This window comes from Platalea leucorodia, assembly GCF_965183815.1.
Source record: "Platalea leucorodia genome assembly, chromosome: 6".
Lineage (NCBI taxonomy): Eukaryota > Metazoa > Chordata > Aves > Pelecaniformes > Threskiornithidae > Platalea > Platalea leucorodia.
In genome coordinates this window covers 59,806,907-59,878,751 of record NC_138828.1, presented here as the reverse complement: position 1 = coordinate 59,878,751, position 71,845 = coordinate 59,806,907, and the positions used below count along the sequence as shown (strand labels likewise).

Sequence of the window (71,845 nt, the reverse complement as noted above, 5' to 3'; positions counted from 1 at the left end):
ACAGCAGGTGCACTGGAAAATATTCTTGAGGAAGTGGGTTTTATGTAGGACTGTAGTTAATTTGGGCAGTCACGTCTATTATGGTTACCATGTTTTGAACCCTGCAGTTCTGACAGCATCCTTATCTTGGCCATGGACAACTCCAAAAAGTTGGCACCATGTTAATTGGGTGAATAACTGGTGTTCTGGCCAAAAGTGCCACATCTTTGTTGTGGATTTCAAGAGGGCAAGCTCCATTACCTGCTCTCTGTTCTTATTTCAGGCTGATAGCTTAGCTGTACGTTAGGTTCAAAGCATCCATACGGTACTGAGGAAAGGCTGATCTTGGGATTACAGCTGATGAACAAGGTTCTGACTTGCTTGGCTTGGATGGTGCCCAAAATACATCCAAAAGGAGGCCAAAGACTGGGACTTGACCTTTGGAAAGATTCAATGAAGTTTGAGAGACTGATGTTTGGAAATGCAGATGAAAGCCAAGATCTTACCTTGTGCTTGGAGACAGCACTGACTTTCTTCTGCCTGGTGACTTGTATTCTAAACACTTCTAAGAGGCTTTTATTTCCAGCTCCAAAGTGAGAGGCAAGTTTTTAGGGAAATTTTAGTCATTTGACTATGGGATCCACTATGGCGTCTCATTTCAGTCACAGAACCTCAGAGATGCTTTTTTTCCAGCCATCTTGCAAAACTGTTTTCCCTCAGAAATTGCAGAGTACATTTTTGTTTTGAAGTTATTAAAAAAAAAAATCACAAAGGAATTTAATTTCCACCTGTTTGAATAGAACTCATGACTGAGAAACACTTTTGCTCTGAAAAATTAATCATTATTTAGAATTTTAATATATCAGCACTATCAGCATTTTTTTCAGGTAAAAATGAAAATAGCAGCAGATCTTAAAGGATGCACTAACCACTGACATTTTCTTTATTCTGTGGGTATGTTCATAGTGTCCTTTAAACCAAAACAGTAAAATCAATCATGTCTGATGCTGTTTCATGCCTTCCAATGAATGGATATAATTAACTGAAACCCTTTAAGGATGATTCAAAGAGAGTTTCTTCTTAACATCCCAGGAGGAACCATCTTGGTTGTCAAGCTCTATAAACTTACTAAACTCAATTTTTAGAGTATTTAGCTGTTTTAATTCCATTGTTCTCACTGGAAGGCAGTTACAGATTCTGATTGTTTGGTTAGGAGGCTTCTTCTTGTTTTTACTCTAAATACATGAATAGCAATTTATACCCATTTATTTTTGTATCAACTTCAACTTAATTACTTGCATGCTTGTCCTGTTGTTACCTAATTAATACCGAGCAATTATCTTCTACTGCCCTCTTATAAAATCAGCTATTCCTCTGAAGAATACAGCTCTCTATACTTCTGTTTCAGTTCCTTATTCTTGAACTTACATCGCCAGAACTGTACAGTGTGTTCTAGATGAGGTTTCATCTGTGCATCAATGGCAATTGATGCCATTTCTTCTTATTGCCCAGAGGATCATGTTTATCCCTCACATTGCCTATCATTTTGGCAGCTCATATTTGTGCTTTGGTAGTCTGGTACCTTCAGCCCCACCTAGGTCAATTCCAGATGAGGCTTCTTCGCACTAGCAGTTTTCTTGAGACCACATGGTTATGATTTTGCATTTAGTACTACTGAATTTGATCTTGTTTCTATTTCTCAAGCCCTTGAAACCATCCAGATTTTTTCTGCATGATAAAGCAATCTATTTGTCTTGATGATGCCTCGTATCTTTGCAACACTGCAGATAACCCTATCTCCATACTAATACCTATGCCATTATGCAATTATGAGCATAATGAACAAGAACAGTCCTGCAATTTATCTTTAAGGAACTACATTAGTAAGTTCCCATCAGTCTTCCCCTTTTAATCTTTGCCATCTTTGCAAGAGCCAGTTCTTTACTTACCTGTGGTTCCTCTAATACCCCTCCATTTCCACGAGCAGTGCCAGGCAGCATCATGCCATTTTTTTTTTTAACTGATGAGATAGCTAGAAATCTACTACATTCCCTTTTTGTAGAAAAACAACTCCATTTGACACCTTTCATAAACTTATATTGACTTTTAGTTGATTTACAATTTCTTTTATTTTTTAATTGTTTGTTACATTAAGAAATCTCATCCATTATGTTTATTTCCAATATCTTTTCTCAAGTATGTATTCATTCAAATCTATGTGATGGTGGTGACATCAGTAGCAACCTCCCTGTCTTCTCCTCCAGCAGCCTACACTACCTAAAATTGAGATTTTTTTCCTCCTGGCCATTTTAAGAGACTGGGGAAGGAATTACAGATGTTCTGCTATAGCATATATAATTTTTATTTTCTTATTTCTACTGTACTTGAATTCCTCTGTACAGATGACCTCACTAACCATTTGCTTAATTTATTGATGGATATTCTTGCAAAATATAAAAAAGCTTAGATAAGTATCTTTTGTTTATTCTTCAATTTATTTTAAACCATATCAACTTGCAATTGCTCAGTCCAGCGTTATTTTCAATAGATGGTTATCTTACAATATTTGTATTATTTCCAAAACCAAGACTGATGAAGCAGCTCAGCTTGTTGATGCCATATTGATGAGGAAGTTTGTGAGCTGTAACACTTTGGAACTGCTGCACTGTATGGTTACAAATAACCTGTATTCTTTCATCTGTACCTTAGAAATCAACATTTTTCATAATGATGGAATTCCTGAGAACATTTATTCTGTTATTAACCTTCACTGTTACTCATCACTTTAATTTCTATGAATCCTTAAGAATCCTTATCCTTCAGTGCCCCTTAACAACCATGCCTGCTATTTCATCCTGTATTTGTTGTCCTGACAATGGTGGACATCACTCCCATCACTAGTTGTTCCAGTTTCTTCATTTTTTCTGCTTAAGACCCTCACTTTTCACAGAATCATACAAATATTGATCGGAAGGGATCCCAGGGGGAAACTATTCTCTCATTTCTTATTGTTCATCTCCCATTTCTCAAGCACATTCCTGTCACTAAGCCCACTACCTGCTACAAGCTTTCTTCTTGCACTTCAACCTTCTCCTGACTGATGTTCCTTTACCTATTTTAATATCTTTATTTCCCTGACTTTTTCTACTTGCGCTAAAATTAGTGTGCAAATTACACCTTTCCCTTTTCACCTTCTTTTCCCATTTTCCTTTTTATCCACCCTGCCAGTCTTAATCCTTGAATGCTGCTTAAAATCCTTAGCATGAATGACTTATTGCCCCTACATCTTCATGTCTTTCCTCCCTCACCCATTATGAATTGACCTGTTGAGGACATCTTCTCATAGCTTCTTTCTCCCCAGTGGGCTATCAGGGGAATTATACTGAGCACTGGCTATGTACCTTTTCCTTGAAGCATCTTCCCCAGGATAGTAATTACCCATCCAGTCATTGCAATGTGAATTTTGTCGTGTCAGGTGACAGAACTTTTTTCCTGTTCCTGTCAGAATTATTTTAAACTTTACATCTGCACATTGTTTCTTGCTGCAGACAAACGACTCTGAAGGAATCACACGACAAGCTTGCCAGACTTTTTAATAGATCAAGGCTTTTAATAAAGGCCCGCTGCCTAATGTCATCCATGAAGATTAAAACAAAGGTGCCAGACATCTTATCTTACCAAAGAACTATTTGTAGTGGTCTTGGACAAACTAATGTAAGACAATCTTATCTGTGACAAAGATGAATTTTTAAAAAATCTCTCTTTTATCTTTTGATTAGGAAAATGAGATCAAGGACATTTGCTTATTTTTTTTCTCATCTTGAGTACTGTGTGCAGTTTTGGGCACCGCAGTACGAAAAGGATACAAAGCTACTAGAGAGTGTCCAGAGGAGAGCCACAAAGATGGTGAAGGGTTTAGAGGGGAAGCCGTACGAGGAGCGGCTGAAGTCACTTGGTCTGTTCAGCCTGAAGAGGAGACTGAGGGGAGACCTCATCGTGGTCTACAGCTTCCTCACGAGGGAAGGAGGAGGGGCAGGCGCGGATCTCTCCTCCCTGACGACCACTGATAGGACCTGAGGGAACGGCAGGAAGCTATGCCAGGGGAGGTTTAGGTTGGACATTAGGAAAAGGTTCTTCACCCAGAGGGTAGTGGAGCACTGGAACAGGCTCCCCAGGGAGGCAGTCACGGCGCCAAGCCTGACACCATTCAAGAAGCATTTGGACAACGCCCTCAAACATAAGGTGTGAATTTTGGGGTTGTCCTATGCAGGGACAGGAGTTGGACTCGATGATCCTTGTGGGTCCCTTCCAACTCAGGACATTCTATGATTCTATGATTTTCAGAAGCATGCAACTCATAAAAATTCATATCAACAAGAATAATCATATCACCAAAATCGTATCACCAAAAGCCTCATTAAGCCTCAGTGAAGAAGCTAACAGTAAGTATACAGTTTTCTACAGACATTCCTTGAATTCCCTGTGTATCTCTTCCCGTGCCACTGACTGATGCACCATTGACCATTATATTTCAGAAGCTGTCATCCATGTCAATAATCTTGCTCTGTGTTTAACTCTTCATTTTACTTGTGACCCTCTCTAGATTGCTTACAATTTCCTTTTTATAATGCCAGATACCTCCCTTGAACCCTAACAGGGGGGTTATTTTACCTTCCTAATAATCACTAGTGGCTATATATAAGCAACCAAAGACTGCCAAAGAAGAAATGTAAGATAGCTCTTTTCTGCAAAAGTCGTATCGCGGAAGGCTGAATTCAATAAGAAGTTATGAGCCTCAAAGAATATGCTTCCATTACCAGTCACAGTGGTCAATATATAAATCGGAAGCATTATGACTGAGTGAGAAACTTATCCTTGACTTATCAGTAGACTATCTGACTAATTGGTATCCTTGAGGATTTTTACATCTCAGTAAGAACATTTTCTGGGATATGGACAGCTTGATTTCATTCAATTTCACGCCACTTCAGCACATGATTAGATCAGATTTAAATGGATGGACTTTACCTATGACTGTTTGGAAGGACAAATCTAATTAACCTGATTGTCTTTCCATGTATTCTTTATCTTTTCTAAGTTCTAAGCTCTTATTGATTATCAGTGGCCACAAGAAACAGTTGGATAAAATATGCATATACTTTTTTTGGCAATGATTATAAACCTAGGTTAATCTAATTAAATGATATAGAATAAAATAAAAAATAGAGGGATGAATTATATAAACCAGAACCCTTGGAGCATTTGCCTCCTATGTTTGGAACTGGCTATGCTGTGAATGAATAAAAATACCCCCCTCAAAAAAAAAAAGCAACAAAACATCTACAGAAGACATGTCAGCCCACTGTGTTTAAACAATTTAATATCAAATGTTAAAAACATTTCCACATATCCCTCTCATGTCATCATCCATCCAGTTTTCTGTGACTGAACTTCTGAATGGGATGTTGCAAAGAGTGCAGAAAGTTACTGATTTCAGAGTTTATCTGTACCGCAAAGTGATTTTGAAAATTCAGCACTTGGAGTATGATCAAGATCGAGAAGAATTTATATAATATAATAAATGAGCCCACTGCAACGTACCCTGGTTAGGAAGACATACTGGATTGTGTAGAAACTGTCCAAAATCAAAAGCTTCTCTCTGAAGCCTCTAATTTTAATATGGATTTCTATACCCACCTGTAAGACATTTACTTTGTAGGTACTTTTGTACTTAGGAGTGCAGATGATACTGACAGACATGAAAAAATGTCTAAAGATGCTTATGGATGAAACCAGTGGCAGCTTTGGGAGTGCAGAGAACAAAAACCATGCAGCTCCCATGTTTGCTGTAGTTGTGAGAAAAATTTTATATGTGAATGGGGTGGGATTCCCCACAGTCTGACTGGTACACCTATGTTGAGGGAAGATACCTAGTCTTTGGCTTGCATCAGCTTCAGATAAAAGCAGAAAACTTCTTGGTGGTTCACTTTGATTCAGCTTATACAGCTTGCAACCCTAATTATTTATCTGCAAACATCTGCTTACGCAGAATGAGTGGCAGAAATGTAACCCTGTTCATTAATACCTCTGCTGAAAAAGACTGGACCACAGATTATAATGTTATTAGTCTTTAATTATTAGTGCAGTACCATGTTAAGTGATAGTCGCCAAACTTTGCGGGTTTTTTTTGCTCAGTTCATGTAACAGAATTTAGAAAGGGGCATTTCAGAAAGGGAATATTTCTTCATACATTCCTATGCATACATACAGCTAACATTCCTTGCATCATGAACTGAACTTCTCTTTGGGAAATCTCACAGCTTTGGGGTTTTGTCCCTTGTCCTCTTTTTATTCCCTCGTCGTAGCCTGTAATTAGTAGGAGAAAAGGAGCCTTTTACCAACAACCCAGTACCAAGTTCAGCATTGATCAATACACCTCCAGATACTTCTTTAGGCTTGCAAGAGGATGCTTATCAATGTTTCCTGCTGCGGTATTTCTAATCAGGCAGTACAAGTAGTCGAAAGTTCACATCTATAATTCACTGTGTTCCTCTATTTGTTGATATGGTCTCGTGCTGCAGAATTCAAAAACCTTCCTAAACTTCCTTGCATGTATTAAAAGAACACTTGCCCATCGTTCTTTCCATTCTTAAGTTTCCAATATTTTTCATGTCCTTAGTGGGCTGGACATTGCAAATAAAATACACTGGTAAGGCTGCTCTCCGATTCAATCAGAGCCCAAGCCTTGTGCCATACCTCCAATCTTTAAAAAGATATATATAAATTTATCATAGTTCTTTTTGTACCATCTGAAGCTTACACTTGCAGCTTCTGTGTCACATATCTTAGTAACACAGGGATATACCAAAATGATGAAATTTATGAAAATGCTGACACAGCAAGCAACTGGAAGGAATATCTTCCTATTTTGCACATCTTCAAAAAGGTTGTGGTTTCTCTTTTTCACTGCTTTGGCAGGCACTCAGTGATTAAAAGGGTAATCCTTCCAGGAAGGGTGAGTAAATGGAAACTCCAGCTGTGAGGGAAAAGAAAGAAGACCATGTTTGATATTGCTACAGACCATCGAGCAAAAATCACAAAGCAATCTGGTAGAGAGAGACAGAAGACTTCTGTTTCTTTTTCTGAAAAATGTAACAGGCATTGACCCGATGTCCTTTATTGTTTCTTGAGATTTGGACAGCCAGCTTGAGATAACCACAAACAAGAACCAAATTGTTCATTACAGCTTTGCATAAAAACTTATTTTAGCTTTGCGTTATACACTACTGATACAAATAATGGAGCTAGTTTGGCTATGAGGGACTGCAATTCTATCGACCTTGGAAGAATGTTCCCTCTTTTATTCCAAATAAATGAAAACTGTATACAGATGTTAGCAACAGTACCTTCTTTCAAATCAAGAAGGACAAAATAGACAAATCATTATCTGAACCTCAAGTGCTCCCTGCTGCAAGGTGGTGAACACCACATAAACAATGTTACATCAACTTCTGTTACAATGATTGAGAACTGAGGCCGCTGGAGACCACAAAAGATTTCATGCTTCTGATGGTGATGCTATTAAATAGACAATGAAATGTCCGAATTTAAAACACCCTGTAATGCAAAATACTGGTTCTATAAAATATTTTACTATGGGTGTCAAAATTTATTTAATAATAATCATTGTTTATAAAATATTTCCATAGTGTCTGTAATAAGGTTCTCAGTAATTAATTGGAAACACCAAAAGAGCCTCCCTCTTCTTTGGATTTTCAAACAGGCTTCAAATTACATATAGAGCGTTGCAAATTATTTCATCTGAAAACACTTAATGAGTACGAAGGAAAGTGGCAATGGGGACTCGGGAACTGTGGATTCTGTTTCCAGCCCAGCTATGCTACTGCTCCTGTGCCTACCAGTAAATTACAAACCTTTTTGACCCAAAGTCTTCATTGAACATCTAACTCATAGCGATGTTGCAAGCATTAGTAAACTTGCAGTGTGTCTGGAGAGTCTCAGCTGGAGCTAAACAAATGCAAAGCATTGCATATTTTCTTTCATATATTTCTAAAATATGTGAATTATTTTACAGACATACTAAGGTGTTTTATTCCTTTTTCCCTGAGACTTCAACATGGGTCAGTGAAAGTAGGTGTACATGTTTGGGCTCAAAAGGTCAAAATATACCTCTTTCCATCCACATTTTTTTAAACTAAGAGAGAGCTGATCCCAGGTATCGTTACTGCCAATAATTCTCTGATAGGCTTATAAATTTACTGGGGTGAAACAGAGAGCTGCGTTAGTTACAATTTCAGATATGTCTGTGCTGATCGTGTCGGACTGCCACAGAGGAGAAATGGGACTACATTGCTAATGAGGTAGATAAGTCCTCAGCAATTACAATGATACTCTTCTGGATACCTGAACTATCAATCATCAATGAAAGCAAACTGGTGCCTTGATGGTCCAGAAGAACCCCCTTAGAACTGTCGGAAACCAAATCATTAATAACACAGGAATCAATTTCTGCCCCTCCTCTCTGCTCAATCAGCAATATTATAGCAGAGGAGAACTGGGAAAGGAAGAAGCCAATAGCTGAAACTTCATTTCTTAAGGTATAATTTAATGTCTTCTCTAAAGTTAAAGTGAACAGCAGCATGGTTCGAATTGCTCAACAGGAGAGACTATATTAAACAAGAAGCGACACCAGCCACAGAACAAAAGTGAAGGGGAAAGTCAGGAAAAGAAAAATTGATATAAACCGAAGGCGACTTCTGGGCTGTAAAGGGGCAAGCATGATATTCCTTATGAAGTTTTCCAAATTTTGGCACTTTTTAAGCCATCAACTTCTGGGAATAAACAACAGTTTAACATTCTGTTTAAATGGAATTAAGGCCAATCTGTGAAAGGCAACTTTTGCTACAAGAAAATAAAAAATTTAGTGTTATGACTGACAGACAGCAAACCAGACTCCAGAAATGAATGTTTTGCATGCGTATGTATTCAGTCCTTCCTAAATTACAAATGCTAAGAAATAAATAAGCACTCCCGATAAAGGCATGGATTTGTCACCCCAGGTCCATTTAAGAAATACGTAATCTTGAAAACTGATCAGAAGGTTTTTTCCCTTGTAATATTTCAGTTTGGCAGCATTAAATGTCTGGTGGTCTTGAATGTGTATTTCCACGTTTCAGCTTCATCTAAAGAAATCTCCTGGATATACTAATATTTTCTTTTGTAATAAATAAAATAATTTGGTAATCATTAAACTTAATTTACTAGGGCAATATTCAAAGCCTTAATTTTGGCCTAGCATAAGTGTTTGTCAGTCTTTTTATTACACATTTGAGAACACCCAGCAGACACACTGAGAGTCCTAATTCTCTAGTGCTGTTTACCCGCAGAGTCTCCTCCACCTGTAGAAAAATGGTCCCAAAATAGCAGGTAGTTCTTGTGCCCACTTTGCAGCCTCTTTAGCAAGAGATGAGTAGCTGGGAAAAGAAGTGGAAAATCAGGTTCTGCGTCTTCAATTTAAAAAGTGTTAATTAACCTCAAGCCTTAGCTCACTTGTAATTGTTATGGTATTAGAGTCCCTATCAGCTGACTCTTCTTTTGCTTCTTCCTCATCAACATACTTCATTACACATTCTCCTGATGTCTTGCCGAGTCTCTTCCAATCAATCTTCAAGTTTAATCATCATAAGCCAGAAATGAGGCTGATTGCGGATGTTGATTCCAACATCCTTGGTCACAAAAATATGTCTTTTTTGCTGCTAAAGAGTAATTGAAAGCATCTGGGAATGATCGGAAACTGGAGCAGATGGCTTGCTGTCCTGGAACCCATGCTGCCAGAAGGGGGAACCTGCTGCATATCCCTAAGAGAAACCCAGGAGTACAAACCACATGAGGCTACGGGAGCCAAAAGACAAAGGTGTCAGTCTTGAGGCCGTCACTTTGTTTTCTTTTACTTTGATACCACTTCAGCCGAGTTATACTAGGTTATACTAGGTTTACAGACTTCCAGCTGAAAACTGAAACGTGTTCGCATAGCTTTCCGGCACAGATCGTTAAAAAAAAAAATCAGTATTAAGACAAGGGTCAGACTAATGAAGGAAGGATTAACCCTCCCCAAGACCTTGCAAATGGCATATGCTACATGTTGCAGGGTGAGCGCCTGCTTTGTGCTATCCAGCTTGGTCCTCCCGTCAGCGTTGCTGATATACCCGTACTCGATTACAAGCTCTTTCAAGTTTAATGATCATTGACCAAAGGTTTCATAAACTTGTTTCAAAGCTGCTGCCTTTTAATTTAATCCTGCTTACAGTATGAATGTTTGGGCACATGCAGCTTTGAAAAGGCTTCTTTTTTTTTGTTGCCTTTTTTAGGGAACCAATAACACTAAACCACATGGACACAGCCTGAAGCAGCATGATACTTAATTTGCACATCGCACCGTTGTTGTGTGCCCTCACCGTGCCACCACCGCATCGTGGAACCGGAGAGCACCCTGCCTAGGACCTGCGACGTGACGACTCCCGTTCCCGTTGCCGCGGCACAGCGCGAACTCCGTGCCTCGGCTCTGGAAAGCCTGCTTGGCCCTCAGCCACCGAACGCTCCCCAGACCAGCGCCGCAGCCAGCGTCAGCACCGCCGCCGTTGCAGACCAGGCACAGCAGTACCCCCACGCAGGCCCCACAGGGGAACCCGAGAAGCCGAGGTCGGGCCTGCTGCGGACAGCAGGGCCCGGCGGGGGGCCGCGGCGGAGGAAGGGGGGAGCCTCCGCCCCAGCGGCCTCGCGCTGGCAGCCGCGCCGCTCCGGGGGGGGGCCGGGGCCCGAGGCGGCCCCGCATCACCGCCGAGAGAGGCCCTGTGACGTCACCAGGAAGCGTCACGCCGCCCGGCCTACATTGCCCGGCAGGCCCCGCGGCCGGCTGGAAGTGGCGTTCGGCCGTATCCGGGCAGCGTGCGGTGGCGGTCGTGCGTGGTGCTTGGCCGTTCCTGGCGCTTGCGGTGGGTCGCGGGTGGCCGGGCCGGGGCCGGGAGCTCGGGAGGCGGCGGCGCCGCCGCCGCCCCGGCCCCAGCTGAGGCGCTTCTCTCCCCGCAGGTGCGGCCATGGCGGACTCCGCGCAGAACGGGCCCATGCAAGGCGGGGCCGGCGGCGGAGCCGTGGTAAGGAGCTCCTGGCCGTGGGCGGGGGGGAGCAGGCCGCGGCGCCGGCCCGGCGCTTGGCGGGGCCGTGAGGGTCCTGGGCCGGCCGCGGGCGCCGTCGGGCTGCTGGGAGGGTCCCGCCGGCATCGCGGCGCGGCCGGGCGCTCGCCCGGGCGCGGGCGGGGGGCAGCGGCTCTTTCACTTTCTGAGTGAAAACGTGCTGCTGCGCCGGCGTCCTTGAAAGTGTCTCGATCCCAACTCATTCCGTGTGACTGCAACTGTATGTCTGTGATTATGTCGTGCAAGTCAGTAGGTAATGATGTGAAGGCGCTTGCGGGTTAGCTAGGTTAATTTCTGGTCGTTTTCATAAAAAGGGCCTAGGACCATAGAGGAAAAGAACAGTCTTCAAAAGCTGGTTCAAATTCGGAAAAAAAATTCAGCCCTTTCAGGTGAAAGGAAGCTGATGTTTTGACTCTTTGGCACCTAATGGCCAAAAGCACGCTGTTTCTTTAGGGTCTCTCTGGTACGGGGACTGTATCAGGTGCACTGTGGTTAAGGAGAGCTCAACAACGGGAGAGACGCTAGATTACCATCCAAAACTTTTTTCTTTTTTTGAGGCCAAGAATATGTAGGCCAAAACGATGCCACTTTCCGTATGATGTAGCTCTGCTAAATTTACCTGACCCCTTCTTTTTTTTCTCCTCTATAAGAAGTGGAGATTTAGCCCCAGGTGTGTGAAGTGTATTGTAAAAGGAACCTTGAAGGATATATAGATGCAAAAGTCGGTCAGGTCTAAAGACCCTGAATGATACATTTTTGAAGCTGGCTGTTTTGTGAGGGTGGTTTGTTTGGAAAAACTACCTCCACACAAGATCTTGCCACTATATTTCATTGTATTGTACAAAGGAACCTTTTGATTCTGAGACAGCCAACCTATTTTTGATCTGGTTAGTAACACTGTATGAGTCAAGTTTCATACAGAACAAAAAGACGCTCTTTGCTTCAAGCTGTAATTTGATTCTGTTCAAGGTTGGAGAAAGAATTGCAATTTAATATAGACGGGAAGAATGTTCATTGTATGCAAATATTAAGATACCAACTTCTGTGGGGGTTGGGTTTTTTCTTCTTCTAATGTAGCAATTTCTGATGGCTAACAAGTTGGATACAGCAATGTGGATTTCCCGCTTGTTCACAGTTTACTGCTCAGCTTTATTTGTCCTGCCTCTTCTAGGGTACGTATTGTAATATTCTAAAATAGCATTAAAAACATACAAAGTAGCTACACTACCTTTTCATAGAGTTGTTTTTCATGTAAGGGTAAATCTTGATTATTCAACTTACTTGGATGCTTTTTGTCAGAACAGTTTGCAGATTTTTAGATTGGTTTACAACACTTTTAGGTGTGTTTGGAAAACATGTTGAGCAACTGTAAACTAGTGGCAAATGCATGTTTTTGTGTAGTTCTGGAGTAATGTATTGAGTTGTTTGACCTTTGACACCTGCAGTAAGTCAGTGTTAACCAGTTTTAGAGTTGTATTTTGGTAATAGTGCTTATGTACGATAACAAATACTTAAGGTATTGTGCAATTGTGATGCAATTCTCAAGGGTGGAAGGCTTCTGAGCAGGGGCTTGGTTCATATGGTAACGTCTCCTCTGATGATTTTGCAGGTTGCATGAAGCAGCAAGCTTTTATCAGCGTGCCTTGCTGGCAAATGCTCTTACTAGTGCCCTCCGACTACACCAAAGGCTACCACACTTTCAGCTTAGCAGGGCGTTTCTGGCCCAGGCTTTGCTGGAGGACAGCTGCCACTACCTGTTGTACTCTCTTATCTTTGTGAATTCCTACCCTGTTACAAGTATCCTTTACTTGTGTCATCCTGGTAATGTTTTTAAATATCTTAGAAACTTGATTCTTTTCATCACCTGTGTCATGATTTGAAAAACTACTATAAACTAAATGTTTGCTATTCATAGAACATATTCTATGTAAAATAGGAGAGGCTTATGTTGATTGATCCAGATTCAGGTTAGTCATCTCTATAACTAGTGCATTGCAGTCTCCGGCTACTTACATTTTCTTTTCCTGACACTTAAGTTCAGTGGATTTTATGACCAGCCTCATGTGATACTTTGAGGAGTTGGTAACTTTCGTTTATTACCAGTAGAGGGTTTATATATGACTCCTCACTGTAAGCAGGACACGTATCATGTAGAGAGACAATTATTCACCAGTAAGTTTTTCAGATAAGTTATTAAACAGATAAAGTCTGCAAAAAAGATCCTGTGGCTTGTCAAGGGTGACATGTAAGAACTGACTTTTCTTTGTGCCACTTTGTATGTACGCTTAATGTCCTGCTCTTAAAATGTCTCTGGCAGAGGAATGTCTATGTTCTTGCTCTCCAAAATCTGAATGGCTGGAAACTGCATGTTCTTTGGTGAAGAAATGCATTTTGTAGCATATCTCAATAAAAAAATACTATGACTACATGTATATGATAGATTTCAAGAAGTAACCTCACATGTGTCTCGTGCAGAAAGAATGCATTTCAGGATAAACGCACTGGCGTGTAATGGTGTATGTTGTACTTTTGCATACCTCCATACACACACATTTTGAAGTTAAAAATGCCTGGTGAAGAGAAGGTGTAAGAAGCAAAGGGAAAAGCTATAAATATAGTTGTTAGACCTATATGTGTCTTAATCCAGTGTAGGCCATTCCAGCCAATCTCTTGCAAAGAGCCATCAGGCTATGACTTGTGTGTTAGCATAACATCACAGAGAAATGAAGCACTCCTGCAGCCTATAGCTTTCCTTATTGCTTGCTTCAGTGAGTATTTTTCCAGTTCTGCTGTTCTCTTTGCTTCATGCTGCCACATATACAAAGAAAGTTCTTGATGTAAGTATGATATGATGTATGATATGATTAATACTATTGGTATTCTTGGGGTTTATAGACAGGTTTGAGTTGCAGCTATGGTTTCCTTTAGCTACACTAGAGGAGTTAAATTGTAGTATGGAATCTCAGGACATAGAATCTGAGAGAATCTAATTTTCTGTTATGACTCAATGATATGTTGGAGTTGACACTAATTATTTTTCTTCAGATGCAGTTCTCTGAAGGAAGCAAATGCTGCGTAACAGTTAAGCTGAAACTTAAGATGTGTCTTTTCAAGCTAAACCATAGCCTGTGAAATATAATGTTCTGTTTCAGTAGTAAAATAAACTGCAGGGTGAGGCTAGGAAGCAAAATACTTGCGAGCTGGACCTGCTGCTCAATGAACTGCCTTGTGCAGCTTAATGTAACTCCAGCCTTTGGTGTTCCTAACTAGGCCATCTTGCTACCATAAGTTCTTCCTCCTAGTGGACAGAATAAGGCTCGTGGCCACCTCTGTGCAGTTGAACCTAAAATGGGTGGGTGAGGGAATTGCAACACCTCATGTTTTTAATTGAACTGTATGTAATTATGGAGTTCCAAGCTCCTGGTAGTTTTCTTTGGGATACTAATCTCAATACCTTTAAAGGATCTAGTCTTGAAATGCTGAAATGAGTCGTAAATGATAATTGTTAGTATTTTGATTTCTTTGTGCTAGAGAAGATAGGTGTAACTTGTATATTTTCTGGCAATCTCTTTTCTTCTTTAAAGGCACGGAGTTCAAATAGTCTGCCCTTTCTGAGAAATCTTTTAGAGAAGCTGAATGCTAATCAACAGAATATTCTAAAATTCATTGCTTGCAATGAAATTTTCCTGATGCCAGCTACAGTTTTTATGCTCTTCAGGTAAGAATTATCATAAATATTTTTCAGAATTAGAAACTTTCTACACAAGTTTACTTCTTGCAATTTAGTTCTCTGTGGGTCACAGATCTCCATTTGTATGATTCTGGCTGACCAAGGCTTGAACTTAGAGTTAAATTTATTTGATTCCTAGGCTTCTCAAGTTAGTGCATTGTGAAATCAAAAAGCATTCACTCTGATATAATTGAGCACAAAAATCCTTTCCCTTTCATGGCATGACTGACATTGTTGGGTCAAAGCAAAGTTTTTGAGGCCTATAACTTGTGTTCTCCTACCTTATTCAGTAAGTTTATTTTTGGTCAATGTAATAGCATATTAAGATCTTCAGTTTCACTGAAAGCAAACTCTTATTTTTGACTATTGGATTCCAGAAATTTTAGTGGCATGAAATTTCATTGTCCTAAAAGTGTGCAAGCAGAAGTAGGTTATGTCCTCCTGTGTTAGTTCTGACCAGTGACCCTTGTCTCTTTTTTTTTGATTCCATTGGGTTTTGCCTGCTGTGCAGCCTGTTGAATTCATTTTAGGGATCTTGAGCATATACATGTTGGAATCCTACTGAAGTCATATAGGCATAATGACCTGCCAGTCACTGAAGTTTGGGTCATTGCCTTTTAATATATGGAGGGGGTTTAATGCCCTTTGTTCTATACAAGTCATAGAACAGTGAGAGCATTTGTCCTGAGTGGTCTCGCAGGCAGCAGAAGGGAGGCTTTATCTTCTTGGAAGTTGATAGAATGCATAATTTGTCTTTATCTTTTGATATGTCAACTGAACACTTCAATGCTTCAGCCCTGAAGGATTCCATTTCATTTAAGGCCACTTACCAACTGACAGATGCACTCTGTATCCAGTGTCTGAAATGTTCGGGTGCTTTAAACTTCTCTTTAGGAGAACTTGTTTTTTCCTCTCTGGAGAATTTAGTATGTGAAGTGTTGCTACTTGATAAGTCATCTAGTAGATACTGAAGCTTGTAAAAGATCATATATCAAATTTTAAAATAGTATAATGGTTAAATGCAGCTATTGTGAGAATTTGTTCTTTAAACTATTTTAGCTTATTAAATTGCTTGTAAATGCTGTACAGGTGCAAGAGTTCCTCTTTCTCCCCTCCTGTAGCTCACTTTCCTTTTCACTTTATATTTTTTTTTTCTCTGGATAAAGATATTGCTCATACTTGAAGGAGCTCTAGTTCCTGGAACTGTCATGTTCATCTTCAAACAGAGCTTTTTAATATTGTGTTATACAAAGAAGCTTCAGTCATTAAAACTAAACTCACGGTGTTTCTGTGCTTTGCTATGTATGGTTTGTATGCTACCCTTTCACTATTTTACAGCACAGTCATGTGAAACAGCAGCTTTGTAAAGTATCAAAACCTAATTTCAGTGTAACTGAAATAGGCTGCTATCAGCTTGGCATTAATATCTCAATACATCTGTAATAGTCTCCAGTGCATTCTGAGAAGTTTTGCAAAAGGTATTAGAAATATGGTCCAGATACTCAAAGTGCTACGATTAGAGCTGAAAAAGCTCACTGTAACTGGACTACTTATGTCAGGCAATTTCTGTGCTTGACCAGCAAGCTTTTTCTTAATACTGAAGAGGTGTCCACCATCACTTCTGTGATTCTTTGCCCACCACCAGAAACGAGGCATGTAAAAAAACTTCATAAATATAAAATCAATACAAGAACAGCACTTCTTTGACTGCTTCATTGAGCAGTTTTGTTCTATAATGTAAGTTTCTGCTTTCATAAGTGTATGGTTATGTACTTTCTCATCAGATCTAGATTATCTGAACCAATGGGACCCCAGTCTAGCTTTTTTTGAGCCTAAGTAATTTGCTTGCTTTTATTAGGAAAAGTCCTGTTGTTTTTGGTTTTTTTGTCAGTATATTAAGCTCTACTTCTCTATTATCTTTCAGTGGGCAAGGGAGTCTGCTCCAGCCGTTCATTTACTATAGGTTTCTTACGTTACGCTACTCCTCTCGGCGAAATCCATACTGTCGGTAAGGACTAGATTGATATCAGAAGTTTAAGTTTAACTGTGTAGTGTTCAGGCATTCAGAAATTTTTCATTCTAAAATGAATGCATAAATCATAATACTAAATCTGCAAATAGTAATTACAGAATGTGGAATACACCCGGATGCTAAAAAAAAAAGAACAGCTGGTTCAAGGTTACATTTATTTAATGTAACTGAACTTTTCTGAAGTGTACCACCATCCTTGAGAGGGAGCTTTCAGAATATGCTTGCGTAATTAAAACTACACTTTGGGAGAGGAAAATCTTTTAATTGTTCTGCAATCATTTACCAGAAAGAGATCCTTATTTTTAGATTCCAGGCCTATCTGAGGCTAAGTCTATACATGAACAGGCACTTACGAACTTGTGTAATGTTGACAGAAGAAAAATCTGTAGATGATCTTAAATGTGTTCATTACCTCCTTTAGTTAAATTCATAAGTCAGGTGAATTATAATTGAAATAGAGCCTTATTGATTTTGTTTGAAAGTTGGTCAAGCCAATACTATTGCTTTAAACTTCAAAACCATAAATATTTCTATGAGGATTTGCTTGGTTCAGTGCTTTCTCAGAACTTTTCTTATGACAAGTGTTACATAGTATAAGATTTTGTGAACATAATTTCCAGTCTAATCACCACCCAATTAGAAAACGGTTTGCTTAAGTACCAAGGAAGTGGCTTTGACTGCCATGGTATGCAAAGACAGGTCTGAGAATCATAACCTTAATTGCCTCCTATTCCCTGCTATTTTGTAAGAAATCAGTTGTTCCATCTTAGTTTATTTTTTTTTTAACAACAACAACAAAAAAAAAACCTATGAAGGTGCTTTACTACTTTGATATCTAAAAATAATTGAAGTTGTGCAATACTAAAACTAACTTTCAATAGAACTAGTTTATCCAAGATTTTCTACTGGCATTTATGTAGCTTTAAGGGAAACTAATGGTGTGGGTTTTATTTCTCATGTCTGTCTTTTAATAGTTGCTTCTAGAGTGCAGGGTTCTTGCATTCTGGCAAGAAGCAGTGCAAACACACAATTACCTTCCAACTCCTCACATTATTTCTGATAAAGCATTACTCTTTTTTTTTTTTTTATTAGTGGGGTTTGGTTTTTTTGCTCAAAGGTAGAATTTTTCTGCTGTCTTTATATCTGTCCTCAGCTGGAAGTTGCTGAACTAAAGTTAATTAAAATGTTAATGTTTAAAGGACAAGAATTCTGAAGATCTTGCAAGACAGTGCAACATTGAGTTGATCTAAACAACTTGCTAACTAGAATGTGTGTGGGGTGTTGAGAAAAGAAGCGAATGAAAAAGATAGGTTTAGATGATAATTCTGATAAATGCTGTAGGATTTTAATACTCTCTTTTAAATCTGATTTTTCAGGACTCTCTTCACGGAGCTGAGGATTGTTGTTGAACACTTGATAATGAAGCCCTCATGCCCTGTTTTTGTAAGAAGACTATGCCTCAGCAGCATTTCCTTTATAAGCAGATTGGCACCAACTGTTGCGTAGCCAAATTTCAGGCACTTGTGTTTTGTGAACATTATGAGCAGCTGGCACTTCTGCTGCTGATGATTATAAATTCCTGGTTTTACACTGATCACTGATCTCACTCCAGGCTGTATAAAAATGTGTATATGCTTTTCTTGGAGATAATATGAAATTTAGCATATCAAAAGCAAGTCATGGAAACTTAAAATTACTGTGCTGTATTGCGAATTGGTGGAAAAAAAAAAAAGTAGCTGCATCCTATCCAAAACATGCCCAGTCATACAGAATTGTGTTCTTTTTTTTAAGAATCAAGGATTGTTTGAGGTTGATTAAAACTTTTAAGTCTGTGCTCAGTAGGTTTATGTTAGTTGAACTATAGCTACTGTAGGATGTCTCCAGTGGGTAGCAGTTGGTACACATACCTATGCAGTACGCTTTGGACAGTATTCTTCTGCTTACTAAATTTCTCTGTAGAACCATTTTGTCTAAATTACTATACTCAATGTAAAAATATGGCCCACTTTGAATGTAACAAAAAGGATTAAAATCTATCAAGCTGGCATAGTTAACACCTTTTCTGAAGGAGAGGCTATTTTTATTAATATTACTTAAAAAGAACTCTTCCAAGTTTCTCCCTTGTGACATAGTCTTACATTATGTTGTTGGAAGAAATCTCAAGACTGATCACAGAAAACTCTGTGCAGTTATCTTGTCATAAGAAGATGTTTTACTAAGCCAAACTGCTGACCTGTAGGCTTTTCAGACAAAGATGCAATGCTTAAACTTTTAACTATCTCTTAAGTAAACTAATCAATGTAAACGAAGTAACTTTTGCAGAATCATTGCAGATTTGTTCTTGTGTCTACACAAATGTGAGACTGCAGTAATTCAAGCATGTCGGCTTTTTAGAAAATTAATCTGTAGCTAGGTCTATATAAATTGTTCTTCCAGTTTCCGAGACTCTCATTGTGATGGGAAATTTGCATAAAGGATTGCACCTGTTTAGGCAGCTTCTGAAACAAATGAGTGTAGGATTTTTGGCATAAATCCATCTGATGACTGATCTGAAGCCAGTGTCATGGCTACAGAAGAGAATATTAAATTGAGTGCTGATGATGTGTTCACCCAGCAGCTGAAAGGTAGGTTGTGGAAAAAGAATGTTATCTGTCTGAACACAACTTCTTTCCATAAATTCAAGGCAAAGTATTTGCCTAATCTTCTGTAGTTTATGCAGTTAGAATATTAACATTAAATTAGAGGGGTTTCATTGGCCTTTTGTAAACTTCTATAGCACTGTACTTAACTATTCTTCCTTGGTCAGAGAAATCTTAATGTGAAACACTTACTGAAAATGGTCTTGAAGCAAAGTATCCTCCTGTAACTATTGAGTTACCTTGTTTGTGATGTGGATATCATTCAGACTTTCCAGTTGTATTAGTTTGTTAGATCAGAGCCATGTATTTATACACTTACTTCATTTTTTGCTCAACCTCTTGGTACTGATGAACCAACGGGTAATTGAATACGATATTCTTTGACTACTTGTCTTGCTCTCTGAACATGATTAGCTATTTATAGAACACTTGCACACTGCAGAAGCAACTGCATGCAGTAATGCTCTACAGCTGCTAAAGACTTGCAATGAGATTCACTATGTATATCCTGTAATTTGAGGATTTTATAAAAACTAAAATTTCTACTGCAATAAAATGAGTGTTAAATGTAATTTGCTAGGCTCTTCCAGCTTATTTTCTCTCTAACAGAACATACTGATGCTTGAACCTGGAAGTTGAGCAGAATGCTGTCTTGTGTGTATGTGTGCATGTTCTTGTATCCCCACTGCTGCTTCTGAATTGGGACATAATGTCTTCTGCATTTCTAACTTATTTTATGGGGAATTTTTGCCTTCTAAAGTGCAAAAATTTGACACTTTCCTTCAAAATTTAACCCAAGAATAAGCACTGTAACGATATCTAATCAGAGCAGAAATCTAGACCTACTTCAGTTCTTCATCACTGTTCTAGACCCTCGTTTATGTAACATGGTATATTTGTCAAGTGGTGACGTCAGACTCTGTTCAGCTCTTTGCACCACTGTGATTTAAAAATTAATTTGGTCCTGTAAGTTGGTCCCCCATACTGAGAGTGGAAGGCATATAAATTCTTCCATGATTAGTGTAAGCAAAATAACATGTTACTTCTGAGCAAGTTCTTGTGGTCCAAGATTGCTGTTATGGATGCAGTCTACTGTTCCCTTAATTGTATGCTGTCATTAAATTAGAGAAGAGTCTAAATTGGATCTGGTGTATTGCAACTGTAACTGAAGGATGCGGAGTCTTGAGATCCAACTCTATGAATGGACAAGGAAAATTAAAAGGAATAAGTGAATGAGATTTCAGTAAGTAGAGAGCTGAAAGTGCCACGAAGTAGAGATTGTATGTGGGTACTGAATTTCTTGTAAACTCTTTGTATTAAGTCTTAAAAATGGATCAAGAGGAGGAAGATCTTTCATAAATGGGATTTGATTTGGCTAGTAGTATATTCTTGGCTTTGCAAGGAGTTGCTTGACAAATGAGGCCTGGGTTATACTTGTGGCCTGGTAAAACTTACCTCTCTGATGTGCCAAGAAAACATGGAACAATGGGGTAACGATGACTTCCAAGCAAAATAAATAGGGAAACCTACCTGCACTCTGCAGCAACTTTCATTTTTTTACTGCAGCCTTTAGGCTGCCTAAGTGATAACAGTGGGTTTACTCAATGTTGGCAAAAACATTCTGTCCTTGTGCCTGCTTCCTTACCACAGTTTGTGACTGTTTCTATACTAATGATTAAATTAAACACATGAGATGCTGTTTGTGTCCTGATAGCTTGAGTTTTTTCTGATGAAAACTGTACGCTGATGTTGCTGCGCTGTCAACAGCTAGCCGTGATGCCGAGGCTGTAACAGAAGTCTCTGGTAGTAGAGAAATTTTGCAGCTGACCGTAAAATGCCTGCCAACCCCAACTGTGAAGCAGAGGAGTTCTTGTCCTACTGAAAGGTTGTCTACCTAATGTGGTAGTTGTTTCCACGGATATAAATCACACTGGTGGTTGTTTTTATCATCTTAACTTTCGTAAGCTAAAGTGCTGTTGCATAAATTCTGTGGGTAGACCTGCCCCTTGCTGTGCACAAGCTTGCTGTAGAAGTGATGCTCCAGCGTAAGACTTGTCTGTTCTCACCTGTAGATAGATAAAGCATCTGGACCCACTAGGTCTGCTGGAGTAGCTAATGCCAGTTGGGATTTCTTGCACATGAAGTAATTCACTAATGCATCCATCCTTTCCTTTATTGTCTTTTATTTAATTTTTTTACTTTTATTGTTATTTTTGTGCTGTCAGTTTTATGTTTTGCTCCCTGCTTTGATGGATGTTGAAGGGGAGCAATATAGTTAATATTTTAAGTTACACGTTTTAAGGATTTTTTTTTAATATATTATAATCATGAGCCACTATTTGTCGGAACAGTTTTTGAGCTACTAACTATCTATGTGACAGTACTGTCCAAACAAATAACGTAGCTGGTTATTTTGCACAGTCTGTGTTGGACCTTTATCGTTAGGCGCTTGTATTGCAACATTTGCTGTACAGATCCCTTGTTAATTAAGGAAGTACAGTTCTTGCCCACTTCACAGACGGAATCGAGGCATGGAAAGAAAGCACTCGCCTGAGGCGATGCAAGAGCTCTCGCAGAGCAGGCGGAGGAAAGAGAGCTGGACAAGAGTCCAGGGGGAACTGTCACTTGTTTCTACACCACATACAACTTCTTGGTCCTGTTTCCAAAATCATACTAACTGTTGCTTAAACAGTTGCAAAAATACTGTACCTTATGGTGCTCAGAGTAAGGGTAGCAAAGACCATTGAGCTAGAACAGCATGTTCTTTTAAACCGATGTCAAAAATGGATTCCCCTGTGCAAGAGCTAGGTATGGCCCCTGGTATCGTCATCTTTCTGGTGAGGAAAAATAATGCAACAGAATAAGATCGTGAGCACTTATATGCTAGATGGCAGTAGGGTATGCTGATCTGTTGTAATTGTCTATAATTCTTAATTGCTGCAGTGCAAGTATTTGTTGTTAAATTCTACTGAAATTGGTTAGTGTATATTTGTACTGTAACTTTCAATGTACTGTAAGTTTCTTAAAATCACAGGAAGAGTCAGGTCTTGCTGTTCTAAATCACCTTTTAAGGACAGAACCTTAAGCAATCCTTTATTTCAAAGATGCATTATCAGTATGGATAATGTAATTGAATTTAATCTTAAATGTGGATTCAAAAACATCTTTTTCATAAAACGTCAGCATTACTTACTAACTTCTCTGCAGAAGCTAGCTCTGTGGTAATAGCAGATATTGTGCAGGTAAGGGAGTTTCATTGCTTAGTTACGTGCCATCCAGATGGTACAAACTTCTAAAATGAATTGAAAAATTCATCTTTTACTTGTATTCAAGGACTGAGGCACAAAATGCTAATGTAAGGGCTCAGAGGGGAAATATAGTTCTCCTGCATATTTGAGAAAATATGAAGCCCTTTCAAGAAAATCTAATAAACATAATAATCACAGGCTGCTGACACTAAGGAAAAAGCACCTCATTCGCTCTTTCTTTTATGCAGTGATTTACTGGTCCCTACTGATTTTCAAATTGGATCACTGCAGTAAATTATCCATGCCAGTACCTGTGAAAGAAAGCACTGGGATCCATATTTGTTTAGTGCTGTGCTTAAATCAGCAAGAATGATAAATTTGATGGTATGAAATTGGAAATATCAAGGGCTTTTCTCAGTGAATGAGCAAGTATCTCCATTTGTAATTTATTGTGACCCTTTTTCACTGTATGTGCTTTGTATGTCAAATATTTATTTTGAAATAAATTAAATTGTTTTCTGTATTGATACAGCTATGGTTTTGTTGATGTTCTTGAAATCAAATTGTACAGGTTTTTTTCTGGATTTAAAATATTACCAGTGTTGTGTTGCAAAACAGCACTTGTTGTTTAAGTTCAAATCTCGAAGTTTGAGTTCCTGACCAACAGCTTTCCATGTTAAATGTTCTAGGTGCATGTTGGGTGTTGTAGGTTTTTTGTTTTGGGTTTTTTTTTGTGTTTAGTGCAGGATGCAGTGAGCTACTGCAGCTTCTCATTTGTTTTTTTTTTTTCTAGAGAAAAAGGAAGATTAAGCTGTATATCAAAACCAAAGAAAGGTAATCCCTGTCTTTAAGTCATTGGAGCTATTCTGCTTTACACCTGGCATAGGTAACACCATGTCCTGTGAAAAAAAAAAATTACCTATGTGCTCAGTTTACTGCCATGTTTTCAGTGCAGGTAATAAAGTTGACTGCACACCTGTGTTTTGGCAGGAGTCCTGTCCCTTTAATCTTATCATAGGTGACTTTGTGACTGATTACATCCCACTGCCTAAATAAGTGCCACTGCTGAACTGAAAATGAGTCATAGTTAGTGCTTGATTACTTGGTATTTATATCAGTATAATAATAATTTGTTTTGCAACTAGTAAGCAAAATTGTAAACCAGTGTTGTTAATAATGTGACTATGTTACCCTGTTCTTGTGGGCTAGGCTTAGCTCATTTGTGATGGTTTATTAAATAGCTGACTTCTGTTCAACCCCAGTGCCAACCAGATGGGCTTTATTCTACTGCAGCTGGCTACCACCTTTGTAGAAGCAGTAGTGTGGATTGTATTCTGAGGAGCCATGAAAGACTTTGCTCTTAAAAGAAAGCAATGGTTAATTTGAGTTCATCTCCCTTTACCCTGGTTTCCATGTGCCTGACATTGATATCTTGCTTGTGAGGCGACTGAAGCGTTGCAGCAGTCCAGACTCCTGCCTGGAAACTGGTTTCCTTGAGAACAAGGGCAGATCATGGTATTTTCATTTGCTGTGTGTGTTCCTATGAATGTTGACTCATGCACCTTTGCTAATGTGAAGGGCAAGAGTATGTTGGATGAAGATGGTGCATCAGTTGCTTCACAGCAAAATTAAGCTGAAAATCAGAAATTATAAAGGTGCGGGACTAGATTATCTTCAAGGGTTAAAGCAATGTCAGCTATAGTTTTCACAAAGGCAGAAAGGTAATAGAAGGAGAAGGAAGAAGAATGGGGAGAAAAATAACGAGAACACAGAAGAATTCAGCTCTGTGTGATAAAAAGAGGTATGGAAGTCCTACTGGGTGCTCTGCTGCTTTCACAAACCCCAATTCACCATTCATGGTTTTACGCCATCAGTGTCTTCTGGATAGTACTTAAGTTTTCTAGCTGTAAATTATTTCTAATTTAGTCTCTATTAAAATGCTATTGGAATAGCATGTTCAGATGCTGCCACATTGTACAAGAGCTTGACAGGCTGATCTTGGTTTACTTAAAATGGAAAACAGATGCAGTGGAATTATGTGTTCTTGTCCATTATGTTTGAAGCTCCTGTAGTGCAAAAGTAAAGAAATAAACACCTAGAATCGTCTATATTGCTACTGGGCTTCTTAGCTTTTTTTTTTTTTAAAGCTTTTCTCTTACCATGTTGCTTTGCTATGTTTTTATATTGGCAATCTAGGAGAAGATATCATATGTGCAGCTGCATGGGGTTTTGTCCTGATGCATGTTTGCTTCTGTGTGCAAAGACACATATAGAACATGGTATTTGTAACAGCATTTTAACATTTTTGGAATTAATTTTTTTAATCTAGAAAATCTGTGTTTTGAGATGACAAATGTTTGCCTATTACAATCCCTTTCAACATACTTTCTGCTATAGCAACTTCAGTTAGGTTCTGACTAAAGCACAACAAAAATATTTGTGAATCCTTTCAGTGCTAAAGTTTAAATCAAAGCCATTATTAGCAAGGGTTTTTTTTTGTGGTGACAGATGGAAATCTGAAGTTGACTTTCTGAATTCTCATGTGTCTACTGGCATTTTCTCAGTTGTATAACCATGTAATACAGAGAAATATTGAAACCTTAGAAACTACAGTTACAGCATCAAGCATTAGTTCAGCGTGCATTTGTTGAGTATCCAGTGGTTCTATTCACATTTTTAATTCTCTCAAATTTTTTAACATCGCTCTGGGGCAGAGGTAAGCAAGACGTTTGGTTGCATCAATGTATATGTGCTGTGGATTGATGGTGTGTATGTGTACTTACAGCAGCAGACAGATGACTAAAACACATAATATTTTGACCTTTTTTTTTTTGCTATTTGGTTATGTTAATACATCTGCTCTTTATGATTAAAAAGCCTCTTCCTGCCCTCTGCCAGCCTTCTCTCTTTGCAGAGTGTTACATATTTGTAAGGGAAATAGTTTTTAAAAACAGATTCTTGCACTGCATAGGTGCTTCTAATATCTTGCCTTTATACACCTCAGAAGTACTAGTCAAGCTTATTTCACAGTCTTGTATTCATTTTTTTTCTTCTTACAAGTAAAAGAACCAAGCTGCTTTTAAGCTGGTCCTTGATTTGTTCACATAAGAGATTGTAGGACAGGTGGAATAGCAGGAGACCAGACCTGGTGATGCTGGAAGGTTCCTCCAGTCCTGTGTTCCTGTGCGTGCCTGCATATTGCTGTAGAGATAAGAGTAGTTGTTTCAGTATTTTATGTTAGGTACCTAGTATTGTTTTTAAGAATTTTAAACTAACTTCCTGCTTTAGGATGAAGATAAGTGCTACTAACCTTGAGTACTTTTTTCTTACTCAAAGACTGGAAATTTTATTTGATGATATGATTTGGTCAGCTGAAACGAAATGGAATTCTTCTTCCATGTGCTAATTTTATTCCAAACCACTGACCTCTAGTGGCTGGTTCGCAACTACGAAGCAAAACATTTTGGCAATTTAATGTGCTCCTCGTGTCTACTGGCTACAGGAGAGTGTCTTTCCCTTTAAATTTCTCAGAAGAATAATGTTTCTTCACGATTTATTGTACTTCAGCTTCGCAAGTATCTATCTGCCTTATGCATTAGAAAGGAGATCAAATGAAAACCAGGTTTATGGTTAAGGTTTCTGTAAAGAAGTAACTACTCACAAGCCCAAATGTTTGTTGTGATTATTGGGAAGCTAAGAGACCCTATGATCTGTGAGAGCATCCCATGATAAAGATCTTAAAACAGTTATTGTCCAATCCTTGCAGTCATAAAGCACGGTAATTATATTAGCAGAATCCTGATTCCTTTTTGCTTAGGATGTTGCGGCTTTACAATTGAAGTCTTTCCTCTGTGTGTGTGTGGGATCACTGATACAGGAACAGTAATATTTTCATCGTTTTCCTGCATAACCATGAAGCACACATTTCTAAATATACATTGTATGAATCTTTCCCTTGTCCCTAATTTGACTGTAACTGCATATGTCCCAGTCTAACTCCCACTGATTTTTGTCAAGATAGGCAAGTGATTCTCCATTCCCCAGTGTGAGAGCAAATTCTTTAAAAGTGTAATGCCCCCCTTTAGGAAAAGAGGCTATTCGGTAGCTAAAAGGAGTGCCTGCATTGGCATGTTAAATCAGAGCTGGATTTTTTAGGCAAATCCCCTGATTGTTCTCATTTACCATGAAACCAAACTGGAACGTCTGCTCTAGGCTCACTCCTAATGAGCGCTAGTCTCCGTCAGGGATACAGGGCCTGACCGGTGTGGGGGCTGCATTACTGCCAATTCTCCTGTGTGTACCAAGTGCACATGGCAATGGAGGGCTTCCAAACCATGGAGACAACACGCAGTGTCCTGAGGTCTTTTGAGGGCCAAATGATATCTCTGCCTCCAGGTCTGCTGTCAATCTCTAGCCCTCAAAGCTTATCCCATCTTTCTCCTATCCTGATATTCCTTCCCTTCTTTACCTGTCCTATCTCCTGTGGTCTGCTCTTGTGAAACCCTTTCTTCTGGAATTCCTCCCTCTGCTTCATTGTACTCCCACTTCAACCGAATCTGCAGTACTGATGTCAGCTCAGCCCCCCAGAAGATCTGGCGTGTGTCACCTGGGTTCCCAAGGAAAGGACGCAGTTGCCAGCCTGTGCTGTGAGAGGGCTGTAAGCTGGTGCATGACTCTGCTGGAGATGACTCTGCTGGTGTTCAGGTGAATGAATAATTGAAAACACTTATCCATGTGCTGGAAATGAAAGACATTTACTTCTAGTTTATGTTGATCTTTGACCCAGTGACCACGAAATAACTTTACAGACCTATGTGACTTAGAGTGGTGTTACGCAGGCTTCAGGATATTCACAGTTTTGTGCTTCGGAAGAGCCATTCCCCTCATACACCTGCCCACCACAAAATATTTTCTCCTTTTCTATTAATTTAAATATTTTACCCGAAAAACTTAAAGGCTGTTTGGGATCACTGGACACTTTATGTATTCATACTTTTTTTTTTTTTGGAACTATCAGTATGTGTTTGCTTCGTGTTAGCAATATATGTGTACTATCATAAAAGTTACAAAATCGAAACAGTCTTTCCCTTTTAAAAAACTTGCTATGCTGTATGAAAGACACACAAGGCAGGATGTTATGGGAATCCCAAAGAGTAATTTAAACTATATTAAGTCATTACCTCAGCTCTTGTTGATGATCTGGGGACACTGCAAGTCTGCCTCACTGTATGAACTTGAAATCTTTAATGAATTTCAGATTTGAAAATATTCAAATTGGTTTTATATTACATCATTTTTCATATAAGGAACACTAAAATCCTTCACTGTATATTAGCCTTTACGTATCACAGATTTCTTGCTAGATAGTAAAATTGGAGAATTTCATCATGATGTACTGTTGTAGCACGAGTAATCCAGTCAGTTACTTATTTCTTTTAAATAAACAGGAATGAGGAAAAAAGTTTCCAAAGGTCTGTATTTCAATCCAGTCGCCTGTCTTTACTTGGAACTGCTTACAGATCAAGAAACTTTTCAAGCATCTCCATAAAGCAGGTTCTAAATCTTAAAAGGTTGTACCCACACATTCCCTGTTCTTCCTGAAGACCTTTATAATGTGGTAAAGCAACTTAACCTTATAAGCTTTTCCTGACAAGGTAATATGCTTTATACAACAAGGTTCTAGAGTTTTTGTAAAAGGATGCCTGTGGAAATAACCCTGATATAGTAGCCAGCCTCCCTCTTCTTGTGACCAATCTATAAAGATCTTCACACGATAGGTGTATGAGCAACCTTTGTTCCCTAGCCAGAGGTTCAGATGGCAGAGAAGCTGCTGTACAAGCATGGCATATATAAATTATCATTTTTTAAAAAATCAGGTTAGAGTTTAGCAGCTTGAACGTGAATGAGATTTTTTTTTTCTTTAAACTGGCTTGATTTCATGAAATATGGGCTTAAAATAGCTATTAAATAACCATTATTCACAATTAAACCTTAGGATGCAATTCCAACTATATTGAATTAAAATGTTGCCACTCAGTGAGAAACAAGATTTCACCTATTTGCTGTGGCTATATATAGTAGTTTTTGCCATAGGTAAAAAGTCGTTTAATATATTTTGAATGTGCTGAAATACGTAAACAGTTCCCTGTCATTTAGGGTGTTTCTCCATTCAGTGCTAGTGATTGATAACTAATGGTTGTGATGCTCATAAATAAGGATTTGAGATTTTTGTCTTAGGATGCTGCAGCTACATGCCAGGAGGCATGGTAATTCATTATAAATTGCTTTATGTACTTGGCTATCCTACACTGAACAGGCTGTTATTGATGTTGTTCTGCTTGTTCTTTGTCTCCTTCCTCAGGTTTTGGTATTTATCAATAAAGAGGTTCATGCAGAGCCCTTGATCATGTAAATCCTGGTTGACCACCACACTGGGAGTATCTATTGATTTGTATATGGTATTCCAGCTTTATTATTTTCCTTCCTGTTTCATATTTACAACAACTAAACCAGACAAGGCAAATGCAGTTATTCAGCTGGATAAAAGAATATGAAATAGTTTTTAGTAATTCCATTTGGTTTTGGATAGGAAATGATAAACCTAAAGAAAAATATTTTTAGAAGTAATGCAACAGTTAGCATCTCTTCTAGAGCATAGCAGAAACTCTTCAGGAATTACAGATGTTTCAAGAATTTCTATGTTCTTGCAAATATCTTTATGTAGGTAAAAGAAAGGGAACTCTGTTAACCTCATGTTTCTTCTTTTTTTTACTGTTAGGCTCTTGCCAAAATAACAAGCAGCCAACAAAATATATATCAGCTGCATGTCAGACTCCAACTAAAATTGGTAAATTGACCCCACCTTTGCTACTTTACAGCTTGCAGTGAATTTAGTATTGAACTCCATTGCTGTACATCTGGTACTTAATGATACAGCATCTGTTGCAATACCCCTGATTCACCTGGTATGGCTGTGATTGGACTACGGGGAAGATGGGTGTTAATTATTTTATACAAGTATTTTACTTTAATCTGCCTCCATCGGGCTTCTAGGAAAACTTGTATTGGCAACACTAATCACTAGCTGGCTGGTAAAGAAGTTAGGTGCCAGCAAACCTTGTTCAAAATCTAATTGGGTATGTTAAAGACAGGCACTGTAATAATTCTGCTCAGTGATCAAATGCTTTGGGCGTTATCAGGTACATTAATTATCCAAATTCCCTGCCAAGCCAGTTTCTGGTGAGCTCCCATGTTCCTCACAGCGTGCAAATGAAGACAAGGAAGCCAGAGACATTTTGTCAGTCATGTAAACTAACAGCAAAGCTATCCTGGAAAAACTGAAAATTGCCCAAATGCCTGGTGGTTTTTTTTTTTGTTTTTTGTTTTTTAATAAAAAAAGGTGTAATCTGAGGCCAGTGGGGCCAACGACGTGCGTGGCCCTGAGTCAGGCTGCAGGTAAGAAGAGCAGGAGGCAGCCAAGGAGCCATCGCAACCCTCTGACTGCAGGATCACCCGCAGGGCGCTCTGGAGAGAGTTTTTTATTAAGTTTTCTTTTATCAGCACTGGAAGCAGAGTTTAGAGGAGACCTAAGGGTAGGGAAGAGCATTTTCACATGAAAGTCTTGCCAACAGATTTAGCATACATGTTTTAGTGTTGTTACTGCGTGTGCTCGCAAATCTCTACGTTACGCACACACACCTTGTGGGGCATTACCCCTTGGCGAGGAGCAGTGAATTAGCAGCTCCCGAGCAGCAGGCGCTCCCGACGCGTCCTTCAGGTGCGGGCGAGCCGCCGGGGATCAGGGCCGAGCCGGTTTTAAACGCCAGCCCGGCGCGGGGCCGTCCCGTCCCGTCCCGTCCCTCGGGCAGGCCTGGCCCGCCGGGGCAGCGCAGCGGGGCCGAACCGAGGCGGCTGAGGCGAGGCTCCGGCGCGGCGCCGACGGCGGCTGGGCGCAGGCGCCGCGGGCGGGGCGGGTGAGTCAGCGGCGGCCGCTGGGCGTCGCGGCCGGCCGGCGGCCCCGCGGCCCCTCCGCACATCCGGGTGCCGCGGCGCCGCCCACCGCCGGCCTCCCGGCTGCTGCCGCCGCCGCTCCGGGGCCGCGCCGCAGCCGCGCCAGCCTTCTCCGATGCGCATCGCCGCCCGCTCGCCGGCCGCTGGCGTGCGGCGGGGAGCGGCCCGGCTCCGCGAGCGGTCGCCGCCATGATGCCGGCCCTTGCCGCCCAGCGGCGGGGCTGCCGCGGCCTGTACCGCCTGTACCTGCGGTGCCAGGCGGCGCCGCTCCCCCGCGCCTGCCACGGTGAGTCCCTCAGGGCCCGGCCCGCCGCGTTGCGCCGGCGGGCAGGGCCGGGCCGGGCCGGGCCTGTCGGACCCCCGCCTTCCCCGGCCGAGTCTCCTCGGAAGCTGTAATCAAGCTGCGTGCTCGCGCGGGGACAGGCGAGTGCCGGCAGCCGGCCCCGGGCGGCAGCGGGCTCCTCCTGCGGCAGCGACCCGGCCCCGGCCGTGGGGCATCTCCGGGCCGGGGGCCGCCGGGGAGCGCGGGCCGCCTGCCCAGTACCGGCTTGAAAAGGAGGCGAGCGTTCAAGTCGTGACTGCCTCGTATCCTGACGAGCGCAGTACCTTGTCGCGGGTGTTCCCGCACGCCCTGTGTAGGCCTGCTGCCCTGTCAGCCCCGGTCTTACGTAAAGCTGATACATCATGGCCGTGTTGGGGTTGAAGTTTGCGGTAATTGTATAAAATGAAGCGTCGTCTTACAGGCTTTGCGCTGGTCTGAGAAGTGAGCCCCGGCTCTTTCCTTTAGGCCACAGATCCCATGAAATTGAGATTCTGACCAGTTTTGTCCCTCTTCATGGAGTCACTTACGGTTGAATTGCAGCAAATACCTTTTTCTTTAATGGTTTCTTGCGTCTGTATGGATTAGTAGGAGAAATGTCCTCTCGAGACGCTGATTAAGTTTCCCTTTTTCAACCGCTCCAGTATCACCCAGGCTTAGGAAACAGCACTGCTCATCTTGTGCCATGTATTTATTGTAGTCTTTTATGAGTCCTAATCAGTAAGTTCAGTGAGCTGTGCTGAGTTGGTTTTTCTGGGCTTTTGTCACGTTAGCACCAACTAATAGTCAACAACAGCTTATCTGACTTTTTTTGTTGAAATTGTTCTTCTGTAAGGTTCACATTGCTGCATGCACATGTGCAGATGTGTCTGTGCTGTAGGGGACGATGTTAAAAGGAAAGCTGTTGAGACTTCTATGCAATAAACAGTTTTACAAAACATTATCATTTTGCTGAGAGGTGCATTATTCATATATGATTAGTCATACTTTGTGTGACTTGATTTACCAGCACTGCTTTATTTTTTTTGTTTTTAATTTATTTATTCTTTTAGTGAGTGCTTTCCAAAGCAGCCAGTTTGCCTGTTGCATTTCTGGTTGGAGGAGTTGCATACCATCTCCAGAGAAGTGTTTGTGCTGCCTAAAAGAAACTGGTTGCTAATACAGGTTGACCTGTACTGCATACAACTCTACTTTTGCCTAGTCTTTTGAAATTGAAGATTGCCTACCCAGGGTGATTTCTCAGTAGGCTTTTAACATATCTGTCTTGTAATTTGTCTGTTGTAAATGTTACAAAATGTAAGATTCTTCTGTATAAAATGTTTTATACGATGTTGTGTGCTTTTCTATGTAATTTCTATAGTAAGTTGCTCTTAAGGTGTAATGCACACACTTCAGTTTTTCTTAATTGGTAAGCTGTGGGTTGTAGAGTGTACACAATGAAATGAAATGGCAGCATGGGCTAATAGTTTTGTAGTAGTCTGTATTTGTTCTTTTATCAATACTTTTTTTTTTAAAGATTTTGAGGCAGTATGACTAAAACAGGACTTAATGTATCAGAAAGCTAATCCTATCAAATAGCTTTGTATCCTTTTTTTCCTTTTTATCCCTTTAAGATCATCTAGAGGTCTTTGGAAAAAGTGCATACTGGACTGTATGGGAAAAAAACATAATGTTAGAATGGAGTTTAAAAGTGAATGTTTGAAGGGAGGCAGTGAAAGCATGCTGTGTACTCCCATTTTTCAATTCCTAAACATGGGTAAAATAAGCACAGATCAGCAGTTAAAAGCTAACTTTCATTAACTTATGCTGGTATAGCTGGACCACTTTCCCTTCTTTTTCTTTCCAAAATGGTTGCCCGAAACATCTTTTTTTCCTTCCCCTGTTAGGATGGCAAGCCTCAATGAAAAGTGGGAGTCTGTCTTATATTCTACCATGCAATCGTCTGCCTGTGCAGCTGATGAGTCAAGTGAGAGTTTATACTTCCAATGGTCAGAAAAAAGATCTTGGAGCAGAAGATAGAAATAGATCAACCCCTGAAGAAAGCCTGCATAAAGTTGGAACAGGTAGTACTAAGCTAAAATAAAGGGTATTTATATAAATGTAAAAACTTTATGTATTTAACAAGTGATGACTTTTTTTTGTTTCAATTGTGTGATATTATGGTTGCAGAATTCTTAGATGCCCACAAGCAACAAATACTATAGATAAATTTCAAGTGCATAAGCAGGGAGGAATGCTGAAATTTATTTGCTATTCCAGTATTTAAAGGATTTTAGAGTAATGAAATTTAAAGTGGTGGTGATAAAATGTGGATGTTGAAAAGGATTAGGTAACTTAAAGGATAAGAAATTGAATGTATTACTTGTCTCTTACCACTTTGCTTGCTTACTTGAATTCTTTTTGTAGTATTTCAGGTTTGTTGTGTGAAATGAACTAGTGATAAAGATTGAATGAGTGCTAATACTGAGCACTGTGACTTCTCCAGGTCAGGCTATAAATGACTGGTAAAAAAGGTTGAGCTGTTTCATCTGCTAGAGCTTTCAATCCGACAGTTGTCACATCTGCAACATTCACATTAAATGCTTGATATAATGGGCATAGCCTGACCTTCCTTGCTGTTCAGTTTGATTGTCAATCTTGTGCCACTTAGGTGCTTATGAAATTCAGAACTGTCTTGTCCTTGCTCCATCGTAGCATCCTCTTATTTTTTTTCTGCTTATTAAGTGTGGGACTGCACAGATATATGTTTGGAAGACTACTGTGTTTAAGTGATAACAAATGCTTTTTAAAATGAAAGCTCTCTTTCTGTGTGCTTTTGTCGAAAACTAAGTGGTCTGCTAAAGAAAATTTTCTTCTCTTCATTGTCAGCTTAGCAGGTATTTATTCTTTCTTCAGTACCTTGTAAATTCTTGAAGCTTGCAGCAGTCTTTAAAAGCTAGCAACTATAGCCAGCTAAGAGTATTACTTTTCTGATGTTTGAAAGTACAAAACTGGATCTTAAATGTTGTTCTAAGTGTAAGAGTTAGATATTATTTCTTAAGTCTGTGGTTGGATTTTAGAAGAGGGTAATACTTAAGACTGTTTACGTTTCTTGGAAAGTCTTGAGCTGATGATGGTTGCTAGAGGGCGAGATTCTTGCAGAAGAATGTCTGCCTGAATGCAGTGAAAGACTGTAGAGCCAGTTGTAATCGTTGGTATTTTCTGGGTTCTTAATGTGCAGTTACTGGTGTTAAAAATCAGACAGGTGAAAATAATCTAGCACTATTGCTTTCATGATTGCCTTAAGTTTATATAGTAGTTGACTCATCAGGAGGGGTATTCCCACTTTCTCCCACCCCTATCTGATTACTCCCTCTCTTGTGCTGGCATTCATGACGCTTAGGCCTGTTTTGTGAGAAATTAATTGCTTCCTTGTTTTGCAGAGCTAAGGTAGAAGCAGGATGGATCAGTAAGCTGATCCTGCTCACTGTCTCTAAAATGGCTGGAGGAGAGACGCTGCCCTTTGTGGCAGCGCAGCCTTGGGTCGTAGTCAGCCTTGAGTGGAGCTGCGCCACATGGGCGCCATGAGACTTACCTTTTGTTGAGAGCGGGGGCTGATGTATGCAAGTGTATATGAAACTGCCTAGAGATATTGTGCGTAGATGAACAATTGCTTTTGAAGTTTAATTTGGAGTACATATTGTTATATGCGTGCTTCATATAGGGGGTGTTTTCTGGGGCCTAGTGGATAGAATGTTCTTATGCATTATGGACATATTACTACTGTTTATTTAAAAAAAACATGATATTTTCATAGAATTCTGAAAAGGTAATATACAACTTGTAAAGATTGACATACTTTCCCAGTAACTTAAATATTGAGCAAATAATAGATCTCTTGGACTTTCATTTCTTTATCAGTAAACTTGAAAAATGCTTTTCCTGTTAATGTGATATTGAAAATATTGATGTATTCATCTTGAAAGTTCTATCATATCAACCCTGTGCTTGTCTGAAAAACAGTAGTTGTGAATTGAAGTATTCCATTTTTTTTTTTTCCTCACTGATGCACTGTGATTTTGTCCAGTCCCTAGGCCGAGGTAGTAAACTTTAAAAGGGTACTTGGTGTACATAGATCTCTGTGCATAGAAATAAATCTTGATATTTTTGTGCCTTCTTTTTTCCCCCACTCTGAATGACCCAATTTTCTGTTAGTGTTGGCAATATTTCTTTTAATGACATCAATGGTTGCACACAGTTTCTTAGCAATCTTAGCTGAAGCAATCTTAGCTGAAGTTTTTTATCATGAATATTGATAGATCAGCTGCCTGGTGTTTTAAACCAGGTTAGAAAAGAAAGGAGAGGAACAGCAATGGATTTTTTTGCTTTTGTTTTCAAGTCAAACAATAACTGCTAGGGATGACTGTTCTCAGAATGTTAGTTATTTATGGTCCAGCCTTATTTGTTGTGTAATAAGATCAGTTTCATAAATTTATAAGTGTTATTTTTCCAAGAAAGTATACTTGGATTGTTATTAGTCTTAGTCCTCAGTTGCTGTTAGGGCAATAACTAATTGTCTGATGAAAAGATAGTTATGTAGTCCAAGCTTCAAGAATATCTGACCTTTGAGTAATTTGAGTAGCATGTTAAGCTAGGAGTATCTCATTAATTAATGCAAACTTGCTTGAAAAATCTTCTTCTTTTTTTTTTTTTTTTTTAAATATCAGTTTCAATAAGGTCAGTTTTATTTTGTGAATGACTGTGGATGGGTGCCAAACCTCCAATGTTAGAGAGTGTTAGGGCACAAAAGAGTGGATATGTTGGTTTGACATGTTAGAATCATAAGGTGTTTGTTCTGAAAGCTATGTTGAGATGTATGAGATAAGGATGCAATATTTGTTTGTGTTTTCAAGTAGTACTTTTGATTTCTAAGTAGAAGTCTCCCTGAAATTACTGGAATTTATTATTTTCCAAATATTAAGATTCACTTAACAGTACTATAAGTTATATTTTATTGGCTTTTTATTGAGTCATATCCTCAAATTTCAAAACCAGCTAAAATACTTTGTTTTCATTCTAGCTCCAGCTTGTGACACGAGAGTTGTGGATTTTAGTTTAAGTATTCTGTATTTTAAGGAGCTAGCTTTTTGTAAGTGAAAAAGCTTCAGTCCCTTAAAATTGAATTACAGCTTGAAAGCTCTATGAGACTTGGGTGATCAGCAGCCATAAACTATATAGAATTCAGTATATTTACTAAGCTAAAATTTTGAATAAAACTTGTTAAGTATAGTTAGTAAGTATACTGTCAAAAAATTTTTTAAAAATTCAGGATACTTTCTGAAGTATGTTGCAAGTTGGTACTCTTCTGCAAGCTACTAGGAGTTTATTGATCAAAGCTACATTAAATGTCTTATTTTGTTCTTTATTTTTTTACTATTTCTGTCTTTTGAGAGTTTTAAATGTTGGAAATCTAGCAAAAATGTTTTTTAATTGTCAGGGTGGAAAGCAGTATTAAGGTATATTCTTATTTTGTTATGTCAACCGAACTCTTTACTAAAAAGAAAAGTAGGTACTTCCATATTTACAGTGAGCTTTATTTTTATTTTACAGGACAAGATACAAGCAATGCAGGTCAAAAGCAGTCTTTCCTTAAAGAGCCAATCCAAGTAAAAGGTAAAGAAATACTTCCTGTGTTGAAACTTTACTGCTGTCTGCTAGTAGTCAAAAAAGATACGTGTCAGGAAACTGTGGTTCCTCTTCAACTGTGTAACAAGTTATGTGAATAACATTTTAAAACACACTTGTATGTCAACTTTGTTTAGTACCCAGTTGTTTGAAAATGGCAAAAATGAAAAATGAAATGTGGCAGTATTCCTTCTAATTACTCACTCTTCTGTGTCTTTTTAATTGTTTCATTTAAGCTGATGAGTTTGTCAGGAAAAGACTAATTTGTTTTCTCATCTGTTATCACAGTCTGTCCTCCTTGCATGTTTTTAGGTGTGTCTATTCACCATCTCAGACTTAATGTGGCTAAGCTGAATACTTGATCTTCCCCTGTTCCTTGTTCTAAGACTTCCTCTGTTTCTTCTTATTGCTGAGTTAATCTCATCAGTGTTGCTTCTAAATATATTTTGACCACATGAACTGCCTAATCTGAGTCCTGTAATGTTCCTATTTGTGCCTGTAGTAAATACATGCTTTTGTCTTTAGTTACATTGTTTAAAAAGATAAGTGGATAAAATAAGAGCATAACTTTTTCATATTTTTAATTTATCATGACTTGATTTCACTCCATCCTCACTCTGATAGTTTCTATTATGTTATTGTGAGAATTATGCTGTTAAAAACTCCTGTGCTTTTGATCACTCCTAGCCTTCTATGTGTTGAAAGAACTTTGTCAAAATAGAAACTGCCATCTCCCTTTAAACTCCGTAAAAAAAAAAAAAAAAAAAAAAAAAAAAAATCTCTGGAGTGAAAGTGACTCAGCAGGCTGTAAACTGTATCAAAATTCCTTCCTGTCTTTCCCCAAATTCAAAGAAACATCAAATCATAATACTTTTTAGTAACAAGGTGAGATCAGTGTCTCTCTATGTATATTTTCTGTACACTTTTGTCTACATCCTTTATGTCAATTTCTTTGGGTCTGTTGTTGCTTAGTGTATGCATGCAGGGGGATCATACGAAGTAGACAGGAGAAATTAGGTAGACTGTGAAAAAATTGTAAAAATAGATATATCTTTCAGTGAGAAGAGAGTTTTACTTCTAGATTATAGATGCGCAAGCAAGAATGTTTATGGTAAAGATTTTGATTGTGCCTAGAAAGTAGAATTCTAGTCTTCAGATACTGCTGTGACTTAGAAACTTACTGATCCAAGTATTAGTAAGACAATAACATTTTCAAAGGATCACTAATCTTAAAAATTTGTGCTATTTAAGGTATTTTATTTACATTCTTTTACTGGGCTTCGTGCTTCTCTTGGAAATACCAATTTGATCCCCCCCTCTGCATTTATTGCCAATTTTATACAGTTATTTGAACTAGGGTTAGGATTGTTGAGATATTCTGCAATGTACAGTTGGTTATAGTATTTTCTTTTAATGAAATTTACCTGTGTTTCTGAAAGATGGATTAGTAAGTGTTTGATAAATCCACAAGTTATCCAAAGTTTATTAACCTTAGTATATATATATCTGTTTTAAATAAGAAAAGATGAGAAGCATTCTTGTTTAAAAATGTTTATCCTGTTCTAACCATGGTAAATGGACTGGTTTTGGGAAATCTCTAACTTTTTTGTCACCTTTGCTGAGGAGCATTGTGGGATGAATGTGATTACTCAAGTACTTAAAAAATTGTTTAAGTTCAAATTGCATGACAGAAATCAGTTGATGATGGTAAATAATGATACCTGTAGTGTTAGTGCATTGTTGAGTGTCAAGCAATGTATTTTGCCTTTAACCTTTCAAAACTCAGAAGTAAGATAATGTAGAACTCTGGGAAAATTTTTCTTAAAGTCTTTAAATGCAGTGTCTTTCTGTAAGTGTCCTGGAGAAGTTCTGGAGTAACTATAGAAATCTTATCAATCCTGTGATATGCAGGAAGTTCATGTGTGTTCATAAGTCTTCTCACTTGGTCAAAAAATGTTCAAAGGTCAAAAATCTTATCTGTAGAGGGTGGAATTGGTTAAGTATTGGGGAAAAAAGAAATGGGGCTCTATGTTGCCATTTCAGTTGCTAGAGCAAGGGTTTCCAAATTGCTATATTTGAATGCTATCTTAGTAGCCAAACACCATCTCTGACATCCAAGTTGGAGAAGTAGCTGACAGTGGCAGTTAAGTGTGTGGAATGTTTGAGAGCCCTGAACTACAATTTAGCAAGTAGCATTTTTGGAGGTAGTTCATTCTACTCTTACTCATTTCCACAATGAAGAACGTTCCTTTCTCGTCACTGTAAGTTTTCTATCTCTCTGACAAGCATTGTTTTTCAGATCTCCACTTAGAGGTATCATGATATGACACTAGATTGTATTACTTTCTGAAGTTTCTGCTGTAATCTCCATGAGTGACTTAACTTGCTTATCTATCTGTTTTTAAGTGAAAGCAGTCCTTAAAAAAAGAGAGTATGGACCAAAATACACACAGAATAACTTCATCACTGGAGTCAGAGCAATAAATGAGTTTTGTCTTAAATCCAGGTATGATGGGTTTGAGTTGAAATTTAAATTGTGAATATTTGTTTGTTCATATGTGCTTCAAAAGTAATCATGATTGTAGAGTGATTTTGCCCAGCAACATTTTCTAAATGCTTCTGTGGTGTACTTAATCAGAAGTGGCTGAAGTTAGTTCTTGTTTACTTAGTGTTACAGTGGATTAGGAACTTGCACTTTGTTTGCATGTTTCTGTAGTTGCTTCTTAAAGTAATTTATTTCTACTTACATGACCATAAATCTAGTTGGGGTGAGTCCACCTCTAGAGCAGCTAGTTATAGGGGGGAATGGCAAATAACTCGTTTCAGCGTTTTGGGGTCATGATGGTTTGATGTGAACATCTCTAAAAGATCAGTAGAAACTTCATGTTACGTGAGGTCTATAATTTGGAATAAAATGTAATCTGGTGCATTGTAACCTGATTATTGTTACTTGAATCGTACTTACTGCCTTTTACTATGTGCCACGCGTGCCAGCAGGTCTTACTGAGTATTGCTGTAGTTGAGGTATCTGTCAGATTTCATGCAGGTTATGTGTGTGACCCGTATTAAACCTAAAGGCTTAGCAGCTTTGTTTATAACTTTTCATGCTGTCAGTGTTCCTCCCCAGTTTTTACATAGAGTGTATATCGCCAGACTTGGTCTTTGCTGAAAGTCCAGTGACAAATTATGCTTAGTCCTCTGCCATGTTTCTATCGTAACTGGCTTGTTGTGCAGAGAAGTAACTAGCTAAAGTTTTGCTGGATTGACCAAGGTGGGGAAGAAAAAAGGACTAGATAATTGGTTGGGCTAAAAGTGAAATGTTCTGTTGTATTTAAAAAAAAAAATAAAAAATCCTTGATGCTTCTCAGTGTAGATGCCCTAACGTGTAGCTCAGCACAGGGAATTTGTGTGTTCCCCAAAGCAGTTTTGTTTTCTCCAACCTTTTGCAGCTTGTGCTGAGTGTGTAGCTTTTGAGGTTAAATTTCTTAACTTTTCATGTCACATGACTTCTGATTTCCATTTAGAGATGTTAAGCCATGAACCCTCTTGTTTAGCATTTGTGCACATTATCAATATGGTGTGCATGATCATGCAGATCATTCATTGGATGTTTTATTACTTTGTCTTCCATGTGTAGTATTTCATAGTGTGAGGGCATGATTTGGACTTTTGAGTGTGGAAAACACAGTGGTTTTCAATAACATCCTAGAGATCACTTGCTTCACATTGCATATCTGTTCTGTTTGGCTCAAGTAGACAACTTCATTTTTTTTTTTTTATATTGCAAATTAATAATATCAAAACTGTGGATGATCACCCAGACATAAAAGTAAAATTAGAATGACATGAACTTGCACTAAACTGTTTGTCCACTTTCCTTAGTGATTTAGACCAGCTGAGGAAAATTAAACGACGAAGCCCCCATGATGACACTGAGACTTTCACTGTGTACCTGAGATCGGATGTAGAGGCAAAGTAAGAACATATTTATGAAGGAAAATGTTTGGATCATTTAAAATGGATTATATGAGAGAGAGAGGAAAAAAACCCAATTTGTAAAAGTCAGGTTTACAATGTGAAAGGGCAATAATGTTTTCCATTTTCTATCTGAACACATTTTATATCCTCATTATTGTAATAATTACATGGTGTATATAAAGTTGGAGGGTATGTTTCATGTGTCTAAAGATTAAGTGCTTGTCCTCAGCTCCCTCTTGCCCAGCTTTTTATTCTGTAAAGGAGTCTGTGTGGCTTCTTATCAGAAAGAATGATGTCATGTTCTGCTTTTAGGAAAGGCATTTGTAATGTAGTCAAACTGAAAAGAAGTTGCATAAATAGAACCATTGTTACTTTTACTGTGTGCAGGTCTCTTGAAGTATGGGGTAGTCCAGAGGCTCTTGCTAGAGAAAGAAAACGACGTAAAGAGGCAGAGATCAAGTACAGAGAAAGTGAGTATAGAGTTTTCAAATAACTTCAGATGTAAACAACAAAGTATGATTGTGAGAAATCTACTAGCTGGTGTGTTATTTCATTGAGAACATACAAATTTGGAATCAGCAATTACTGATAAGCTTTATAGCAATGTGTTACTCTAACACTATGCTATCTATGCAGCTATAGTTTGTTACTATCTTACAATTTATCATCTGTGTGGTATAGCAAGAATATATATTCAGTTGAGACCTATAGTCATACTTTGCTTTTTGGGGGGCTTTCAATTTTTAGATTATAATTAACATCTTCAATGGTTTTGGATTTTTTTATTGAAAATTTTCAAAAGACTTAAACGCAATCCATATCTTGATACCATATGATTACTCATTTATTTTTCCTCTGAAATGAATTCAGCTTACCTTTGTGCTTCAGAAGGGCAGGAAACACCCCCAAATCATATTTTTGCTTAAAATTATTGTTGTCATCCTTGCTGGTATTATCAGTAACAGGTACAGTCAAATCAGTAGTTTGTAATGGATTTTGATCTGTCTAGTCAGTTAAAATCACAGAAGAGGCAATCTTGCTTCAAGGTACTTATTCCAATTATTCACCTTAAAATTAGAGGGTTTTTAATTTTTTTTTTAAACAGTTGTGCCACTGAACACCTTCCTAGTAAAAAGGCTAGAGCTGCAGGCACTTGTTAAGGTACCTGTGAGTGTTTGTACTGAGAGCGCAGTCAGTTTCAAAATTTTTAGTGACCAGCAGAATAATTCTTGGACATAATCCAAAAAATGAGATTAAAAAAATACTACTCAGTCATAATAGCATACTGAAACATTGTATACATGAAGTGGTAACTCCCTTTTTTACAGACTATCCTTTTATTCCACTGGCTGTTTAAATTAGTGTGTACAGTGTATTTTGTATAACTTTATATGGGAGAATCTAGCACTACAGCTTCTAGATACTGTACTATACCAATGTTTATTTTGAAGTTACTGAGCGTTATTAGTGGATGGAAAAATACTGATGTAAAGAGACTTGCTTTGAAACATCCTTCCCCCTCTCCTTTGTGGTTAAGGGGCGGGAGGGGGCAGTAGAATCCCTGGATTTGGTGCAGTGTATTTTGAGACTTTCCCTCTGTTTAACATCCTTTGTTGGTAGAAATGGCAACGACGTATAGGATCGTAACAGATTGTATTTGGCATTTTGCATGAGTATATAACAATATGTTTCTGATTAACAATACCAGGAGAGGAGTTTTTCACTAAGAAAGATAGACCATGTAGCAATTACTAGAAGTTAGATGCTGCATAAAAAAAAAATAGACTTCAATTCCTGAAACTACTGGTTACTAGTACTTATTCATGATGATAATTTTGTATTGCAGATCTATTTAGAAACCAAAGGCTGTTGAGGGAATACAAGGAGTTCTTTGGAAATACTAAGGTAAAAGATGTTTTAAAGGTTTTTGGCTAGAAAAATGCCACGAGATGTACTATGACACCTTTTGAAGTAAAAAGTTGCGAAACAGTTGCATAAGCTTAAATAACTGAATATTATTGGAAGATTTATTTGCACTGTAATATACCAGATCTATCTCTGATTGTAATGCAGTGGTAAATGTTATGATGCCAGTTTAAATGGGTTCCTACTGTGGCAGTGTAATCCACCAGTAAGGGTGGTTGGTTGTTTTTTTTGTTTTTGTTTTTTTTTTTTTCAGTCAATTGCCTTCTTATTAACAAAATTGCAGCTGTATTTGTGATTTCATCTATAGCCTATAAACATCTATAGTAAATATATTGTTAATTTAAAGAAACGGAATAGGTTTCTTAAGGAAAAAACCCAAAACATTAGCACTTTGCTCTGTGCCCTACTGGCCCTTCCTCTTTGCTTAAGCAGACCCATTCCCTAGATCCAGGTCCTCTGCTATGGTAGAATGATTTCTTAATCTTTCTGCTGCACAGCTGGCTCCTGTCCTTATGGTTGCAGTGGCCCCTGCTGGAGGCTTTGTTGGTTGTTTATCCTTTTTATAGCCATCCATTTGTAGAAATGTGTAAGACCCAACTGCAGTTTGGGTGAGCATTCAGTAGTAAATTAGTAGGCTTCAAGGACTGTAGCTTCACTTTTGCGATACAGGGCAATGCAAAATTTTTATTTAATAATTTGTATGGTAGGTCCTTCATGAGGTCATGATTTGGTTATTTGATTTTAATAATCTCTTATTTCTTTATGTAGCCACGCTCCAGTGCAGCAGCTATGTTTTTCAAGGGACCAGGGAAGGTGGTAATGGTAGCTATTTGCATGTAAGTATAAAAAAAAAAAGTTTTGTTTATGCAAGTATAAAACAATTTATTTTTATTATCCTGGAAATGAGAGCAGACTGTGTATTCAAGCCTAAGATGCCTGTGTCTTGGTAACTGAAGTTAATAGATTTGTTTCTTCATTGTGGATGGGAGAGGGTTTACGTAAATATATTCAATATATAGAGATCAGGGATAGCATATGTCTCTGATCACAGAAGAGCAAATTTTTTTAAGTGATCAAACTAAACAGTTTATTAAAGTAAAAACTGAAAATTTGACGGACATGGAGAAGCAGGCATTTAAAGTTGTCCTTTTTTTCTTGGTACTTCTTTTCATATGTTTTAAACAATCTTCCATATAACCAACAGAAAAGAATTAACTTTTTCTGCTGTTATTCAACTCTTTTCCTCTCTAACTGAAAAGGGGATACTTTAGGAGGTTTTTGCCTTTCACATGTCTTACAAGTTTGAGTGAAACAAAACTAAACTAATGATCCTGATTTAAAGCAAATGAACAGAGACTATCTGGCATGAAGTGTGTTAAGTTTCTCTCAGGAAATGATGGCTAGAATTTACTGGCCATAAAAACCTGTGAATTTTTAAAATAAATTTGATTTTAGAAAAGGTATTTATTTGCTAAGACACTATAGATATAAGGGAGCAAAATAGAAACATGGGGAAAACGCTTTTTTGGCACAGGAAACAACATTTTGAGCAGGAAATAACTTCGAGTTTTCCTACAAAACTATGCTTTTTGCTTGGGGGAAAAAAACCCACAAAGCTCGTTTGACCAAAAACCTCCCTCTTTCTTGGTAGAGTATTCTACTAGTAACTAACTATTCAGAGCTTTCTAAGTTAAAAACATATAAGAACTGCTAGTATGGATGTTTCTAATGAAAAAGAGGGGGGGGGGATGTTGTATGGTCACTTCAACCTCCTTCACTTTCTTACTGGAACCTAGAGAAAACAGACCTTTCCTTCTCCTTTGTAAATACTGCATTGCTATAAACATTGCACTCTCTTCACTTCCTAAATACCTTTTGGATGATTAGGTACTTTTATAGATGAATGCCTGGCAGCCAGGTGAGCTGAAGTTTGTAGAGCCTGTTGTATTGCTCAGTCATCTTTTTGTGGAGCTTTTTTAGAAGTTAAAATCCACTGATGGTGGCCTTGACTTAAATCTTTAAAAAGTCATCAAGTATTTGAGGGCAAATTTGAATTTGTTTTAATTGTTATTTAAATTGTTAAGTTAGGAACCTTGATTTGAATAATTGATTTTGATCTACTTTTGCATTTGTGTATTTTTGATTTTTTTTTTTCCCCAAAGAAAGGTTGATTCTGTTAATGTATCAGTAAATTTTAAAGTTACCAATTAAATTTGGACTTCACACTAAAATTGACAAGACTTGTGACAGCAACAAAGATGTATATCTGTTTCAACACTTTTTTTTCCCCATTTTGTTGGTGAGTGTCTGCCTCCTATATAGACTTGGAATACACTTACAAACAGTTGTGTTGAATGAAACTGCGTACTTTCTAGGTGCAGAAGAGAGGCTTAATAGAAAATGCTGTATAGTAGTAGGCTTAATAAGCAAGAGAATTGTACCTAATGAATCACGGGGGTTTTTTTGTTTGTTTGTTTGGGTTTTGTTTGTTTGTTTGTTTTTTCTTATTTCTTGGCATGATGTCCAAAACGTTACAATAAATCTTTTTCAGACTTTACCTAGCTTTGGTTCAAGTTCTGTTAGGATTTCCTGCTCTTTCAGGCCCACGCAGATAGAAATGAGGTAGCGAAGTCAGTTCAGTTCAGTACAATAGAGAGAATACTTTCTGAATTGGTGGTCACTGATGTAAAAGATAACTTTGCTTCAAACTGATTCAGAGTATTTTAGCTGCCTTCTCAGAGTCTGCTGGTTTGGATTATTTTTCCTCTGCTGTTTAAAATCTTTGTCTGCTGTTTAAAATCTTTGTCTGCTGTTTAAAATCTTTGTTATATTTCTTCAACAGAATTTAGGCTTTCATAGGGCTTATTATTTTCAAATGCAGTGGTGAATTTGTTTTTTAAAGCAATAGATATATTACTTGCAGTATAAAACCTGATTTTTTTTTTTTTTTTTTTTTCTTCCCCGAAGCTGACTTATCTCTATTGTCTCATGTTGATGTGAACATCTAGTCAGACAGGAAACACCAAATAGCCTTGATGGCTCTGTAGACTCAGGAGGTTTTTTGTAATTATTTCCCATGTAGCACTCTTCATCTTTCTGCCCTATGTCTCTGACTTACTAGACATCATTAACAGATTGATTTTGCTGGGCCTGACATTTGAAAAACCTTAGCGTGGTTTCTTTTTAGATTTCTAGCATGTCAAATCCCTCCACAAATTTGGAATTTGTAGGGGTGAAATAAAACACCAGCTGAGTGCCTATTGTGTCATCTGAACAGGTGGGGGCCCCACAACTGAATTGTGCCTTCAGATAAGCTGTCAACTCCATTAATACAACATTGAGAAGAACAATACAAAAGTCAAGAGACTGTGCTCATGAATCCCACTGTAATTTATTTCATTTTCTTTGTATGCTAAAAATGCACTACGCTGTGAGTTGGAAGAACTTGTAATTAACACAGGGCATTTAAATTATGGCTTAGTGTTACAACAGCCTTCCTTTCTTTTTGGGTTAGCCACTAACTTATGCATTTTTTTTTAGTTCCCACCTATAAATTATGGTGATGCTTCACCATCTCATGAGGTAATGAGTCTAATTTAAAAATTGTAAAGCACGTTCAGGTCCTTGGATGGAAGGAGGTATAGAAAACCGTACTACCTCCTGCTTGAAGAAGTGGATGTACTCGCACAGAAATTCTTTAAGGATGACCTTGGAAATGAATCTTATTTAATCAACTATATAATTTGGTGTATGGCAAGGGGCTGGACTTGTGCTTCCTCTAACTTAAATATAATTTCTTGGCATGTGGTTGTTCAAAAATGCAACTACAAGATGTTGTTAATACTTATTTATAACAATTTCATTTGAATACTTTTAAAAATTGCCAATAAGCTAAACTCAACTATATTAAAAAAGGGAGAGGAGAATGTTATAATCCTCTAGTCTGATTTTCTTTGCAATACGAGTGTAACAATTAACCTACTGATTCTGATAATAAATGTTTGGAGTGAGAATGTAGACTCATATTTTAGTGCCAATAGTTACCTTTCTCTGTACAACATAACACAATGCTTACTCCAGTGAGCTCACCACCTAAAAAAGACTTAACAAGTCACGCTGGACATCTTAATGGAAAAGTTCCGTAGATAATTTTTACAGCGTAGTCTAATGACAGCCTTGTCTTCCCGTCTGTTGTCTTATGTTTGCATCCTACTGGGAGTGCCCAAGCTGAGACTGAAGTGAGGAACCTTGCACTCCAGGGTTAGGAGGGGATGTATGGGAGGCAAAGGACTGAAGAAAAAGGAAATCATTAAGGCTTGTGTTCTCCCACTGGTAGGCAATTAGTTGTTCTGAATAGTGAATGTGATGGTAGTTTCCAGGAGGTGTAACTTATTCAGGACTGCTTAGAAGTTAACAATTTTTGAAAAATAAATTGTATGTCTTTATATATCAGGCTTAGCTGAAAGGGCTTTTTAACAGTAGCCATGCAGAAAATGTGTACGCCTTATCTGCCTTTACAGGTCTCTAATGATGAGACTGATACGTGGTTTTACCACTTGCTGGTGGGTAATGCATGATTATACAGCACTTATGGTTTTGCTGAAAATGTTAAAGACCAAGTATTCTGTTGTTCTGTAGCTTATTTCTTCTCTTTGTTTTCAGAAATGGGTTGAATTTTTTCTTTAAGCTACTTGCTTGGGTTTACACGGGTTCTGCGAGTATGTTTTCAGAAGCCATACATTCTTTAGCGGACACATGTAACCAGGTGAGTATTTTTTCCATTCTGCTTAAGTTAGCACTTGTAATAATTTTTCAGGAAAAAAGACAGATAATTACAGTACTTGTGTTACACTTGAAAGCAATAATTCAATCTACTAGTGTTCCTTAGTTTGCCTATGCTGCCTGAATAGTAAACACCAGAGAAATAAAACAAAGTTTTATTTAGGAGGACTAGAGCGAATGGCAAAATACTCTTTCTTTACAAAGTTTGCTCGTAGATTACATCAGCATTGTAGAGAAGCCTAGAAATTTATTAGCCACAACTCTTATTAAAACTGACTCTCAGATTCTGCTGTCGTGTGTATTTACAGTGCTCTTCTTGTTCAATACCTGTGATCATTCTTGTACCGTTTTGTATAGTTTGCATGCTTTCTAGAATTAATAGTAATACGTTCTAGGAGGAAAAAAAGCTAATACTTAATCCAATGACCATTTAAATAATTTTGAGGCAAAACAGTCTTAAAGGTGTTTTTTAAATAAACAGTTTCTTCTGGAGAGAGTGTTTTTGTGTTTTACTTCATTATTAAATAATTTCTGGTTTCAGTCATTCAGATTAGAAGGCCTGCGCAGAGTGTAACAAGCTCTGTGTGCATGCTGTGGGAGGAAGATGTACTCTTTTCTCTGTGTGTGTATAGTACACATATATATTTTTTTAGCTTCCCAGAGACAAAAGCGAATCTCACTTACAAAGTAATGTTATTGTTATATACAGTTTTTATCAAACTGTAGGCAGATGAAGATATGTTTTGTCAGAAGTTCGCATTACTTTAGAAATATTGCTAAGCCCAGAGCTCTTTCTGCTGTTCCCCAATCTGAGTGCAAAATTGTTGTTACTCTGTTGCAAATTTACTTGCCAAAACTAGTGGTTTCAACCAGTGGTTTCTACAGGTTTATCTAGCTGCTCTTTTTTTTTTATATTGATGCCAGTAATTCGATGGAGGGTTTTTAAGCTAACAGTAAAATAACTGACCTAATCTAGAAGCCTTAAATGCAGAAGGAACATTGAAAGAGTCACCTGTAACTATAAATAAAATCTATTTGAATGGTGTTTGGACTAGTATTTCTGCTAATATAATACTATTTGTAATACATCTACATTATTTCAAACCACCTGCCCCAATTACTTCTGTTCTTCTTTTCTAAACTATTGTTTTTTCATATAATTGATTGTTCCATACTTCAGTTGCCATTTATTTTCCCTATAACTGTCAAGATGGAAGTGCACCAAAGAAGGTTAAATGGATTATAATATTAGTCAAATATACAAACATTAGGAAATAAGTCCCAGGACAGGCTTAATTTTGTTTGTCACAATTCATAGGCATAATGTCACCAGCCTTATCTTTAGGAAGTGGTGTCAGAACAAAATCTCAGTAATTTGGCTTCATGCTCATTCCTGTCTGCCTTGCTCCCTGCCCCTCCCGGACAAGAATGATGTATCGATCATCTTAAAGTATTATTGAGTGCCTGTCCAGATAATAAAAAAAATTAGAATTGGGTGTGTTTTAATTTGTATTAATGTAAGAATGAGACAAGTCAGAATGTAGATTCTTAAGTTCTTTTAGAAATGAGTTGAAAGAGAGGAGTTGTAGTAAGCAGAACTGTACTGAGCCACTTCATGGATCGTAAGTGGGACTTGAAACTAAGATGATGTACAAAGTATACCTCTTTCTTATTTTCGTTAAATGTTAACTTGAAATACTTTTCCTGTCAGTTATTGTAATAGAATGACAGACTTTGTTGCTTAGTCATCTCATGGTAGACTAATGATGAGAATTTGAGCATCTCTGTTTCTTTTGCTATTTCTAGACTGCCTTAGCAGCCTCTCACAGCACAAGCAGCCACATACCTGACACATTTACTTTGATAGGTGGTGTGGCAGACTCAGAGCTGGGCATGTAATATTAGTATGCAGGGACAAAATTAATGTTGTTTTTTCCGCTAATTTCTTTATTATGCTTGAGGCATACATTACGAGACCTTGAAATTTCCCCTTCTCCCAGTGTAGAAAGACTCTTTCTTGTTGCAGTTTTTGATAGAGCAAGGCTTTGGGAACAAAAAAAGTATTTAAAGATGAGTGGCTGAAACCCTCCTGCAGCTCAAGCAAGAGGAGTCCTTGGATAGCTTGTGACTCATAGAAAATGCAACAGTCTTGTGGTTTTCCAAATTTGAGGAATGTATGGAACCTTAGAGCAGACTTAATATCTTAAAAAGCATTTTAACATAATTCTGGCTGCCTTTTTGCTTCAGTTGTACCTAGTATGCTTCTCTGTCCAGAAAGACTGAGTTAAGGACTCGCATTTTGTTTGCTATTTTTCTGTAAATGGTTCTACAAAACCTTTCAGCTCTTTCAGCTGTAAAGTGAAGACATGAGTGCTACTAACTCAACTGATAATACTTAAAGAAATTTATGGGGAGGCAGCCTTAAAGTGTGTGATTTTCATTTGGTCAAGTATGTCAGTTTATAGGTGAACCAAGTTTGATAGTGGTATTAAATACCACTTACATGTGGAAGAGCTATTTTCGTTTTTAAATGTGAAAGTTAAATGTTCCACTGGAAATGCCCGGGTTTTTTGCTCAAATATTCAAGTATGTGGTTTTGGGAAAAACACAGGAGAAACTTTGCTGCCTCAAAGCAGCTTGCTGCTGTGAAGATGAAAGTGTCTAAATTTTAATACTTGTTATTATGTTTCAGTAATTCATAGTCCTAAAACAAAGCACGTGCTTTGCAAAATTGAGGTCTAAATTTATAACTTACTCCATCAACAGTTTAATACATGCCTAATTAAATATAGATAGCAAGAGGATTTTATTTCTTCCTTCAAAATAATTTTTTTCTTTAGTTTGGAGAATATGAAGTTCACTACTGAAAGAAGCTGCAGTGTAAAACTATTGCTTTAAATGTAGTATGCCATCACCATAGTCTCTGTGTAATTTCTCTTCAAGAGGGATTTATTTAAATAGCTTTGTTCCCTGAACAGCTTCATTCCTTCACATTCAAGCAGAGCAACAACACTTGTGATTGCACGTAATGTTCACTTTCGGTTGCAATTCTGAAATTAGCAATAATTATATATATAAACACACTATATAATTACCTATATATTTTTTATATATAGGTGTAATTAACAATTTTTTGGGGGTGGTAGATTTAGATGACAAATTTTGAGGATTATATTCCAGGGCTAATAAAGTATCAGTAACAAAGCATATGTGCAGATCAGCAAATTGCATCTGCCTTTATCTTTCAAGTTCAGTTGATAGAGAATGTTTCTAAATCTTTGTTTTTAACAAATGTTTTTTTCCTTTTGTCCTAAATAGGCATTGCTAGCTTTGGGCATCAGTCAGTCTGCAAGGACGCCTGATCCTAGTCATCCGTAAGCTTTTTGAGTAAATAATGATTTTGATAATTATATATAGGAGTAAGATCAGTTCTTGTTTGTGCCTCACTTTGTTGTTCTTAATCTGCTGTGTCATATCATTTCTGAAATGCATTGTTTCTGATTTTATGATAGATAAAATAAGAAAAGGGCTTTCTTCCAAACTGTAGGAGTTGTAGCTTCAGTGGCTTGATGTGTGTTATGTTTCATTATTTTTTTGTGGTATGCTTTTTGATGTGTATTATTTTAATTGACATTATTTCTTTAAGTTATTCTGGGCTCTTCTGCCTCTTCCACTGGATAGATTTACTTTGTTTTTAAACACTGTTCATGTGAATGACAAGATTTTTTAAAAATAAAAAATACCGTCCTCTTCCTGTTTTCAACAAAGTGCTTTTCTGCAAGGTAGCTACTTATATCATAAGGAGATGTGTTTGACTTAAACTATTCTTTGTTTTTATCTGAGTAATAGGGATATTATTGATAAGTTCTTGCAACTTCATGAAAGTTAGAAACTGTACTCTCCATGATATTTTCTTGGTGTTGACCTGCTTTACACTTCACGTGTTTGGGCAAGTCATTCATACTGTAAGCACTAGTTCAAAATACATCTAATTTACAGAATTAGTTAAGCTTTTCTTCATTAAGAGCATCAGGTAATTTGAAAAATATTTTAATCTTAAATTTGTCTAAATATTCTTCGTATCTCCTTCCCCCCTCTCACTTTTTTCCCTTCTTCCTCAATATAGTCTTTTGTACTATTGGTTTTTAAGTATTGCTTAAAGAAATGTAGTGTTCGTAGTGGCAGTTAATACCAAAAAAAGGAATAAAGGTACACTTTTAATATTACTTTACCTCTTCCCACTGATCTTAAAAACTGCAAGTGTTGAATGTCTGCAGTTAGCCAAACTACTTAAAGATGTCACAAATTTTATTCCCTCTAAATTAGCATTATAAAATATGTAGACTGGCTCCCTATAAGGCTAGAGTTTTCATTTAGAAGTAGCATTTCAATAAAATGTAACAGTGACATGAATGTTGATTTTTTTTTTTTTTTACAGTAGTAAAATCTTCAGTCTCTGCACAAGAGCTAATACAGCTGTGTAAACAGCTTGTTTAAAAATAAATTAGGAAAATATCTATGCTTGATACTACTTGCATGTACTAGGTATCCTTTTCCAAGGGGCTTTTTTTTTTCCCTTGGATTAGGTTGGATTTAGCAGCTTTGTCTTAAATAGATGCCCAGTCATATGATGATAATTTAAGACATATAAAAATTAATGGAAAAAACTTGTAGATATGTTTGCAGAGATATAGAATTTTATTTTCCTAAATCACTTTCTTTGTTTTCATCTAGGTATGGTTTCACAAATATGCGCTATATTGCCTCCCTGATTAGTGGGGTGGGCATTTTCATGATGGGTGCAGGACTTTCTTGGTATCATGGGATCATAGGTTTACTCCACCCTCATCCTATAGAATCTCTTCTCTGGGTAAGCTAATTTGTTTTATATTGTATCTAACATGGGTGACTTAATAGATAGTAGTGGCACAGTCTGAAATTCACTTCCTGAGTCAGTTTGAATCCCATCTCAATTAAATCAAACCATCCTTAATGAGAATGTGTTTTAAGAAAAAAATCATGTTGAACTATAGCCGATCTTATAGCAAAATGAGCTGTTCTTTAAACCCTGCATCTTCCCTTCATACCTCCCAAGAGGTCCTCCTTTCCTATTTTGCAATATATTGCATAATTCAAATGTTGTTGGTTGCCTTCTGTTTAGGGACAGCTACAAGGCACAGTGGGTAATGAGGTTATGGAATGCTGCGTTTGGGTAGTCTGTGGTGAAGAGATCTGTACAAATATGCATATAACATCATAATTGAGGATTTTTTTTTTTTTTAATACAGGCATACTGCATTTTAGCGGGGTCATTGGTATCTGAAGGAGGTACGCAGTTTCAAGAAATATTTCTAGTTAAGTATTCGTAGTCTCTAAGAGTGCAATGTGAGTAATAATTGATCCTTGCTTAAACAGTAAAGTTTTGAGCTCTGTTGCAAATACTTGGGTTGTAAACAAACAAAAAAACCCTGGGAAACCTTTTTTTCTTATCTCTGTGTATAAGAAATTGAACAGATCATTTTAAAAGTATACGTAGAATGCCTTTTTGGTATTAAACTATCAGTGAATATAACTGTGCCAATTTGTATGGGAGACATGCATGTAGAAAAGATGATTATTGATACTTTGAATAATGACAAAGCATAAAGTTATCAGTTTTCTTGATGATCAGTAGCTATGATACAAAGAAGAGTTCCCTCTTCTCAAAATGGAAACAAGTCTTTTTGCCTCTAACCATTTTCAGCAACTACTTTGGTGTTGTTTCAGCTACCCTTCTTGTTGCTATAAATGAAATTCGCAGGAGTGCTCGAGCCAAGGGTCTGTCGTTTTATCAATATGGTATGTGTTGTTATAGCAATAAGGTATGTGGTTATTTAAAATAGAATCTATTTACCAGTATTTGCATAATGATGGAAACAATTTTATCTGTTTTGCCTTTTCCTTTCTCCTTGCTTTGTTGATCTGTTTTCTGTTCTAGTAACAAATAAATTTTACAAATTAGGTGAAAACTTGTTGATTTAAGTAACACTACTTAGATGCTTTTACTAAACTACTTGTGTTTTCCAGGATAAATGCCCCTTTAAATTTTTCAAACATTTTGGAGAAGCTTCCGTAATTGACACAGGGCTTGTTCTGTGTATTTATGAATGCTTTCAGAAGTGTATGCAAAAATTCAGTTTACCTATATACTTACGGAAATATTTCTCTTTAAGTTGCTGCTGTTAGTATAGTTTGTTAAGTACTGTGCATAACGTAGTAAAGCTAAGCTTTCCAAAGAAATGTTTTTGTTTTTTTTTTTTTTCGTTGTATACGCAGTTGTGCAGAGTCGTGATCCTAGTACAAATGTGGTGTTACTGGAGGATGCTGCAGCAGTTCTGAGTGTGGCCGTAGCTGCTACCTGTATGGGTCTGACTTCTTTAACAGGTAAAATTCTGCTTCAAACTGAGGCAAGCAGGATGTGAATTTCCCTGTGTGCATGATATGGACACAGAGCATTTAGTTTATATTGGTTGACTTAAATACATCTCTACTCGTTTTCTGATACTTGTACTGTGTAAGCTTCTGGAGGTTTATACTGTTCTCTGATCTGATTTCTAGTGGTTTGAGTTGAATAAAGAAATTGAAAATAAAGAAAAAAGTTTGTTTTTTTCTTATGTCTGTTATTGGTGGGGTTAAGCTTGAAAGAGTACGTGCAGATGGGTCTAACTTCCTTTTGAGCTATTTTGTCATACAAACTAAGGTATTTTTTACTAAAGGTATTGTAGTCAGTTGTGTAAATCACTTTGTGCCATGGTGGGATTACATAATTTGAGCTTCCTTATTCAGTAGTGTGCAGCTCCGTGTGCATGTGGGGAGGATTTAAGGAAGCAGTTTTTTCCTTCCTTTTGATACGTAGTGGTCTTAGTGTTATCTTCAGATTACAATAGCTGCTCCTGAACAGTGTGGCAAACCTAACTTATACAGGTAGGATCATCTGTATGGCAACTGATTTGAAGTCTGTCTTTGCTGCACAGTTAAGTTTTCTAAAGAGGGAAGATTATTTATTTGTCCCTTTTTAGGTATTGGCTTTGGATTATCAGTTGTTTAAAAAAATAAATACAGTAATTTTGTTTCTTTGTGGCTTCTAGTGAGTTAATTGCAAGTTCCATTTTTTTATATAGAAATCAGTTTTTTATTCCATCTCTAGTTTCCTTCATAAACTTAAAAATACATTACTGTTTCTACAAATCTGAATATGAATGAATATGTGCTTAAATCTTATTATATAAGTACTGTATTCCAGAAGTGGTTAATACTTGCAGGTTTTTGAGTTACTGATAAAAGAACACAGACTTCTGTGCTACTGCCTGTGTTTAGGTGTATATAATTTTATATTAATAAAGGTAAATCTATACCCACCAAAAAGCAAAAGCCAAAAAACCCAGAAAACCCCCAAACTACGTACTCTTTTCAGCGTGAAATCTAAATTATCTGCTGTGTTTTAGAAATGCTCTGTGAAACTAATTTGATGTGTCTTGTTTAGGAAACCCTTACTATGACAGTGTGGGATCTCTAGGTGTTGGAACTTTGTTAGGAACTGTGTCAGCATTTCTGATCTACACTAACACTGAAGCTCTGCTGGGACGATCCATTCAACCTGAACAACTGCAGCGACTCACCGAGTTACTGGAAAGTGATCCTGTAGTAAGGTAAGAATCTTTACAGCTCAGTCTCTATTAAGAACAACAAAAAGCAAGAAAATAACATTTGGAAAAAATAGTTCAAGCACTTTAAATAAGAGAAATCCAGTGAGATTGATTATTTTTAGGGTGGATTCTTCTGTATTGATATTTTGGAATCTTAATTATTACTAATTTCTATTTCTGTGCTAAAAGTTTCAATAAGTGAATACTTGTACCTCTCAGATGTTCCACAGCTGAAATAAAAGTGCAAATATGTTCTAACAGTTAGATTAATTACAGGAGTTGACAATGACTTAATGAGAAAGCCATCACAAACTTAAAACTACTTTGAAATGCATGAAATGCAAGCACTTAAATGATGCTGTGATGTTGCTTTTATAGTTTATTAGCGCTTAAATATTTAAATTCTGTTACTGTTAATATTCAGTGTCTGGAATTCTGTAGCAGTTGGCAGTGAAGTGTTGCAGTAGTATTATGATGTAATAGATTCTGCATGTTAGATGCTTACAGAATGAACTCAATGCTAATTTTCTTTGGAAATCTGCAGTTTGTAGTGAAATAAACTTATAGCTCATTGTAATTCTGAAATCTTGTTTAAATGCTTTTTAAGGAGTTATTTTAGCTTACTTTAACCCTATTAACCTTGATTTAGAAGCAAACCCCTTTTTCTTAATCTTTATTCAGGAATATATTTCTATGTAAATCAGATGGAATATTTTAGTGCTTTTTATATTCATAGTCATTACTGAGCTCTAGAGGGAAAAAACCAAGCCCATTAGTTAACACCAGAATACTTGAAAGAAACTAAGTGCCGCATCATCTCAGTTGCAAGCAACAGGTCTGAACGAAATGACCTTCATTCCAGAAGCTAAACAAGATTCCTGTTTTGGAATAGAATTGTGTTAGAGTTTTCACATGTCAGTAACTAAACTCTGTTAATTTGTGGTGGCCCTGGACTAGTCTGAATGGTGGAGCATGTGTCAACAGTGCTGTATTAGAGTAGGTGAGTTCACATGGTTATTTGTACACAACTTCAGTAGTTCTTCTTTCCAAAGTGCACGGGTGGCTTTTGCTTGTTTCAGGCTGGAATCATAAAATTTCTTCTGTCCCAAGCAGCATTTTATATTCATTCCATTTTGTAGATGGTTATAACTTCTCAACAGAGCAGACTTGGTTCCTCTCCTTCTTGCTGTAGTCATTTTTTTAAAAACAAGAAGTAACTTCATTTTAAAAACGCATAAAGAATAAAAAAAGTGAAGACTTGGTAAGAAACTGTGTTTCTCTTAAGGTTAGAAGCTGAAACACGTTTAGGTACTTTTCATAACACTGTTTGCAGGACCTTTTGTATGCACTTGGTCTTGAGTGATCTCTTTCTTAGATCCATTGCATTATCTGCTTTGATATTTTTTGTGTGTGTGTTTTTTTGGTTTTTGGGTTTATTTTTTGGTTGTTTTTTTGTTTTGTTTTGTTTTTTTTTTTAGCACACACTTTGACCAAGTTGTTCTTGTAACAAGCCTAATATCTTGAGCTTGGTTAACTTACATCTTCTAATAAGACATCTGGTCTTGATCTCGAAATTCTTTGAGATATAAATGTATGTTACCCTTGCTTGTAACTAGGCATAATTTTGGGAAGAAGCTACTCTAAAGTTTTTTTCTTATTCCAACTGTTGGTTAGTTAGGTTGTTTGTTTGTTTTCAACTTTTTCCTTTGAAATGAGGAAGTCTTTTAGCACCAAGTATTTCTTCAAAATGCTGCTTGTACATTTTCATCAACATAGCTTTGGGCTTGTAAGAGTTTCAGCATTTTCTTGAATGTTCAAACTCTCCCATTTTCTTAAATGGAGTTGTGTAGTAGTATGTCCTACTCTTACATTTTTCCTGCTGACACCAAATGTAAAAGAAAAAGCTTCTGAGTACTGGTCTGCTTATAAAGCTGTGCCTAATACTTGCTCTTTTTATTTCAGCCTTTCAGGGTTTTCAGCTATCAAACTGTGTCAGAGTTCTCAATGCAATCCTTTTTGCAGTTGCTGCTTCCCAGAACAGTCCTCCCTTATTCTTTCAGGGAGGGTTTGCAATCTTTCTTTTCAGGTGTGTTCTGCCAGATATGAAGGGGATATATTAGGGAATCATTTAGTATTCATCAGAAGGTATTTTAGATCCAAATTGACCAAAGGATCCAGAGGCTGATTGCCGCTCTCCCCTGCCCCTGTCAGCACCACCACCACTTAACTTATTATTCCGGGAGTAACTTGCCTGAACATCATGTTCCACTGCTAATTATAAAGTATTTGGTTTATCAGACAGTACTAACTGCTGTACTACTAAAATAAATAATCTCTGTGTTGTTGATCTTTTTTTTTCGGCTGAATCTTGTTTTTTGATGGTGGGGTTTTTTTTGTTTGTTTGGTTTTGTTCCCCCCCCCCCGGGTTGTTTGGCAAGACATACATATCCTAAAACCTTAATGTCTGGAATTAATGCTCTTAATATATACTTTTTTTTCCCCTGCCTTTTTCACTACTTTTCCTTGGTTTGTCAGGCAAAATTGTCTTTAGTTAAATGGGTTGCCTCATTTGCTGTTCTTAAATTTTGGTACGGTGTTAATCTGCTCTTTTTAATTCTCATCAGTATTGCAGGATGAAAAATTAATTGGCCTTCACAGTTATTCTTAGTTCTTTTTACTCTTGAATGCAAGTTACGGAACTTGCTGAATTAGAAGCATTTTTTTCCTTTTAAACATCGAATTTGCTTCTCCGCTACTAATAGGGAAATGCTTTGTTGTACTAATATATTGTTTTGCTTTTTAAGATCAAGAAAACAATGATTATTGCATGTTTCTGCCTATTCTGTATCATCAGTAACAATTTTACCATTTCCATCTAGTAGCTTGTTTCCAGGTTATTTTTTGGTTTTGCTATACTTAAAAAATGTTGGTTTGTATCACACACAATGCCTTTTTTTATGCTTCTCCTAGCAGTTTGCTGGACTTCATAATTTCTTTTTTAGGCTCATGGCTATTTATTTCCCCTTTCTTTTCATTTTGCTTGTTAATTCCTAGTTGTAGCCCTTATTTCATTTGTGATCCAGAATGGGCTTTCAGTCAGAGTAGTTCTCAGCTGGAAAATTATTTTATTTTTTTTCTATACAAACATTCCATTCGTAACTCTCACTCACACCTTTGGTGCCTAAATCTTTCTTGTGTTCAGCTTAACTGAAGTGTAGGAGATTAGGCTTTCAGAACTGTGAAATAAAATAGATGATGTAGTACAGACTGTCCTGATTCTGTTCTTATGGAATATAATCACAGATCCCTAGGCATAAACTATTCTTAGTGACAGTTTCATCTTTAATTTTTACTTCATTGTAACAGCTATTGGGTAATTGTGCTACTGTTGTGCTGGAAAATTTGTCATTCTGGTTTGGGGGGGGGGGGGGGGGGAAGTGTTACAACTGAGGGCTTAAAACCCATAACTTGACATCCTCTGATAAATTTTTCTTTAATGTGAAACTTGCTCTTTTCCCTAGTTTGAATTGATGGTGTCTATAGCCATCCAGAAGCTTCCATAAGCAAGCTTTGTAGTTTAAGTTTTAGTATACACATTTGTATTTTTAAATTGCTAGTGATTTTTCTCCTCCTGACTCACTGTCTTATCTTTCCTGGACAGATTATAGGCAGTAAAGTAGATTTTTTTTTTTTCTCTTCACATTTACAGAATATGCATCGTTCCACTGAATTTTATCACGTTACTGCTTTAATGAGAATCTCAAATATCTCTTGTTATCTTCTTGCTTAGCTCTGATAGGCACTTGATGTATCTTCAATGTTTTTGAATCACATGGATTCAAATTCTCTTCAACAACCCTCACTGAACCACATCCGTTATCTTAAATACCCTCTTGTGTGAGGAGGTAGTTTGATGCTGGTTAGGTTACTCCAGTTAATACTGTTTTGATTTGGTAGCTTCCCAGAGAATAGCTGTGTAAATTTGATTGGAGCTGGAAATTCTTTATTGCTACCAGTAAGCTGATAGTTCTTTTAATCTGCTTAAATGTTTACTAAGATGTATTTTTTGGTGCCTCTATATTTAGTTCATGTTCTATTTCTTTTTTAATGTGCTTACCCCTCCTCCACCCCGAGTATTACAAGAAATATTCTATAAACATTTCCTGTGACTGTTTATCTTAAATTTCTGCCTCCTGTTCTTTGTTGGCTGTTCACTCTAGCAGGCTACTTCTGAAATATATGCCTTCTGCTTTCTTCCTGCACTGCCTGTGAAGTTAGTTCTGATTTATAAACATTCAGAAGAGAAGAAACATTTCTAGTTGGGAAGAGCAAATTTGCTTAAGACAAAGAGCATGCTAAATTTAAAGATGCTGTGAAATTGCACAACTTAGTAAAATGAAGGAGGGGGAAAAAAGTTTAGTACTTTCCATCAAGTGAGTTTTATTGCTGAATCTAAATTTTGTGTTAGAATTCAAAAAATTTTCAAGATTGCTTTTTTTCTGTTAATAAAACCAAAGTCTTTGGAATATTTCATAGTTGACCTCAGATACTTGTTTTGCTTTGGAAAGGTCAGAAGAAAGAATTTTAAAAATTTGAAACTTCTGTGATTTGTGTCCCATATTTTAGTTTGTGCTTTTTTTTTGGCCTGATGGAAAAATGTGGAAACTTACTCTGCAGTGGCGATTTTAAAATCTACTTGGCTTTAAAGATAAACTAAGTTTGTGTTAATCTAACTAGAAAAAAACTAGAGTATTTTATTTTATGATTTTTTAATGTTTATTCCACTGTTGAAATGCACCACAATATGTCTGGGTCCTGAGTTTGGTTCATATCTTATTATCCCTGAAAAACAGAGGGCTTCTTGTTTATTACCTATATTGACACATCGCGGAGTTTATCTAACAAACTGGAACAAAACTATGCTATAGAAAACCAGAAGTTTTTCAAAGGATCAAAATATAAACATATTGCAACATTCATGTCCTAGTTATCTATTAGGACCTCTAAATATATATACATTTTCAGCATTTACAAATAGCTGTATTGTGATCAGTTATGATAATAATTCAGTATGATCAAAAATGAGTTCCAAACACGATATCCTTAACTTTTTCTTATGTCAGATGTAACTTTGAATAGAAAATTCTCCAAAAGGTCATGCCTTTACAAATTGTAGTTATCTAGGAAAGGCCACTTCTGTAATTGCAATGTGTGCTTTCAGTAAGTGACAATAGATAATTATTCCTTACTTCAGAATTTAGGGTACTTAAAGATTGTTGAATAGTGTCATGTATACGTATATGCACAAAAACTTTCGTGCAGTAGCAAATAGTTGAATTTAAAAGTTTAACTTAGAATAGGGAAGTTCTCACTTTCTGTTGTGGGATTTTTTTTTTTTTTTTTAATACTATTAGTCTAGTTCTAAATCTGAGATGCTTCTTGTAGTCTTTCATTGCAGTGAGCCATTTATAGATGTGATGGTGTAGCAGATACCTGTGGAATTGGTATAACCGGTTAAATATAAATCAGTATTTAATGGAAGTGTGTGGTGGCAAAATGAGGATATGTTAGTCAAAGGCAGTGGCCTTTTAAAATTACAGGATCATTTTACTGTGACAATATTGTTAACATCAGAAGTCAAACTAGCTAGTTGTTTGTTTTATGTTGTTCTACTTTTCTTTAAAAATTATGTGTTTCAGAGCAATTCATGATGTTAAAGCCACAGACATGGGAATGAGCAAAGTGAGATTCAAGGCAGAAGTAGACTTTGATGGACGGGTTGTTACTCGTTCTTACCTGGAAAAACAAGACATTGAACAGCTGCTACAAGTACGTTTAAAAAATGATTTTGTAACTTCCAGTATGTGATATTTACTTTCCAATTTAAAGTATGTCTAAAACCAAGATTTTCAAGTAGGTGAGATGTATTCCACTACTTCATTTTGAAAGATTGCAGATGTTTTTACTTTGTGTTAATGTGTTAAATATCTGTACATGGAATCATATTATGTGCTGCTGAAATAGAGCTGCTTCTGGGCTGAGTAGGGCCTGGGTAGGATGAGGGCAGAGTATTTTTTATTCAATTTTTTGTTAGAAAATACATTGTCCAAAATAATTTTGATCAGAACGTAGTTCTTCCAATGAATTTTTATTGAATTACAAGATCTCTAGTTAAAACTGGAAGCCTGTCACCTGAGAACAAGCATCTGTTTTGGAAGAGCCATTTGCCTTGGGTGCTGAAGATGCAGTGTTACGGTTTACAGATCCTGCTATTCAGAATAGGCTTGAATATGGATTGCTTGCATCACATGACTTAGCATTTTGACAGTGTTTAACAATTAGCCACCCTTAAGTAAGTGTCTGTCTCGATTTTATTGTCGTTCAGAGTAGCTTTTCTTAATCCCTCTCTTCAATATAGAAACGCAAAACTGCTTTCAGTTGGATTCTACATGGCAAAGCTATGAAGTATGAAGTAAAGAATAACTTATCTAAATTACAAGGAGAGTTTTAAGTGGGCAAAGCATTTTGCTTGCTTACCCATTTTCACCAGTAACTTGAGTATATACATTTGCTTGTGTACCTACAAGATTTCTTTCTTTGCTACCCTTCCAAAATGAAATGTCGATGTCAGATGTCTGCATTTTATGTCTGTCCGTTAAACATGACTTAGAAGTTATCTGAGTTTACTGCAATTTTTTAAACCATTAGTCAGTGTCCCAGTTTTTAAAAAGTACCGCCCTTTAATGTCAAAATAAGAATGTATGTATATTATATATATAGTGCAATAAGTGATCTGTTCATGTATTGAATTTCAATTTCATACACTTTTGGGAGGAGGAGTGCTGTCAGCTTTGTACAACGGAGGCACTGCAGGTTTGCTTGGTTTTATATTGCCAAGTCTCAGTTGCTTCGCTGTTGCAGCTGTTTAGTATGCTACTTTTCAAAGGCTTTGTTAGCTTTTATTCTTTACCCACTGTTCTCTTTGACGATTGCATACAACCTTTGCTGGATCTTCAACTAGTATTGTTGGGGAAGTTCTTCCTGATTGTTTCTAGGTTGGCCACTGTTTCTTACACAGGTCACTGTAGTTTCATGTAGTAACCTCGTGTCAGCTATAAAGCCATTTTTAAAGGATAGCTGCTTTCAGGCTCAGCCACCCCCAGTCAAGGGCGGACGTAGTGCTTGCCTTTGATCTATAGTTTTTCAAATAACTAGCTCATTCAACTAGCATTGCTATCAGCATTACTCTTTCTAAAGTTGTGAAATATTTGTTGAAATGCTGTCATTCAGATTAATCTGGTATCTTTTTCTTGTTAGACTTGCCATGATCATAGTTATTGTGGTTGGGATATCTTTTAAGCTCACTCAATTACAGTATTCCTCTTCAGTTTTAGAGTAATGGGGGGGGAAGAAATGGATGCTGTATTGTAGTTGTATACACAAGAAGAATTAGCTATTTAATAATGACTCTGTTAGCAATAACCTATTTGTCCTAAATATACTGCAGCTGTCTTGCCTAAACTATGGCTGAGATACTACAGGGCAAATGGCTTCTGGCCAACTTGGTGTGAAACCTCTAAGGAAAGCTCATGATAATGCTGTAATACATGCTTTGGTGCTTCTGATGTCTGTGTTTTTTTGGAGGGAGGAGCATAGCATCCTGTCTTCCTTAACCTCATTCCTTCAGTCTTGTACACTATGGGTCTCCTAGTCTGAGTCCCTGTCTGTGAGTTTTTTGATATTATGGAGGAGCCGTATTTACAGCAGCATTCATAGTAATCCTTGTGGATTTTCAGACGAGTTGGTAATGTGATGCCCAGAGTAAACAGTGTAATGGAATAGCAAGGATGTATGACAATGAGGAAAGAATACACAGGGGTACCCTGCGCTGCCTTGCTGTGAGCAAGGGCTATCCCAGAAACTTCTAGAAAATTGAATGAAATTCTCTGAATGTATTTGGAAAATAAAGGAGGAAATCCATTAAACATAGAAGAAGGTTTTATATCAAGTGCAGGTGGAATGGTAAGCCAGCTGTTTTCATTGAACAGATGCTACTCTTCTGTCTTTGAGACATAAGAACAAATGACGTTTTGAAAGGAAATGGCAAAAGCTGAAAAGTGTTTGGGTTTTTTGGTGTGTTTTTTCCCCAACGTGAAATGTGTCAGGACCCTCTGTAGTATTATTCCTTTCTTTTCTTTCCCTCATTTCAACTTCTTAAATTTGATTTCTTCCTAGGAAATTCAACAAGTGAAAACCCTTGAAGAATTAGAAGCCTTCATGCTTAAACATGGTGAGAATATCATTGACACACTGGGAGCTGAAGTAGACAGACTTGAGAAGGACCTAAAGGTAAAATTTAGCTGCTTATTAGAGAGTGCTTATTCTGTGATATATTTTAAACAATATCGCTGTATCTGCTTTTGGGGAATTTTATTGTAAATATGGGAGAGGGGAAGAGGCTGATAGTCCTAATGCAGATTTTCTTGCTGTAGTATCATTGACTAAGTTCTGACCAGCAGCAAGCCCTTTCTTTGCCATTGATTCATTTGTTATGTATTTTGTTCAATGTTATACCACTGTAGAACAATATTTTCGTGAAATGAGACCTGATTGTGTCTTTGTTACTGTATTCTCAGAATGCCAGGTTATTTACAGGCTGTTGAATTCTGTTTTGGTTGTAAAGCAGCAAATTTCAATTTTTTTTTTTTTTTTTAAATCTGGTACTTAGTGTTGTATCAAATATATCTGAGTGTGTTGAGGGCTTTACTCAACATTTTTGCTCTTATTGAAGCAGTACAGTGTTTACTTCTTTTATAAGCCTGTCATAGCTTTCTTATCACTACTTTTTTTTTTTTCCATTCTGTGATTTAAATATCCTTTGGTTGATGGCAAAGGATTGTTTCCATTTTTAATTTTATAATTATATTGTGGCTGTTAATCTTACCTTTTCTGGCATGAATACAGAACTATAAGCATACTGACTGCCAGACAAATACAGTCCTGTCATGACTGCCTTTTGCAGTCATCAGGAGACACTGCTCAAGAACATGTCTGCCCTTGCTTATTATATTTGATAAATATTCTAGTTTTTGTTTCTGTCCCTAGAGTGGTGCTGTTTAAAAATGAAAATCTTATTTTTGAGTTTAATTGCGCCAGCAGATCCAGTTCTTCATGGTTTTTGAGGAGTAGGATCATGACTAAGTATTTTATAAACATGAATACTGTTTTTTGGTATAGGCAGGGATTTCAGTGGTTGTGTTGCTGTTGAATATGCTTTACTGAATATGCTAGTCAGATTCACATGCTGGATGACTTTGAAGTTGGTGACTTTCAGTAAACCTGTCATGGATTACACAATCCATGTAATGATGATAACATATTTCTACAGTATCAGAAAATGCATATTTCTTAATAGAAACAGTGTTTTGAATCGTTATAGATAGCTTCAATGGCATAGAACAAATTATTTCAGCAATCTTACCCATTGTTCAGGAAAGTATCTGTTAAAACTTTCTTAGTGAGAGATATATATGTTTATTTGGACAGTTTTATATAAAAACTACCTACCTTCTTAAAATCAAGAGAGCTGCTTCATACTTTATAAAGTGTAAGAACTAATTTATCTGTGATGTTGAAAAGTATTTGTCAAATAAAAAGATGACTTAGCCTTCAAAAAATTGCTTATAGTATGGGCAATGTTTGTTGATGCTATTCCTCATTTTAAAATAGTCCCTATGTTACTAGAAAAGGGGATTTGTTATCCAGCTGCCAACATCATACCAGAAATACATTATTTGTATCCATGTGCAAAATGTGTTTCAATACTTTCAATAACAATGTGTGTGTGTTAAATTTATTTTATTTCAGCAACGAAATCCTGATGTTCGTCATGTGGATTTGGAGATACTATAGACTTGGCAGAAGAAATCTTCAAGTTGCTACCATTTTGGAAAGAAGTCATGTAAAGGGCTGAAGAGCTTCTGAAATTGCAGTGACCTCCGCACCATACCTTGCTTACTTTTGCTGTAGGCTTCCTGGATTGTTAGCACTGCTTCTGTTTCTGGAAGAGCGCTAGACTCGCAGACAAAAATTTCCATGGCAAAATCAATTTTAAAAAGCTACTTGACTTAAATTCCACAGGAGAGTCTGTCAGAGTATATTTACTGCAATTCAGAACTTAAGACTTGAGGTTTAGTTAGGCAAATATAGCTGCCTGGAAATATACAACACATTTAGTTTTTCCATTTGTGTCCCTTTGCAGTCAGTTTGCACTTCTTTAGTTTCTTTCAAGATATCATTAAAGGTTCTTGGGAGATATTAAGATTAGCTAGGAAGAGTTTGTTCCAGTGGAACCTGCCAACCTTAAACTAATTGTAATATTTCAACTGTGTGATTGTTTCACAGTTTTTCTTTTCTATGAGATAAATTCTTTCAAACAGGCGCTGGCCTTCTCTCAAGTACCATGACCTGGAAATCTGCTTTTTGCCACTGTTGTGATTACCAATCGCACTTCAGAAAAATAAGGTTTTTCTCCTCGGTGGAGTCAGCTGTATGTGGTTAGCCAGAGTATGTTAAGTTACTGTGAAGAAATGACTGTGTAGAGATTTCAGTGACCTTCCTCTGTTTAAATTTTGTTCTTTTTTCCCCTACTTTGACACTTGTTCTCTTATTTGTAAGTATCTTCAGATGTAATCTGGGAGATATTTATGGTAGTGCTTATTAAAAGTTACCTGGCATTTTTGGCTTTTTATACTTTTAAGAGGCTGTATTGCCAGATAAGGTCTTTGCTAGAAGGTGTAAGAGATGTAGTTGGAAGTTACAATAGTAAAAAATGTATTAGAACTATTTATAATTAAAAAAATGAATACATTGTATTTTTAATTTATTTACCTCTAGACATTATCTGTTACCTGAATTCTAAACTGCTTACTTTGTGTTTTTTAAGAATTGACCTTGCTGGTTTGGGAGAGTAAAGAAATTCTATCCGTGGTCCTCAACAATCCTGAGATAAGTGCTTAGAGTTTATAACTTTGGAATGTGCAATTCTAGCACTGCATATAATCAGCCTCAAGGCTTTCTGCAATTGGCACGCAAGTTGTACCAGATTCTTTGAGACCCAGTCTTTATTAATAAGGCTGTGAGTACTGATCATGCAAGTTGAAATATAAGTGAAATAATTGCATATAAATAACTTGGAGGAAAATCCTTTATGCACTTTAACATATTTCAGTAAAATGAGAATTGCTTATGGGTGAGAGGTGGTAATAAGACCCTCCTAGTGACTCAGTTGCTGAGTAACGACTGACTTGCTGAAAGAAGAAATGTTGATATGAAACACAGGTCTTCAAAAATCCATTTAAGATTAAATTATAAGCATTGCAGCAAATGATAACTGTGGAGACCAATATGTCCAGATTTGACTAAAAGCTTTTTAGAATGTTTTTTTCATACTAAGTGTCACTTACCAGTGAATTATGAGAATTTAAAATAGCATGCCTTTTGACAACTGCAAAGCACTTTGCATGCTGGTCATTTTAAGTAGAAAAACATTCCAGAGTTTAGTTACAGATGGGACTTCACATACAGTAATTGTGGGTGAACGGGTCTCTTCAGTACCCTTGTCCATAATCTCTTTTCACCGGTGGCTTCTTTATAGCATGTTAGCTTACTATGGCTAATCCAAAAGAAGGCTTACTTTATCTGGTTTTCTCCTATTGTAGAACTAATTAGTGTATTTAAGCCTGATGATATGAAATGCAGTTTAAAGGTAATTTGAAAGTGTACTGTATCAAGTAAATAAGGGATATTTTAGCACCACTATAAATCATTTACCTTTCTCCTCACCGTTCCGTGTAAACTTCATCTCATCTCAGTATGCACTGTCTTATTCATGAAGAGCACTGGAATCTGATAATGCATAACCTCTTTCCTTCTTCCTAGAATATTTATATGGATTTTGAATTTGAATAAACACTTTAATAAACCCGTTACTCCAGAAATCTTAAAAACCTGAAGAGAAGTAAAACTGGGAAAATCTTCCTACTGGGGAGGTTAGTGGAGACAGCCAGTGTGATCTAAGTGGTTTGTATGCTGGAGTTACTGATGAATGAGTAGTGTTGGTATGCACTTTGCAGGGCAGAAATTTCACTGAGAGGTTAGTAAATGAATACCAAAGTGTTCCCATATTTTATTTAAGAGGAGGCATAAGTTTATATTCTTACAGGGCATCTGTTCCAAAAGCCTATAAAAATGTTTTCTTATTCATCAGAGATGTAATTCGTATGAATTCTGGTCTTAATTTCCTTATCTGAGTCAGAAGCATACCCATCCACACGCCTTTTGTTTGTATTCCAAGACAGAATTCAGATCCTTGTCTCCCAGTTACGTTATTGATTATCATGTCACAATATGTTAAATTTAAGAAGCCAAAACTTGAATATTTTTGGGTACATAACAGTTGCATAGTTTGAGGACCCGGTTCCATTTTTAAAAATGACCTGGATGGTGATGTACCAGAAAAAGGCAGGCAGACTGGTTTTGGCAGTACCTTCTAAGTTTACATGTCTTGCAGTTGGATGAAAATATCAATTAATTAGGCTTGTCAGGTTGGAAAAGAAAAGTAATTCCAAGCTGTTACATTTTAATATATATTATAATTTGCAGATTGTTTTTAAGTTTTGATGTTTTTACTGTTTTTTTTTTCTTAACTGTCTTTATGATCTAAAACTTCAGGTGATGTGGGTCCAGTACTTACTTTAATTTTGGTGGTTTTGGGGAAGATGTTTAGCTAATACATTTACATGATAGAATCCTCAGAATTAAAGAAAACTTACAAAGTGTGGAAGAGTAGACCTTTTTCTTTATCACAAATGTGATTGCATAATGTTTCTTTTAGATTAACTTTAAGAAAAAGGATTTTAAGGAAAAGGAGCGAGGATTTAGCTAACAAAGTTATATTCTAGGATTTTTTTCAATTAAAGTGTGGTCTTTGGAAGTAATTTATTTTTGTATACTGGCCTTGCAGGTTCTATTCAAATTGTGTTCAAAGTACTACCGCCCTCTGCTTTGCGAAAGATTGCTTACATGTTGCACAATGTCTCCTAATTCTGTAAAACTTGGGATGTTTGAAATAATTGTCCTAGTGTTCCAATATACCGAGTGATCTTAATTTATTTTAAGTCAAAGTTGGCTGGATGCTGCTAATATGTGTTTTCCTGTAGAATTTGTTTTTCTATAAAAGATAAAATTCTGAAATGATACCTTTCCTCCATGAATCAATTTCAGGTCTAAATTGTCTCCTTTATACACAGTGGAATTCAGTATTTGATGTGGTTCCCCTCTACCCCTCTACTTTCTAAAGCATTTATTAAGCATATTGTAGTAGTAAATACTTTAGTGGACTACTGTATTACAGAGACTGTTTGCTGTGTGTTCTGGGCTAGAAGTACCAAGGACTCAGGGAACAGGAGAAGATTTTTTTTTAAGGGCAAGTTGCATCCGTTATCCTCTGTGACTCACACTCAAGCTGAAGGGTTTTTTTTGATTGGTTTTTTTTTTTTTAGCCTCTGCTTTTCTCCTTCCTTGAATTCCCACACAGATTTTATTTTTTTTTAATAACTCTTACTTTTAGAGGAGGAAGCCATTATGAGCATCTTACATTTTTAATAGCAGGGCTAGATGCTACTCTTGGTCTCTGGATTTGGTACTGTACTACTTGTTCATTGATCAGTGACAATAGTGATTGATTTTTTTGACAGCTACAAATCATATTAGCTAAAAACTACCAGAGTTTTCTGATTCTGGCAGGTGCAGTTTTTTCAGCTCTATCCGGAGACTCAGTTTTTATTGAGAGATTTTTACTGGCCCTTCTTTGATAAGGGAGAGTACGGGGAAGAGTTTTAGCTATGTTTTGTCCAGGTAATACACTGATTGCAATTCTGTTTTCCTTGTTTGTTATCATTTTAGTTGACTTATCTTTTTTCTGTAACAAGGAAAAAAATTATGCATTATGGAAGTACCTCTACTAATGATGAGCGCATCGAATACAGGCTTCCTGTAAAGAGTTTTTAGGCTTTTGTGTATTGAAAGTGTGGCAATTTTTGAAAATTCTCAATTAAGTAATCCTTTTTTTTAAAGTTGATTTACATGTATTTCTTACAAAAGAATCCACAAAAGCATATTGTTTAAGATTTGAAAGAAAAGTATTTCATTTTATGGTCATATGTTCTTAAGGCATTTTGTCGTGGTAGAATAGACCAATTGATTAATATTGACTGCTTCTATTCTTATTGTTAGCTCTGAATAGAGAGTACAACTAACATCTCTTTTGCAGTTTACCTACTTAATGTAAATGAGAAGTCGAGGTGTACCAAAATTTTTTTTTTGTAGAGGGGTTGCATAGCTTAAATAAGTAGTTTTTCCTTTCTTCTTAGTGAGACACAAATAATTAAGATCAAAAATAGACTATATCTTTAGTACACGTGAAAAGAAAGAGGAATCCAAGCTTTAAAGCACAATAGTCAGATTTTTGAAATGCATGTCCTTTGAGGAAAATAAAATGTGCCAGGAGCCCTAAGTGGTTGTATGGACTATAGAAACTGCAGTCAATCAGGCTTTGCTGAAGCAAAAGAAAAGAAACTATAACAAAGTGTGTGGTAAAGAGAAAAGAATACAAGGAAGGAAAAAAACTAAGGTGTCGAGCACTTGAGAATAGGAAGAGATGAACACAATCTAAAAAATGTGGCCAGAAATAAGAAATGATGGTTGGAGGGGAAAAGAACAGTAAGAAATTATATTTTATTAGAATGCATAAAACTACGTAGTATGGCATTCTCTTTCTTTTAGCAGTAGTCAGATAGTTGGGTGATTCCTCCCTCCCACCCCCAGCAAAAACTCATCTTTTTTTTTTCCTGTATTGCCTCCATTTAACTGTTTCCTAATATGGTATTCAGTCTTGCAGGTATAAACCTATTTGCCCTCTGAAAACTTAGTCTTACTGCTAAGGGTGATGATGTAGTCTCAGTCTGGAGCTTTGTTGGTGAGGTACGTATTTGGTGAGTGGAGGGTGAGTAATTTTAATGGTGGAAACGGAAGCTGGAGTGAATTAAAGAGAAAATGAATTGATGCTTTCAGCCAGAAGATGATTGGAGCACCATACTGAAGCTGTTATGGGGAAAAAAAAATGGGTGCGGTGTTCTAAGGTCTACATAATTCTTGCAATGGACTGTAATCTTTGGTGAATATGTTAGTCCGTATTTTTCAAGTTGCTTAAACATCTGTGGATAAGATTTCTAGTTAAATCATCACATTCTGAAAAGGAGTTAAAGAAAACATTCAAAATGTAATGTGAAAAGGATGAACGTTCTTAAAATACCACAGACAGATACTATAACAGATTATAGTAGATAGGCAGGAAATGGTTGTTCTATCCTATATTACATGAGGCTCCTGAGAACAATTTCTTTTTTCCGTGTAAATCAAAGCCACCAATGAAAATAAAAGGTCTTGGTTACTTTTTAGAAGTGTTCCACTAACAGTAAGCCTGGTCAAATTTTTGGGTTCTCAGTGTTCATAGTGCTGTTATGGGGAGAAGGTGCCTGTTAAAATAGTGGAATACAGTTCCACGCTCTAGGATATGTTTGATTTTTGTAACCTAAATTTAGACTGTATTGAAAACTTTTGAGGTTCTGATCAGCTGCTTCACATCTGAAGACAGAAGAAAAAAAATATGCAATGTTGTATAAACGATGTAATATAAAGGTGTTTTTGTAAGTTTCTCTTCAAATTAAAGATGCTGAAGAACTATGTAAGAAGAAGCATTTGAAAAATGCCTAAAGCGTTTGGAAAGCTTTTTGGCTATTGCCAAAATTGTATTAAATCTGAAAGTCAACAGTGAGGATTTTCACTGGTGGTAGAACTTTCGAAGGGCAATCTCAAAGTTGAAACGTTTTTCCATGCAGCCTTTTAATCAAATGTATTCCCCCCGCCCCCGATGTGCTTTTTTGTGTGTTAGCTTTTTCATTCTGTGTCTTGGTTACTTCATATTAGTATGGGGAAGTAATTTTGATTTGTGTGGTGTAAACATTTAAATATTTCTCTGCATATGTTCTTTCTTTTGTAATTATACTTGAATTCGGTACATCCTGTAAAATGTCTGGAAGTTACAATTATTCAGTAAAATGTTACATAGCCAGTAAAGGTTGTGTTCTGTTAATTGAAGCAATTTTATGTATATTGTAAAGGTAAGCAATAACACTGGCTTTAGGCAGTTGATGATTGGCTACGTTTCTGAATTCAAAATGCATATAATGGTATTTTATGGATGCAAAACAAAGGTTATATCCATCTATTTGTACTAGTTATTCAGTTTGCCTTTGCGATGTTGACAGCACACACTCTGCGAAATAGCATGCACTCGGTACGTGAGCAGCCTGCCTAGAATAGCCAAGCTATATTTATCAGTAGTCCGTACTTCACTGGCAACTGTGCCTTCCACCCTCTTCACCCCCACCCCAAAGAGCGCCCGTCCTTCCCCAGTACAGAGTAAGCTCTTTCTGTCTGGCTCAGAGGCCCCAGTGGCGCGGTCTCCGGTTCGGACTACCAGTCCTGATCCAGATCTAAGGGTGATGTGAAGAAAGGTAATA

General features: G+C 37.2%; 2 protein-coding genes across 3 annotated transcripts; both read left to right on the top strand.

Moving 5' to 3' along the window:
- Positions 1-10,909: 10,909 nt before the first annotated feature.
- Positions 10,910-25,636, top strand: TMEM33 (transmembrane protein 33). The gene is made up of 8 exons (XM_082316134.1): positions 10,910-10,991; positions 11,086-11,150; positions 12,267-12,361; positions 12,799-12,986; positions 13,959-14,026; positions 14,774-14,907; positions 16,844-16,927; positions 18,328-25,636. The coding sequence occupies exons 2-8, from the start codon at positions 11,094-11,096 to the stop codon at positions 18,455-18,457; spliced, it is 756 nt and encodes a 251-aa protein (XP_082172260.1). The 5' UTR covers positions 10,910-10,991; positions 11,086-11,093; the 3' UTR covers positions 18,458-25,636.
- A 5,340-nt stretch (positions 25,637-30,976) lies between these two features.
- Positions 30,977-71,470, top strand: SLC30A9 (solute carrier family 30 member 9). 2 transcript variants are annotated; one of them, XM_082316127.1, is made up of 18 exons: positions 30,979-31,134; positions 33,054-33,230; positions 36,757-36,819; positions 39,238-39,337; positions 40,714-40,806; positions 41,197-41,279; positions 42,656-42,714; positions 43,504-43,571; positions 47,398-47,500; positions 50,836-50,891; positions 52,252-52,387; positions 52,806-52,845; positions 53,284-53,355; positions 53,833-53,940; positions 55,040-55,205; positions 60,902-61,031; positions 63,438-63,551; positions 65,070-71,468. In XM_082316127.1, the coding sequence occupies exons 1-18, from the start codon at positions 31,038-31,040 to the stop codon at positions 65,112-65,114; spliced, it is 1,710 nt and encodes a 569-aa protein (XP_082172253.1). In that variant the 5' UTR covers positions 30,979-31,037; the 3' UTR covers positions 65,115-71,468. The 2 variants fall into 2 exon arrangements, 1 of the variants encoding a protein (XP_082172253.1); XR_014228639.1 differs by lacking the exon at positions 60,902-61,031 and having other exon boundaries at positions 30,977-31,134; positions 65,070-71,470.
- Positions 71,471-71,845: the final 375 nt, after the last annotated feature.

Bases quoted from the DNA above. Each gene is read 5' to 3' on its own strand.
- TMEM33 (XM_082316134.1), top strand. From the start codon at position 11,094: ATGGCGGACTCCGCGCAGAACGGGCCCATGCAAGGCGGGGCCGGCGGC. The intron at 11,151-12,266 runs GTAAGGAGCTCC...CTTCTAATGTAG, and splicing joins GGGCCGGCGGCGGAGCCGTG to CAATTTCTGATGGCTAACAA. The intron at 14,908-16,843 runs GTAAGAATTATC...ATTATCTTTCAG, and splicing joins ACAGTTTTTATGCTCTTCAG to TGGGCAAGGGAGTCTGCTCC.
- SLC30A9 (XM_082316127.1), top strand. From the start codon at position 31,038: ATGATGCCGGCCCTTGCCGCCCAGCGGCGGGGCTGCCGCGGCCTGTAC. The intron at 41,280-42,655 runs GTGAGTATAGAG...TTTGTATTGCAG, and splicing joins AGAGATCAAGTACAGAGAAA to ATCTATTTAGAAACCAAAGG. The intron at 55,206-60,901 runs GTAAGAATCTTT...TATGTGTTTCAG, and splicing joins GAAAGTGATCCTGTAGTAAG to AGCAATTCATGATGTTAAAG.